At 41.8% G+C, this 72,089-nt stretch overlaps 1 protein-coding gene across 1 annotated transcript; it reads left to right on the top strand.

The window, feature by feature from the left end:
• Window positions 1–15,247: 15,247 nt before the first annotated feature.
• Window positions 15,248–52,563, top strand: ENPEP (glutamyl aminopeptidase; the record flags this gene model as incomplete). The annotated part of the gene is made up of 20 exons (XM_081999549.1): window positions 15,248–15,861; window positions 20,812–20,953; window positions 23,541–23,672; window positions 27,833–27,953; window positions 30,090–30,244; window positions 30,875–30,988; window positions 32,684–32,818; window positions 37,051–37,116; window positions 38,502–38,567; window positions 40,401–40,552; window positions 44,309–44,388; window positions 45,994–46,121; window positions 46,236–46,291; window positions 47,125–47,275; window positions 48,042–48,115; window positions 48,206–48,307; window positions 48,417–48,587; window positions 51,130–51,270; window positions 52,085–52,163; window positions 52,414–52,563. 20 exons carry the CDS (start codon window positions 15,248–15,250, stop codon window positions 52,561–52,563), a joined length of 2,829 nt encoding a protein of 942 aa, XP_081855675.1.
• Window positions 52,564–72,089: the final 19,526 nt, after the last annotated feature.

The raw sequence follows: 72,089 nt of genomic DNA, 5'->3' as shown, positions 1-72,089 counted from the left end.
TGAGGATGCACAGGAAGACTCTTCCCTCCCTTGCTGCTTCTGTTCCAATGCCCATTTCTCTAGTCCCAGCACTGAACTCTGGGAAGAATCAATCCTACATCCAAGCTGGAAATGAAGCACCCAATTCAACCCTTAGACAGGCAGAAGAGGTCAAACAAGCACCCTTTGGAACACACAGGATCTGTTTTCCTCTTCCTCCTGCAGCTGTTGCATTTGGATGTCAGAAACACGGCCCCACAAAGCTCCTTTGAAGGAACAATCCATGCAGTCCTTGCTTCCTGCAGATACCAAGAGCTGAACAATTCCGTCCTCTCCAGGCCATGTCACTAATACAGTGTGTGCCATATAGATCCCTCCAAAGGTGTGTCCCACACATGGAATTTAACAGGTATATGGTGCTAGCTACACCTGTGCACATTTTCTTCCCGTGGCCCTGAAATCTTAACACACTCTAGAGCTTAAAAATTTTTTTCTTCCCCAGAATAGATGTCTTAAGTCACTATTTATGTGGTGCACTCACAGAAACTCTGTGGTGCCGGTGTCTTCCACATGCTTTCAACATCCTTACAACTTCCGAAGTTCCCTGATGAGGCACAGCCTGAGAGCCAATCCAGCCACTTCTGCAGCCCAACAGAAATTGCAATGTGCATCCACACACGCTCTTTCAGCTCCACTGATAGTCCTGATTCTCAGCTGTTGTACTCAACTCTTCCTACTTATTCTGCAGTATCAAAGCAAAAACACCTTTGTGGCGATTTCTAGATATTCAAAGATCACAAGGCTACAAAGAAGGAATCCTGAATTCTTATTCCCACTCTGACACATCTCTCCTGGCTGCAGTGTTGTGCCACAGAGGTGGACAGTCAAGGTAGTTTGTTTGAAACAGGAATAATACAGCATATTAGGTAGGTGAGTCTGCCTACCACAGAATCACAGAATCATGAAAGTTGGAAAAGACCTCTAAGATCATCAAGTCCAACCATCAACCCAACACCACCATGCTCACTAAACCATGTCCCACAGTACCATGTCTACATGTTTTTTGAATACTTCCAGTGATGGTGACTCCACCACCTCCCTGGGCAGCCTGTTCCAATGTTTGACCACTCTTTCAGTAACGAAATTTCTCCTAATATCCAATCTAAACCTCTCCTGGTGCAACTTGAGGCCATTTCCTCTCGTCTTATCGCTGGTTACTTGGGAGAAGAGACCAACACCCTTGTCACCACAACCCCCTCTCAGGTAGTTGTAGAGAACGATAAGGTCTCCCCTCAGCCTCCTCTTCTCCAGACTGAACAACCCCAGTTCCCTCAGCCACTCTCATAAGACTTGTTCTCCAGACCCCTCACCAGCTTCGCTGCCCTTTTTTGGACACGCTCTAGCACTTCAATGTCCTTCTCGTAGTGAGGGGCTGATCATTCCAGATCATACAGAACTGGCATGAGTGTCCCTATGCAACTCTGTGCAGTGCCATATAGTCCAACCCACCACAAATTGTCACTACAGTGGGAATGCTAGGTTCCAATTCACTGTGTCGTTATGGAGTTGAATCCTATCATAATGGTCTTCCACATATACAATAGCCAAGCAGAAATTGCTATAACTACCATTTTTCAAATAGTTATCAAAGCAATTTTCACATCATGCCTTTCACTAACCTTGTTTTTCTTATCTCTGGTGCTTGTCTCATCTGTAATTTAGATCTTGGCAGGTGTTGCCTGGCTAAAGGTACTATGAATTTCTTAAGGGACTCTCCTGTTAAGTACTTTCCTAGGTGCTGCTAAACAAGCAACTTCGCTTTTTCCTTCCTTGTTTTGAAGTCATTGCTGCTGACCATGATAATCAGCACTTTGGCTAAGCTTCCCTTTTTGCTCCTCATCAAAAAAAGTCCTCATCAAAGTCATTGTTCAAGATCTCTTGGTAACGTTAGAAACCCTGAATCTCACCCCCACCCTGACACACACTAGCCATTTCAGTGCTTTACAAGCAACAAAAGCCATTTTTGCACCTGTCAGGCCCTGATTGCACTAACAGGCCTTTATGGCCCTGACCAGCCTCACCTGGGACCCACACCCCAACTTATGGGAGCCTTATTTAGGATCAAATTGGGCTTTTACTCCCTTCTTCAAGCTCTGTCACAGCCTGTGCCTTGCCAAGAACTCTCACACTGTGGACTGACTTACCAACTAGATGCCAGCCCTGCCTCACTGCTATAGGAACCCATGTGGTGCCCTGGTGCTCTGTCAGAAATCTCAATGTCAAGGGTGGGGACTTTCCTCAAGGGATGTTGAGGTTTTGGTGCTATGACCAGGAAGTCTGTTGCGTTCCCTTTGAGGAAAGGCAGCTTATTCCTTGACACCAAAAGCAGCCTCCTCTGACGTCCAAAATTGGAGTCAAGGAAATAATTAGGGTTTGAGGAAAATCAGACAGTCCTGAAACATGCCAAATATTTGTTTTGTGTCCATGCAAAATTTTGCAAACTTTCTATTAGAGATTAAGTAGGGAGGATTTCAATCTTAAAGCTAAGATGCTTCCAGGTTGGAGAAATGTTTTCAGCAATACTTACTTGTAGTCAAACTCCAAACTTATGTTCTGTTTTGTCGTACAATGCAACATTTTATTGGTTTGTCTTCAGTTAATACTATTTAACAATTTGGAGCTGTTGTTGGTTTGTTTTTAAGTACCTTGCATAAAAATATCTCAGCAGAAGCCTTTATGTGCTGAGCTGCAAGCTACCAGCAATGAGTGTGATATCTCATGGTGCTGCCTCACATACACTGTGGAAAGAAGTATTCAAAAGTCACATCATTGTACCAATTTTATAAGTGGCTCAAAGGATGTTGGCTCCTCTGTTCATAATGTTGATGGAATCTCTTGTACACTTCTTTCTGACAGAAAGTTAGGCATTGAAGGGGTTGGACAGAGGTTAAATGCTAATCCAGAAACTTTCCGGTCATGGAAACTGAAGTCTTGTAACATCTGTCTTGCACCCAGACATAACAACAGAAGAATATCTTATAGGAGCATTGGATTTGATTTTTTAAGAGGTTACTGTATTCAGGTCTCCTGAATTGTGAAGGTTTCTTTAATAACCATCAACATACTTATAGTAAACTGATTTCTTCTTTTTGCACTGAAACTTCCAGAATATGCAAAGTAAGCACTGTACTAATCATCATTAGCATAACTTCAGAACAAATGATATGTCAAGTAACCTCATTATCTCTTTAAAGCAGTGCAAACCAAGAGGTGTCATGTTGCTTCTACGAAATACACATTTCCTTTGCTCATGGCACTCTTTCTTCTACTCATTGCTCAGATTATACTCTCATTCAGTATCATAGCAGTTGGTCAATGTGAATATGAATCTTTCTTCATTCAACATCCTTCTTTCCCCAGTAAAAATTGAATCTACTTATGATTAACCCAGAGTACCAGCATGCTTTGCCAGCTTGGAGCCCAACATTTCATGGCAGGGCATGCTTTACTATCTGTTGTGTAGTCTGATATGAAAAGCCCACAGGCTTTTCCTGTTAACACCTCCCTAAAGAATATGAGTTTCATCATTTTACTTTTTGTACTCCACACAGAAATTCCCACTAAAGATAGTACTTTAGGCCTGTGCATGGAGAAAGGCTTCTAAGCATGTCCACCAAACATCTTCTGCAAGTGCTCCCTTGACACCTTTCAGGAGAAAGGTCTTTGGAAGAAACTAATATTGCCTATGGGAAAATATCAAGAAAGGCAAAATTAAGACCTTGACAAGAAGTACTATACAGGTATATTGTTGACCTCAAAGATTGAACAAAGACAGTCATGGCATAATGGAATTGAGAACAATTTCAGATGAGATGAGAAAGCAACTGATGCGAGTGTACCTCTCACCACTTTAGAAAAATGACCGCAACAGCACAGTATGAACTGAGACCTCACATTCATATTCTAGAAAGTATAGCACTTCCCTTGGATGGCACCAGAATAAGCATGAAGGATCTGAACAACTAAACCGTTGGGTGCCTGTATATTGTCTTGCAAATGAATCCTGTGTATGTCAGCACTGTGAGCATTTTAATGGATTAGGTTCCTTTTTCATTCCAGAGAAGTAACTTACAGCTATCGTGCATAAGCAATGGCACAGTTTAAGTTAGGTAGTAGTAATGAAATGTCAGAGTCTGGCTGTAAAAATGGCTAGGTTGTAAAAAGAAGTTGCACTGTTCACTTTATAAAAGTACATTTCAGAACCAGAATGACTAAGTGCACCTTAAGTATTAGCAATATTAAACATCTAACTTCAAAATGGGATGGCAGGTAAACGTTATTCTGCTGTTTACATGAGTAGAGGGAGGTCATCTAGATGCAGTAAGAGTCTGTTCTTTTAGCCTGTTGGTTTCTTTTAAACAAAAATCATCAGTAAAGAAGGCACCTAAAGTACAGAAGTTAACAGTCATGTGTTTAATCTCCGAAATAAAGTAGTGTTTGAAACTTAGCGCCTCTTTCATACAACTTTGAGGTTATTTAACTGAAGGTCACTTACAAAAATCTTTCTGTGGTAATCAACATTCATATCAGACCATTTTTTATACTTGTTCCACTTTCTGTATGGGAGAACAGGAATACTATTTCTGTGTAATTTGACAACCATTAAAGCCACTCCTGATGAAAGAATAAAGTCCAACAACATGTAATAAGCTAGAGCCATTTCTAGCATTTCAGAGCATACTGGTGAATCCTGAGTAAACTATTAACCTGATTAACTAGAAGACTAATTGCAGTAATATAACACAGGAATCCTTCTGAAAATGAATACCAGGCTTCCATTTAAGGAAGCTGCTCCTAGAGCCAACAGCTGTGTCTACCTATACTCAAAATACTGCAAATCTATCAACACAAGTCTAAAACAGGACAGTACCTTGACACCATTTTCATAATCAGGCATATTAATTCAGGTTCCCTCACTACCCCCTTCATACAGCTGCAGAAAGACATCTCTTTTGTACTTCTGGGCATTGAAGAGAACAGGAGTGTTAAATCCGGATGTTCTTGGGACAGCATGTATGGGAGGGAGCACAGCCTGGCTCTTCCACTCCAGCTTGAGTAGCTGGCCAACAGGGGAGTGGATTATCTTCACAGAGAAGTTAGTGTGAAGAAAGGGAAACAATACTAAATCAGGAGGAAATAATTTTATTCTCCACACCTGTGCTTCATTGGTATGTGAGTGCAACATCTGTTCCTATTTATAAAAGAGCAACGAGGTTGCCACAGAGTAAGACAATGGAAGCTTGTCCTTATGAGAATAGCAAAAGTACCTTTTCAAGATAGGCAGCTCAGGAAAGCAGCATGGGTTTCCACTTGCTGGAACAGAAAAGTAAATCATAATCTGATACAGAAATTCCTCAGAGCCACATTTCCACCACTTCCAGGTCACTTAGCTTGCAACTTTGGGAGTTTGTTTATCTAAAGTATAGAAGTTATCACACAGCTTTGGGGACAGGCATAAACACAGGTCTGGTCCTGGCTGCTCTTATGTTGGTGGCAGATGGACACGAGAGGCTGCGTGTGTAATGTTAGCATGAGGGAATTGAATCTGAAGTGTTACACATCTGTCATTGAGTCACACAGATGCCAAAAAGAAACCAACCAAAACCAAGCAGGTTACCTCATTAACTGCTCATCCAGGGAAATATTTTTACATATATCCATCCTCCACAGCAGATATACAGAAAACTCAGTCATCAGGCCTCACCTTAGACAGCAAGTTCCTTTAGCCACCACTTCCATTGGCCACTCTCTTCCCAGCCCTTTTATTCAGAGCAGTTGAGGCCATTTCCTCTGCTCCCTGGTCATTGCCTGGCTTCACACTTTGCTTTCTGGGTGAGGTTGTAAATCCCAGCAGATCAAGGGATTTGGAACTGTATTTAAGAGACTAGTTCATGCTGTTCCTGGGGGGGAGGTGGCTTTAGTGATTTGTTGCATAAAAGCACTTTCCTTCCCTTGTTACAATGATTTCTGATGCTCCTAAAGCTGTGAACTTGTGCTGGAAAACACCCAAATAACCGAATTTTAGAATTTTCCCCTGGCAAAAGTCATTAATGGGTGAGGGTCTTTACTGACCCCAAAAGAGGAATGCAAAGGCTTTGAGGAGACACTGTATTTAGCATTGCAGAAATGAATCAGAGACAGTAGAAATGATGGCCTGTCTGAATTGAGGTAGTTCCCAAGGACTTGGTTAGCAGGCAGTACCCCACTTGATTACTCAGAGGGGTTGTGATACAGGGCTGAATGTGGGATCAGCACCGCTCCAGAGAATCACTCTAATCCCTGCTACTCCGGGTGCTCTGCCCTGGGCGAGGCTGCGGGATTAGTGCTGATTTTTATTTCCTGGTGGAATGAGAGCGCCAGATATCAGAGTCCTCCTCTGAGCCCTGCACTTACGGTCATTAGATAAAAGAGACTAATAGGCCATAGAGAGAATTTGCCTGGGCACGGCTGCTGGTCACGCACATGATCTGAAGCAACATAACAACTTTCCTCTCTGTGGGACTTTTTTAGTATAATGCAGGAGACAGAGAAAGTCCAGAAAGTCCTCCCTCCCTGTACTGCAGGAAAGGGCTGTCATGATGTGGGCATAGACACCCAGCTCTATGTGATGATGGCAATAATACAAATGATCAGACAAGCATAATAAGAGCTCATCTTTTTGTTAAAACCAGGCTGTATTTCTGCCTGCAAGTCTAGATATAGTCAGGGATATAACACTATTTTTGATAGGATTCCAAGAGCACAGAGCTGCAGCATGTAATACATATAAGCTTTCAGGATAACCTTGGAAAGCAGGTGCTGATTTTTTTTTTTTACCTCTTATCTTCTTTCTTGCTTTTTCTTCACAAAAACATTAAACTAGATTTTGATTTTGGCCATTCTTATTTTTATTTATTTCATTTTTCTGAAGATTCAGAGTTAAATGGAGTGCTTAGGTTCACTAGGAAACACTTGAAAAACTGGGCCACTTCTTTCAATGCTTCATGTGAATCTGGGAGTCTCAGCTGAGTGCGTGCCAAAATATTGCCACAGGACAATAAGGAACAGCTTGTGCAGCATGTTAAACTGCAGTGAGTTTGCATGAAGGCAAGGCTATGAATTCTGCTTTCTCTACAGCACTAAATACGCACCTACCTCTTAGAGGAACATAAGAGTTAAGAAAACCAAACCCCACCTTGGCAAAGCAGAAAAAGCTCTTTCTATTTCTCTATCTAGAACATTTAAGGTTTTTTACCTGGTATTGTTAAAACAGCACCATAAAAATATTCCACGTAGTCAGAAGCATTCCTTTGCAATCTAGGCAAAATATCCCCAAAATACCAGCAATTCAGATATCTGTCCTAGTCTGGGATAGTAGATAATTAGAATAGTAAGCAGGAAGGATGGGGGTTGGAAATAGGTTTCAGTGTCCTTTTACCTTAAAAACTTTGTAGTTGACTACAAAGACAGTATTGTTTTGAGCTTCTCTATAACTTGTGATTAGCTTTAGCTCCTTTTCTAATTCTTTCCTCCTACTGACCATGCCTGAAGATTTGAACATCTCTGTCAATAACAGGGACATTACAGACCAAACCAGATGGAAGGAAGAGGGTGGCATAGTTTCTGGAAAAAAAGTCTGACCCTCCACCTGGAGTAGACAGACTCAGGTCTTGTACAGAGATGCCCTTACGTCATAGTCAACTTGATGCACAAGTTTTTATATAAACTTGAGAAAATTATTAAAGTTCTGTCTCTGAGAGAGCTTTTTGTTGCTATGTATCACTGTAGTAGTGTATCTTCCTCTAAGACTCACATGAAACTTAAAGATGTGGGGGGGAGTTAAATAGATTGCACCTTGCTTTATTGTTACGCTAAGTATATGCTTCAGAAACAACTTTCTTTTCTTGGAAAAGTAAGGTATGATCATTGTAAAACTATGCTGAACAGTTTGTCCTTTGACTTTTTAATCTTTAGACTGACTCACCAGAATTGAAAAACACTGCTGCATACAAGCTCAAAATAACATCTTATATGCCTGAAGAACAAAGATGTCCTCATCCTTGTGTAGAAACACCTACTATTTTGATTGCTGCTGCTCATAATAAAAATTAATTTAGGTATGAGGACTTACTGTTGCCCAATAAAATTATACTCCCAGATCAGCAATAGAGCAAAATATTTTATAGTATTCTTTTTGTGTGAAAACATTTGGCTGCCTGTTGCTCTAAAGGACATGACTCCCAAATATCATCAAAATAAATATTACTAATGTCAGAGCCCTCCTCTGCCCTTTCAGGCAAATTTGCTAACTGGTACTCCAACCCTCACACACACACCTGTTTGTGAAAATGTGTGTGGTGAGTGGTTTAGGGACTTGCCTGAGAATCAGTCAACTGATCTCTGCCTATCTCATCTCGTGCTCTACCCAACCAGTGCAGCAGCTCTTGGCAGTAACCAGGCAGGGCAGATAAGTACTTATGAAAACAGAGCTAGTCCTTGAAAGAGAGAGATATTCCATGCAGGGCAAAACAGATGAAGTAAATGTGGATGAAGTCCCAAAGATATAGCTTGTTCTATTATTTCCATTTTGCAGTTAAATAGATTCAACTGGGGGGGGAGGGAGGGAAGGTAGCCAGATTTATAACTGTCGACTTTCTTTCATCCCCCAATCTCTTGGTTCATTTTCAAATGCCTTAATATAACTATGATCCTGTTTACAAAGGGAGAAAAAAGGGATTTTTTATATAATAGTAAATGAAACAGTTTATGCCACTGCAATTGTTTTCTCTTTTGTCAGCTTCATCACACTGGCCAAGAAAATTAAACCAAGGGCAAATGCAGAGGTAGCATTGGAAGTAGAACTTGGAAGTAACCTAAATACATGTTGACAGACAATTCCCCTGAGATAACATGTGCAACTGAGCAAAAATGTTTAACTGTCGTCTCCTCTTCCATTAACTTGGTTTCATTTATGTGACTTTTCTAGTGCTGGCAATCATGAGAGCAATTATTTTTCTATTATTACTTGGCATGATTTCTGATGCACCTTCATCAGCAAAGGACTGCATGAATTTATACAGCAGAACAGATCAGAAATCTTTTCGTCCACTGTTCTGCTTCTCAGTGGCTTGTGTTAGATGCTTCATAAATAGCATCTGTGGCTCCTCACTATGAATGCCACAGGTGAGATATATGTGAGAGTAACATGAAAGTTTTTCTTCTAATCTGTGTCAAATTTACTGCCTTTGAAAGCTCTGTGAGTTTCCTTGCTATTACATTATGGGATAGGTAAACTATCTTAATCTAAGCTACCCACTATTTTTACACTGTTACCATATCCTATTGCTCTTTTTTCAGAGTCTCAAGCACATTGCTATTGACTGTTATGGAATTGCTCCCAGTGCACACAGTTGTAAGAGAGCAAGATTCAGTGTCTTAATCTCTTTTAGTGATTAAAAGGGTGATTGACCCTTCCATTCTGATTGTTTTGCCAGTTAGTTTGATGCCTTCTTTTATTTCCACTATATCTTTTTCAGTAAGATGAGAAACCCACAATTTACTGTAAGTGAAAACATGCCTTCAACTGAAAATACTGTTTTCCACAGTAATCTCCCTGCTCAATGAAGCTAGTATTATCTTTGGGTTTAGTACTATCACTGCATGCTGAGCAGACATCGTTACCGGGCTGACTAATGCTTCATTTTCATTTATTCAGCCTCTGAACTTCCCCCTGCTTCTAAAGGAGAAAGCAGTAAAATTAAGACTGCCCTGAAGGTTAACAGAAGGCTGGGGCCACTCAAGGTAGGAAGGAAATTTTACACCTCTCCTCCATCAAAATGCTTTTCTTCTCATGCCCTGCTATCTAGACATAGAAACAGATCAATATAACTGTGCACCAAATGACACAGCAGTGCTCAAGGGCAGAGGTGCCACCTCGGGGAACTGCAACTCATATCAGATAGATTAAAAGTAGTGCCCTGAATTGCAAGTGGAGAGAGGTCTTCTAAGGTATCACCCTCACTCACAAAAAAAAAGTGAAGAGTGGAAAGCAAGTTTTTCATTCTAAGAGGATAAAATGCCTCCAGAAGCTCATCAAGGAATTTCCCATTGAATTTCTAAACTGCAGTATTTGGGTTTCCTGTGAGCCTGCTGGTGTCCCAACATATACTAGAGGTTACACTGTAAAAGCTTGTTGCTTTTCTCACTTTTGCTCAGGAAGTTGTTAAACAAGATGTTTGTTGAGTGAGTTTGAAAAAATGTCCATGTAAGTTAAATTGTATTTCATTGATACAGTAGAACTCTCCTAAGGCATGTTTTTAAAAAAAGGACATTTCATATTGGAAGTTAGACTTTGAAGTGCAGAGCCATAAACTCTATTTTAATGATCTGTGTTGACAAGAAATAGGGTACTAAAATGTAAAAATGATAAAACCTGTTAGAATTGGAAAGTTGGAACTGTATTCACCAGCATCCAGACTGTTGTTCTGGTTTTGTATTAAAAACTAATGATTAGAATGAAAGAACCCAAGCAAGCTCATCTTGGAAGAAGTGCAGTGGAAGATTAAGTGATGTGGTTATAATGAAGCAAATGAATACAGTTTAACTTGCTTTGTTTACATAAACAGTGTAAGAAAGAGATGACATTCACATTTCAAGGCACAGAACCTACATCCAGGAATTTGAAACAGGAAAAAAAGAAAGGGAATAAAGTCTCTACTAAAGGTAATCCACAATACTTCCTTGTGAAGAGGCTTTGAAATAACTCCCTTCAGCTTTGACCCTAGTGATAAATAAAACATCCAGCACTGACCTGCTGGGGGAACACAGTAGAACCCAGAATAGGTGGTGGGACTGCACTGTGCTTCAACTGCTGTGTTATCTATGGTGCTTGTTGGTCTGCAGCAGGAAATAACGCAGTCCTGTCGAGGCACCGCAGCCAACAGTGCCCCAAAGCTGGGGCCAGATTTCAAAGATCTAAATGGGGAATCAATTATGACTGAAGAAATCCTGATTGTCCTTCTCAAATCAGTTCAAAATATTTGCACTTCCAAACAACACAAACCCAAAAGGACTTGTTTTGTAGTTTAGTTAAAAACTGTCACAGAAAAAATTGTGAGTGGAACGAGGACCACTGCAAGCCAGTAATTACTAAGACTTGTGAACTTTAGGGGATTAAGGATTGCTAGAGGGTGTTCAAAGCCAAAGATGGAAACAAACTCAGTCATCACAGACATAGGAAAACACTGGACAAGGGAATTATTTCTGACACAGTTCATTTGTGACCTGGTGGAACACCACAACCAGTTTCACATTTCTCAAATTAATGTCCTATCTTTTTTGATAGAGGGCCACAGGGAAGAAATCTACAAGCGCAGCTCTGCCAGAAAGGAGTCACTACAGCAGATTGCTTCATGCTTTTTTTTTTTTTTTTTTGCAATGACAAATCTAACAAGGAGTGTTAGTTTAGCATAAAGAGAGCCAAATTCCTCCTGATGGAGGCAGAGATGCTCCGTTTATTATGGTATCCCTAAATCTCATGGCAGGAGCAGCTCAGAGAACAGAAGGAAATCAGAGGTCCTTAGACTCTCCTGCCCTCATGTTGCCTTAATGTCCCTGGACACAGGGAGCCAAAGACCTCCTTGGCATAGGCCCAGTTAAGTGTTTCATGTTATTCCGAGGATGGACTTGGCTCAGAGGACTTTCATTTGTTGTGAGTTGCAGTGGTGTTTGATTGTTTCTTTTTTTTTAATATATTAATTTATTTTCATGTCTTTCATGCTTTCCAGAGCAGCTCTTTTCTCATTGTCAGCTTCAGTTAAGGATTTCCTGGGACTATGCGACTTCTCTCTGAGTGCCTGCGGCAGGCCTGTGCTAGTGCTGATCCTCATTGTCACTTGTGGAAATTTTATTCCATTTTCCGAACATAAAATTGGAGATTACATTGGAAATGAATGGTTGACAACTTGTGGATAAAAATTAGGATTCATTTATATTCCTGGTAGTTGTCTGAAAAGACATCTGGATATTGCTCCTACAGGCACGTACACGTCTGCACCAGCAATGTCATGATAGAGTAGAGTCACTTCATACCCCCTCCATTTTAGGTGGCCAAAGAGGCAGGGTTAAGCTAGTGTAGTAACTCTAGTGCAGAGTGAGAACTAAATCCTAACTTAAGGTGAAATTGCTTCTATTAAAAATAAACACCAAACAAATGATAGCAGATACAAGCATTTTCCAGGTGACTGATAAAACTGTTTTAATCTCTTTTCAGTTTTCTATAAATTAAACTAAAGCAATTTAAACACCTCCAAGCCTGGCCAGCACTTGCCTGTAGTCATGCTTGTGGTTTATGCTGGAGCAGTTTGGGGTGAGCTTGGTTCCACTTTGCATATGGGGATTCACCATCTTATGCCCATGGGGGGAGAGTAGACAAAGTATCTATACCTTGTTGATGAAGGACATGGTGCTCTCTTCTCTGGGGAAGCAGATTCCTGTCCCCTGCCCCTTTCTACCTGGAGCACTGGTAGAGCACCTGGAGCACTCCCCAAGCAGGGAGAGCACTAGAATTGCTTTTGGGAGCTCTGCCCTCCTTTATTGCTCCTGCGTAGAGGAATTATGAGTTTGAGCCCTGTCTTATCCTTGGACATGTATGTTGGGTCATTGATCCTTAGCTGTCTTGGCAACTAGTTTCTTAGTGCTGTTAGCTGACCCTAGTGTTGTCAGCTAGGAACAAAGCATATTTCTGATATGGGAGGGATAAGTCTGCTCATAACTACCACTATCAGAAATATATTATACCTATTTTTGGCTGCAACTAGGCTTGAACCACAGTTTTTATAAAGAGAAGATCAATGCTAAAGCTTGCATATAACTGCTCTTGACTGGCAGAAGACACCGATAATCTCTGCTACTTGTTGAGCTAATTTGTTTGTCACTCCTCATTAGCTTGTAATAGCTTTTGCTGTTATGTTGTTTTTAAGGCTTAGGATAAGAAATACATATATTTTTGCTATTTAAGACCAGCTCATCCACATGTTTCCTAGCTCTTCCTGAAGGGTGTAATTGTTACCAGTGAAAAATCTGCAAGTCTCTTCATAATTACAGAAAATAACCTTCTCTGCAGTCTATAAGCTCAAACAGCATTTTTCATTTTCAGATTAAAAATGTAACAGAAAACCTCATGGCTAAGGAGAATGAAAATGGGACTGATGTAAAAAGCATGCCTGAAATCAAGACACATTTACTATCTCATCACTTATGGCCTGCTCTGGCTTAAGATGTCTTATTTAAAATCTATTCTTGCTCTTTTTCCTTGTCCTGTCCAATCAGAACAAAAGAAAAGCTGAAATTGTTTTAAATGTTAAGACCGTGATCTTCAATGCTGGCTCTGTTGCTAGAAGTCAAATTCTTACCCAATCCATTAAAGGGCACTGGTTTCCCATGTCATATCTAGTTTTGATCACAGCAGAGAAATGGGAAACAATAAAAACAGATATAATGTGAAACAGATTTTTAGCTTTCTGCTTGATTTTTTTTGCATTGGTTTTTCACTTTTGAAAATATCTGAGTGAGGGTTAATTTGATGCTCTGCAAAAATACCTTTTCTTTTCTCAGTTCCTGTTGGAAAACCTTGCCTTTAAAACAAGATGGTTTATAAATAGTAGTGTGCTATAAGAGTGCTGATGTGGATTGGGGGACTAAAGTTCCCCATGGTGGCTGGCAATATTTCAGTATTTCAAAGCGAGACTTATAAAGCTTGTGAGCAGATCCATTTCTAAACAGACTGGATGAAGTCAATCCTGAAAAAACTCATTCCCTGATTCAGTGCATCTCATTCAGAACATGTGTTGACTGATTTTAGGGCCTAAGTGAACCCATACAGGTGAAACTTCATCCATCTCAAAGAAAAAAAGAAAAAAAAAGAGGCTAAGTAGTCAGAGAGTTGTAACTGATGTGAAGAGTGATGCTAATCTGCCTCCTAATAAACTAAAACAGGAGGCATGAAGCAAAATTGATGTGCCTGATTAAAAATCTACTCAAGTGAGCCCCATAAGTGGAGGAAAAGGGTTAAGAGATCTGGGGACTGAGGTTTCTACTCCACACTATTTTCCTTTAGTTCAGCATCAGACAAGGTCAAGACTACTGCTGTACCCAGTTTCATACTGCATTAGCAACATCTTGCTTGCAGGCTTAGCAAGGCCTCACTTACAATAAGTTCTCTGAAGCAGAATCAGGCTCTATCCAATTAATTTGTTTCAATGAAGCGCCACATCGTGATGACATGCTAAATTAGATCTTTAGTATGTAAATCATATAGCTGCATTTAGAAGTGTCCCTTACAGCAAGGGTTCACAGGCAGTACTGTAATTGTGCTGACCAGCAAGGCAATGCTATCACAGGCTACCAGCTTGCATGCGTGGTTATGAGCAACCTCCTGGAAAATTGGCCCTATGAGGGTATGGGGGTGGGGGAAGGAATTAGACATGTTTTAAAGTTTGAAGTCAGTGATCAAAATTTATTGTTCCACTGTGCACTCTTCTGCCCGTGACTGCCCCTCATTACTCAGCAAAGGTAAATGAGCCTAGAAAAGAGGGGAAACAGTTGAAAAAACCTTGAAAGATAAATGTGATTTTTGAGACTTTGGAGATGTCATTTCACAAACTATGGGGTGGAAATTCGAGGAAATCTTTGCAAGTAAGAGGAAAAAGTAAAAAAAACCCCAAACCTCAAAAACCCAAACAAGATACAGTGGGGGAAAAAAGGAAGAGGTAGTGGCAAAGGTTGAGAGTTTGGAGCAGTTACACCTCTATCTGCAAACTCTTTCTGAAAGCTGCTGACAGAGCTTTGGCATCTGATCATCTCCTAACTGCTGATTAACATAGCACTGGTTTATATTTAACTCAGGCCAGAGCAGGAGGGGCTGGGGGTGGGGTTGTGCTGCTTATAAGGGGAGCACGGCAGGAACAATGTTCTTCTGTGTTGGTTCCCTCCGTCTCCCAGCTCAGCCGCGCTCCTTTTGATCATTCACATTTCCTCCAAATGCATGTTGTCTTTAATTAATTGAGTGTCTCGTGGAAAGCGAGGTGGGGGAGACAGGCAGAGAACAGCTATAGCTACACAATTAAAATACAAACCAAGTCTGCTGAGTTTACTGAATGCAAGTGCTGAAGTGACTAGTACGCTTTTTTACGGTTAATGTTTTGCTCTAAGAACAGACCCGGGAGCAGAGATGGAGGGCATGGATTTTGAGGATGAGAAGTCCAAGAGGTACTGCATGAAGACAAAGCATGTGGCTGTCATCTGTGGCGTTGTGGTCATTGTAGGTCTTGCCGTGGGGCTTGGTGTGGGGTTGAGCAGACCTAAATCTCAACAACCTTCAGGGGGAACAGATCAGCCAACAAATCCTCCTCCCCCAGTGGATTTAGGTCCCTGTCCTCCTAAAAATGATGACACTGGAGACTGGAGGCATTTTAGGCTACCCATTTATGTCAAGCCTGTCCACTATGATCTGGAAATGAAGCCTGAAATGGAGACAGACCTTTACACTGGGACAGTCAATATTTCTATTGCTTTGGAAAAATCTACCAGCTACCTATGGCTCCACCTGCGAGAGACCAAGATTACAGAAATGCCTACACTCCGGAAATCCTCAGGACAGCAGATTGTTCTGAATAATTGCTTTGGGTACAAGCCGCAAGAGTACGTAGTGATGAAGGCAGAAGCAGAGCTCTCTGTCACTGATGAAAGTGATCCCTATATACTCACCCTGAAGTTTCAAGGCTGGCTGAATGGTTCCCTGGTTGGATTTTATAGGACCACCTACACTGAGAATGGACAAATCAAGTAAAGCAGTATTTCTTTTATTTATTAAACTTTCTTCTCTATTTCTACTTGCTCAGGCCTGCCCTATTCCTGTTTCAGCTTCTCATTTTTGTCTCTCACCAACTTGCTGACATTTCTGGGCTATTCTTTAATTTTCTCATTCCCCTAAGGAAGATGCTGTATTCAAAACCCTTTGGCTGTTGACAAGGGAATGTGGGCTGGAGAGATGATGGGTTTGTTATTATTATTCTGAAAATGTTTTTCAAACTCTACTGGTCCCAGGTTACCTTTGAGCTTTATGAATGGCTCCCTCAGAGAGATGGAGGGATTGAGGCCTGTATTTACCTCTGTAGTATAATAAATAGCATACAGCTCTCACCACTCTCTTGTCACTCCCCAACGTAACAGTTTCGGCGTAAAATGCCCTTGTGACAGTTTTCCTGACATTTTGCCTCCTTGATGTTGTAAGCCTGAGAAATATCCAAACCAGAACTTCCCTGTCCCTCCTGCAGCTGGTTTAAATTATGGGTAGGAAAGTCCAAACGATGAAGGTTATCTTTGACTTGGTTTTTCTGTGCTCCAGCTCTTCCTTTTTAATATATCAATAGTTATTGAAAGATTACAAAGCCTCTACCAGTTCAGTTAACCCATTCCACTTTCCAGGTTTGCACTACTTCAAGGTGGAAGCCTGAAAAAAACATCTCCCACTGCTCAGAAGCATTTCTTTGCAGTTAACGAATGGAGAGGACACTCATCCATTTTCCAATATTTATGTTTCTGAAGTGACTCATTCCAGCCTTTAAGGCTAGAGGATAAACTTGGCTGGACTTTTCCAAGGCCTTGTAGCAGGAACACAGAGACAAACACTGGTGCATATTCATGGCACTTTTTTGCCCTCCTGGGACAATGGTGTCATGAGTGAGGGTTGCATCAGCTCCATTCAGCTGCTAACAGGCAATGCTAGGAGTAGCAGCAGAGACAGGCACCAGCAGCAGCAAGTCCAAGAGGCAGAGGAAAAAACAAGCATTGATTTTTCATACTTAAACATAGTTATCTGATCTGGGAAGAACAGCTTGAACCCCAGCCAGCTCTCTCCGTCTTGTTTTCCTCCGTCTACCACCTCAGTATGGCTCTGATTCGAAAGGTACTTTTGTTTTATACTTTGAGCATCAGACATCCCTACAGCAGTTTTAAAGTGTAACCTCTTAGCATCTGTCTAAGTTGAGGTGTGTTCATTTTTATTGGTGAGTGATACCTAGATATTAAGTGAATTCCCCCAGTTCTGTCACAACACCAGAATAGCAGGACCACCACACAGGTCTCCTGAGTCACAGAGCAAAGCCCATCCCTCAGATCCAGACAGTGTAGGAAGACAAGGACCAAGCATTTGATGTCAGGAGGAAAGGAGAACTTCATAAGCTAAAGAAAGCATAAAATATAAGCTCATTTTGAGAGGGTTCCTACTTCTAGATTTGGATGCTGGAAGCTATAATTGCAAGGATGATCCTAGCCAGCAATCTGAAAACACTCAGGACAGAAAGGAACTTGAGCGTGTGAGTTTGTTTGTTAGGCTTGAGAAGGGCTCTAATAAGAATGAGTGAATGGTGATTTCTGAAATGCTTTTCATGTGGTTAAGTTTGGGCAGATTTTTTGTGGGGGTGGAAGAGGCAATGTATGTGATAGTGATAAGTACAGCTTTGAAATGAAAGCAACCACCCACCAAGTTGCTGCTATGAGGCTAAGTGATAGGATGGGGTGAGGAAGGATGGTGAGGGAAGGTTTTTATTACTTATTAAAACTGAATTTTCCCCTGGCTTTTTACTCAAAACCAATACTGACTGGAATTAGCTTTTTTATTTTGCCTTTGCTTGAGGCAGACATCACCCTTGGACAATTTCAACCCCAATAGTTCCTTTTTTGTCATGTTGTACATAAATACAAATCGGATCAGGTAATAGCAAAAGTCAAGCAAGTCTATTAATAGCGGATGTTAGCAAGAAGGGAACTGAGGTGAAAATGAGAGCCAACATGTAATTAACCTACTCCCCCATCCCTTCTGGGCAACGTTAGAAACAGCGGGACCTTTTGAGAGAATTAATAACACTGGAAAGTCAGCTCCAAGGGCTGAGCTGCTCCCCAGCTATCTATCTGTGAGGACAAAAGTTTGCCAAGTCATTGCTATAATGCCTTTTGTTTACAAATTGGGCACAAGTCCAGGCCCTGATGTTGCTTAGATTCAAATCTCCCACCACATTTTGCGGAAAACACATAGACATGGGCTGAACATGCCTGCAAGTCATGTTAGGGAGAAGAATGCCTCATTTGGGAATCCTGTTCAGACAGATCACACAATCCCCGTCAGGACAAAGGTGCTTTTGGACATGCCCAGAAGTGGATCTTGAGATACCTTGGGAACACAACAATTTAAAGTGTGTGCATGCAGGTGGGTAGCAGGAAAGAAGAACCTTTGAGAAAGCAGATTTTAGACATAGACCTGCCTAGATCCTCCTGTGGGTGCCTGAATCCAGCTGTAAGAACTGAAATCCTTTGGTAAAGCTATTCCTCTGTCTGTGCATTTCATTTCCCCATTGATGAAAGGGGAATAACAGTCCTTCCCTACTTTGCATGATGCAGTGAGCATAAATATGTTGCAATTGTATTATTTTCAGATACTAGGGAAAGGAGCACAAGAAGAGTCCTTGCCTGGTGTAATGGGTTCTTTTAACTCACTAGTTCCTCCCAAAGAATGTGCTAAAACCCCCTTTTATTTTTCCTTAATATTACAGATAATACAATCATGTCACAACAGCTGTTTTTGATTTTGCACTACTGTTAGTGACAGGGTATGGCTTCCCTTTTACAGGAATTCTCTCTGTCCTCCATAAGAGAAGAGGCTTATAAAAGATACTCAGCTGGGCACATCTCATCAGGGACACCTGCATTTAGGATTTTATTGATTAGGGAAAGGCACAATATTCTTTAGTGTACAGAAGTAGCACTACTGGATTTCTTCCTCAAGGAGAAAAGTTTCTCAGAAGCAGTAATGGATCTGAATTTAGGGAAAGACTGGGAGAAAAATTTTTAATTAGCTCAAGGGGAGGGGGCTTTGCACTAACACCCTGTGCTTTGGAGGGGGGAAAAAAGGAAATTCATCACGTTTCTAAATGCAGCACTGTTTTATTTTGGGAAAAACAGCTGGATGCAGTCTCATCCAGATCTTCGCTTCTTATTACTATGATATTTACAACTGTCACCTCTAGTTCACATTTAAAGGCCTGGACATCAACAGTGAATAGAAGGGCAGAAGCCACCAAGCAGCGAAGAAAATTTTATCTAAAACTACATTATACAGTTTGAAAGGAAATTACAACATTTCATGTTTCTAGTGCCACTTCTATGCATGCCATAGCCTGGACTTATTATCTACCCCACAAGAATGGTAGTGCTAAGGCTTTGCACTGCTGACGTCTGTCTGCCTCCACAAATATATGAGGATAGATGGATTATCACCTTATAAATCAGCAGAGATATCATAATGTTATCAGACTGTAGGAACAAGGCATAAATACATCAAAATATATAGCCAATTTTTTAAGCAATAGCTGTGAAGCATTGCCCTGGGGACTTGACGTTAACTTAATTGTGAAATAGCTTTCAAATCCTGCAAAAAGTAGAGAGTGACATCAAACAATTTACCAAGCAAAAGAAACTCTATTGAGCCTGAAGTTATGTTAAGGTGAATGTTCATTATGCTTTCTACCCATGAATTTTTGAGTTCCTATTCCAATGGACATGAATGGTAAGAACCCAGACATATTACTTCCATCAGGCTTGTAAATGACCCTTGCTGCTACAAGTTCCTAATGACCAGTTTAGTATTTAACCGTCACAGTGAAATTCCAAGGGCAACAGAAACATTGAAAAATTGGTTGTCAAGTGAGCTTGTAGTATTGCTGCAGATCTGTAATTTATGATGTACACTTTTAATTACTTTTTGGAAAGAAAAACTACCTTAATATAGTTGGAGCAGCTGTAGAAGTGCTGTCAGAAAATGCTCAACATTCCTGATTAATTGAAGAAGCATCTGTGATCCCCTTCACCATCAATCACTGGAGAATACGCTCTGCCACTGTATGGTTCATTAATGGAGGAGCCTGATGTCACTGTGAGAAGCAAGTACACGATATGAATGTTCACAACCTTCACCTTATTTTTTTACATGACCCCTATTGTCTAACTCCTCCAGTTGTTTTTGCATAACTGAGATGACTTCTAAACCCCCCAACATGGCTGGCATAGCACCTACTATGTACTAAGATGTTTACCTGGACTTTCCATGTTTTCTCCAGCAGTGTCATTAATGGAGTCAGGTGAGCATAACAGCACCAGCAGAAAACTGTACATGGTAGCTGCAGAAAAAGTAACACACAAGCAGGATGAGATTTTAGGGGAATTTAGGAAATTCCAAGGTGTCTTCTCAGGAGATGTTCAAGACTCCAATCCCAAGATATGCTCTAGTGGGTAAACAACACATGGAGTGACTTAAGTAAACATCCCTATACCAGGACCTTCATTTCCTTTCAGATGATACCATCAGTAGTTTATTTTAGACACAAAAATCAAAGGGAAAGTTCATCAAGAAGATGAGCAAAATTTTTACCATCCATGAGGAGTCATTCCTATCTTAGTGCCTGGCTCCTAAAAATATTTGATGATAAGCAATTGGCTTTAGCTTTTGCTCTGAAACCTAGAGGATGTTGATGACAGACTTTGAGGTATATGTGTTACACATGCCTATATGAAGTCAGCTTGTGCATTTGTGATGTTACCTACTTTTATGAATGGACAAGTACACACAAATATTCGTTGCTGACTTCAGTTTGTGAAATTGCTAAAAAATTATGCTTAGAAATGGCAGATAAGATTTGAAAGGTATATAATGAAGGCTTGCCAACGTGTTGTTTGTTTAAGGAGCATTGCAGCTACTGATCATGAGCCAACAGATGCACGGAAATCATTTCCTTGCTTTGATGAGCCCAACAAAAAGGCAACTTACAACATATCTATCATCCATCAAGACACGTACCAAGCACTTTCAAACATGCCAGTACAGGTATGTATTTCCCAACTCTGCTGCCTAAATTGAATGGTTCTGCAAAGACACTGGAAAGGTAGTGTGGATCACAAGGTCCTTGTATGTTCGCAGACTCTACCACGCAGACACCGTAGAACTAATGGTTAATAAATATTCCATAAAACAGGACTGGTTGGTTGGTTGGTTAGGACTCCCAGTGGTCCACCAGCACACAAAATGGAAATAGAGAGCTGAATCCAAAACAGAAATGTCCCTTCTGTCTTTAGCTAGCTGGCCCTCTATTCAGATATTCTAGGTGAGCATCCCCTACCAACTATAAGTAGCTAATGGCAGGTTTTTCAGTCAAACCAGGTGGACTCTGCAAAAGAATACCCTGGAATACAGCTGCTTCCCAGATGGGAAGTCTAAAATAATCACTGAAACTATATAATGTTGCAAAGCAAGGGTCTGCTGACCACAATCTAATGGCAAAGGATCCTGCTAGCAAGAAAGTCTAGGATTATTATTTTTAATAATACAGGATCTGTCAGCTCATGGGTGTGGACACTTGTCAGTCCACCATGACTGTAATTTCCTAAATAATCTATTTCTGGACTCCATGGGTCAAATTCCAAGTTTTGTACGAAATTCAATGGCATCAATTATCTACCTCTGGGCCCTCTGGAATAAGACTGAATGGCTTTCAGCTGAGAGAGTTTCTAATAGTTTAACTGAACATGTAGTCCAATGTATAATTTCTAATTAATCTGTTCTGAAGTGGGAGATAAAGTGCCAAGTTTAAAAAAAAAATTAAAAAGGAAAAAATAAAAAAAGAGCTTCCAGCCTCCAGGCTCTTGACATTTGCATCTTTCCAATCACACCCCCACTCAGAAAACAAAGGTCTTTACTGTGCACTGTTTTATTTAAAGTCCCCCAAACCTTAACCATCCCCTAGCAATGCAGCTGAGAGAACTATTAGCAATCTGATACAGCTGCCTCCCAGATTCTTTGGAAATTTAAAGCTCTGACCTATTGTTATTAAAAAAATTTCTGATACCTGAAAGAGCACCAGGCACATTGATGAACAACACATGAGAGTGCTTGCTGTACCTTTCCTCACAGACCTCAGATAAGTGAGAGTACTGGCAAGAAAGGTGAGGGCATGAGACTAGATGTTATCAAGATTCAGTGGGTTTTTGAAATTTACTTTACACCTTTACACGTGGACCTTGACTCTAGTATGGACATACAAAAATAAGCTTTCAAAGGGTTAGCTACCACTTGTTAATTAATTTGCTAAAATCTGAGTACAGGCAGGGAAATGTAGATTGTGCTGGGTTCATACTCAAGTTTGACCAACCTGATGATAGCAGGGCACTTTTTCATCTGATGTGCTTACAAGGTTAGTAGCTCTGTTCTTAGTAGTGAAAGATCTTTGGGAAACAGATGGAAATGTACTAGGTTCTAAATGCAAGGCACGTTGTGTGTTACGCATCGCATAGTAGTTTTGGTGGTATGGAGCTTTATAATCAATATGGAAAATCAGCTTGGCAAAATCAGAAACTTGTTCATTTGCATTTGCATTTTTCGCTGGAGTGGAATTTTTTTTTTACTTTTTTTTTTTCACTGAAGTTCTGACTTTGTTGAAAGAACAAAAGATCAAAATAGAGTCAAAATGAGACACATAATGGAAAAGTAGTTTGTGCATATCTCTGTGAAAAGCAGTTTGTGAATATATCTGTGAAATGGTTTTTTTTTGCTCATGGAATCATATTGCCTGTAATGTTCACTATCTGTGCTTTATTTATATCGTATTTATAACAAACAAATGTCATGAAATATTGTGTCTCTAGTGGAAGGTTAGTGTCTTTTATGTGCTGTTTGGTTTTGTCCTGTTTAAGTTAGTCACCCAGTCAAAAGCACAAAAAAATATCAGACAGGCAACAGAAGATAATGAATAGCAGAAATAAATATTAAAAGGATGAATCACATACAATAGGTTGCAGATTTGATCATATAGTTCAGTTGAGAGTTAAGGACATTCGGGAAAGTGAGGAATGGTTTTTAACTGATTTACAAAACAAAAACTAGGATCAGCACTAAACCTTATGTACATTTAAACAACCCACCAATTAGCAGTGCTAAGTTGTATCTGAATCAGGACAGATTCATTAGACTAGTCTTTATCCTAAGTAGCACCTCTGCAATCGCTGGCTCCTACAATGATGCATGTGTTTGAGAGGAGACAATCCCGTCTCTCCTCCGATCTGTCCAAAGTGATGTTATTTTATGCAACTATTTCAAGAACAAAACACACAAGCATACACTAGAAAACTCCTGTTGGCAAAGTTCCTGTGCATGTGAATGATTTCAAATCCTGGATGCAAAATTAGAACCAGGTAAACTTACTTAGTGAAGAAAAACAAAGTTCCATTTCATGTATTGCAGTATTGCAGAAAAAAACATTTTGTCTATTCTCATGCCATCAGCAATGCGATGCCAGAAGAGGTAAACCTAGAGAGGTGATTTATCATTCCTATGTAGTTAGGAAATAGAAACAGTATACGCTCTTCTGCATGTGTTTGCAATTCCAAAAATAAAGTTAATTATTTTTCTATTTCTGCAGCAAACTGTAAAGCTGGATGGTGGCTGGAATCGGACAACTTTTGAGAAGTCAGTTCCCATGAGCACTTACTTGGTATGCTTTGCGGTGCACCAGTTTCAGTGGGTAGAGAGAATGTCCGCTAGTGGAAAACGTGTAAGTCCTGTTGCAGCCCGAACCCGGCTCAGGTGACAGATGTACTGTGATTTGCACTTTTTAAAAAATGAATCATCTCTTTTTATAATACAGTTAGGAACATATTTTTCCCTTTCCTATAGCCTATTTCATACAGCCTATTTTATCAGATTTGGTGTTCACAGTGGTCCCTCTGACCTTGACTACATACAGTGTTTTGCAGTCCTTCCCTGTCTCCCATCTTGGGGAGATCCCAGTCAGTACCTCCCACGTAGGCACACAGGTGAGGAAGGAGCACTATTCTCCAACCTCATCCCTGACTTGAAGCCCAGAGTCTGAGGGAATGTACAAGTCCAGGGGTACAAGAGGTTCACAGGCCATAGATACAAATACTTCACATTTTTCTGTGGGTTAAAAGGTATGCATCCGTGTGCCTATTTACAGTCATGGAGATATAGGACTACAATGCTATGTGTCATTACATATTGGCTCTAATATTCTGTATTTTACAAGAGTGGCTAAAGGCAACTGCTCAGTTTAAGTTCTTTACAAACAAGGATAGAAGTAATAGTGCCTGCCTAAACAGCTGGATATTTGGCAGGTGCCCTAATGAAGTGAATATGTTTGAATCTGAATCCATAAAATTAAAACAGCTCCTTTATTTAGATGCAACAGGCAGTCCAATCCAGTTCTCACTTAGATTCAAATCTCCTGAAGGTGCAGCTGAGCAGGCATAAGGAGATCACAAGACATTACGTTGAATCACAAGCTGAAAGCCTAAATACAATTTGCCCCTCAACGTAAGCTCCTTATTTAGCCTAAACCTAGTCTGGGATGCTCAACCCACTATTAATTATGTATCGGTTTACATCTTTTTTGCATCTGAGACAAAAGACGATCCCAGGGCTGTATGCTCTTGCTGCTTCCCCGTCCTTTCCCCTTAGGAGTGTAAGATATGGTCTTGCGGCTCAGCTGAGCTGGCAGCGCTTTCCTCCTCTTCTGGAGGCAGTGACACCAATGGACAGGGAACCTAGAGCAAAGCCCCAGCTAGACCGCTGCTCCCCTAGCAGGTAAGCTCTTCCTGAGTTTCTCTATCCGAAAAAACTCGGCAAATCATTCCCTATTTATGGCTGTCCACTGATGTGAAAATCTGCCTTGTATAAATCTCCAAAGTGCTGATCCAGTTCTTAGCAAAGACTTCCTGGCATAGCACGGTGCTGAGGCCTCCCTCCTCTATGCCCTCGCTAGCATCATCCTGTACTCTTATATTATTTCTTGACAAATAACTAAGGATAAATTACCCTTAGCCAAGCAAATGGAGCCCGGTTTGAGATAGCAATGCAATATTCTTAGATCCCTGCTGTTTGGCTGAGTAATTTGCAAAACAGGAGAACGTTTTAGGCCATGCAGCCACACAATTTTGGTAACCAGATGCTCTTCAGTACGGCTGCTCCCTTCATTATCAAGGACAGGACTTAGGCTATTTGGCCTTGATAGATATTCTCTGGAGTTTAGTTATTTTAAGAATCAGCATTTGTGCAGCTTTTGTAGAACACAGTGTGGTAGGAAAAAAAAGTGCTGAAGACATATGTAAAACTCTATTTTCTAAATGCAAAAGTTAACATTCTCTGCTTGTCCATGCTACATTCCAGAATATGGCTCTGAGGACAATATTTGGTTTTTTTCCCCAAGCAAAACAGTAAAGTCCACAATGTTCCTGACTGGTTGTAGCTTTTCTAAATAGAAGGGAGTGTTCACTGAAACATGGTAATTAAAGTGTGTGTGTGTGTAGAAGCATGGGTATTTGTGTCAGTACAGAGGTTGCCTGAAGAAATGTCTTCTAATTCAGGCCTTGGTTACCACCTGTTTTATTAACACTATTCACTAAACAATGTCTGAGGACTTGCCTGCACTAGAAAACTTGGTTTTTAAGTGAGGTTAAAATTATAACCATTTCCTTTCTCTTAGCATGGACATAGTTTCACCAATACAAAGTATATGTGTAAGATTGTTTTTAATTAAGGGATCCACATAACTCCATCACTAAAAATTACCTTTTCCCCAGGAAAAGCAGGCTATCCTTAGAGTTTTTAACCAGATATTTAGAAAGACCTTCTCCTAACCAAACAGTTCCTTTCCAAAAACTTTGAAGCCTAGCTGAGCAATGAGGTATTTAGATTCACCTACTGCTGAAAAGGAAGTTCCATAGTTTGCTGTATAAATTGCTAGCAATAATTCCCTCATCCAACAGAAAGTATCCATGTAATCCATATACCATTTTCACAAACAACAGCAACATCATACAGCTCACATGACATGGTAAATTATTTTAAAACTCTGCCATTCGCTCTGAAAACTGTTGCCCTACCAAAGACATTAACGGAATCAATGGTGGAAAATCTGCCTACAGCTGGAAATGATGCTCCTGAGCTCATTACCTGTCAGGTACTAAATGTCTGGTTTCAAAAATCATGGAGGAGATTACACAAATTAAACCCAAAATCAGTTCTAGTGCATGGTGAAGGTTTTGGAAGCCATTAGTATGGATCAGCTAGGGGACCGAAGACTGCTAAATTGGGTGAAGAGCTTACTAAAGTGGAAATTGCAGATTGTAATTGCAAACTGACCCTGAGGGAAATCCCCCTGGCTGGAATGGATTCCGAATTGAATTTCATAAGCTTTTTTTGGTTTTGCTTTTTCATTCCAGCTTCATTTCTGACCACTTTCCCATCCTCCCCTGTTGTTAGAGGAAGTGTAATTTCATGGTATTGAAATCAATGTGTTGTCAGGCTCCAAGAAGGCTCTTAGAGTAGGCTCCTTTGCTCAGTTTGGACCCTAAACTCCTGGCTGTAAGACAGCACTGAGGAGTAAACAAGCCACACCAACACAGCCAGAAGAATGTGGCCCATTCATAAGAGACACAGAGCCTGCAAACTGAAATGGAACCGTTTTCCTACAGCCAGAAACTTCACTTCATATAAAGGTCTCTTACTTTCCATACTGGAGATTTCAGGGGACAGTGAAGAGAACAGTCTACAGCTCCTGCCAGTGGACACTCCAGTGCTATGGCTCTGCCCTGGGGCAGAGATCTGTGCGACCTTTGAGACAAAGAGATTGAGGAAAATACCCCCAAAAAGACTCCATAAATGCTGAAGGCAAACTTTGTCTTCACAATGTGAAGATAACATCCCAAAAGGCTTTGCCAAGCTGTAAGCCTCCTCATCATGGTTATGGGTGCTTCTAGTCCTCCAGGGCTTGAGGTTTCCTATTGCTTGACAATAACAGCCAAAGCAGTCCCAGGCATCAAACCTCAGGGATGGAAAGGTCAGCACTCAACACACCATTTTTTGCGTTCAGGAAAAAAAACATGCTCAGATATGTAAGAGGAGCACAGAAATGGTTACTCATCACACACAGGGCTACCAAACGTGCCAGTTTTCCTGGACCTGTCTGGTGGGAAGAGAGCGAGCTGATCTTTGTCTGGGATTTCTAGAGGCGCAGTAGCCCAGCAGGCATCATAACTGTGACTGGGTTTCCACTGGGCAACCAGCCATTCAACATGCATGGGCCAGCGTGTCTGGGAAGAGTTACAGATCTGGTAAAGACACTGTCTGTCTTCAAAGGCTCTGAGATCTTCAACCATATCAGGACAAGAGGAAATTATGATGACAGTAGGTGGGAAAGATAGGAAGAAATTGGAGAAAATAAGGTGTTATGTGCTTCAAACACATTTCAGGACAGATGTGTTCCTGAAGATTGGTCTGGTGGGATCAGTCCAGACCAATGAACTGCTCACAACAAGTGGATTCCCTTCGGTTGTGTTTACCCAGGCTTCCTTCTTGAGAAAACTAGGCCTTGGGGAACGATCGGCTGATATGGACCCAGGTCCTGCTCCAAACTTGGCCACTGTGAGCTTCTGGACATAGGTCTTGCTACTTTTACAATTTAGGCATACTGTGGAACGCGTGCACAGATTATGCTAACTTGGTCTCTCTTACGTACACCATTTGAAAAACTTTGTTGAATAAATGTATTAGGGAACAGAATTCAGTGTTCAGGCCTGTCTCTTAGAGAAAACCTGCAGTGTTATAGGTATGTATGTTAAATTACTTTTCAATGCTTGGCACCTTCTAATTTCTTTTAACTGAAGACTGCTCTAATTGTCTCTCTCTGTTTTACAGCTGAGAGTTTATGCACAGCCACTGCAAATACACACGGCAGAATATGCAGCAAATGTAACAAAAATTGTATTCGACTTCTTTGAAGAGTACTTTAATTTGAGCTATTCTCTTCCAAAACTAGGTGATTATTAAAACTTAGATCTTTCATTTTGTTAATTCAGTGTCATGGTTATGTTTCTCCTACAGGTCTCCTGGGCTTTGCTGGAAAATAGCATGAAAGCATTTGGTTGCTAACTGTTGATATTATGTCAGGATGTTTTAAAACTGTACCCATGTAGTTCAAGATGTTCTTAAATGTCATGATGGGAGCATTGCTCTCAGTAACAATTTAGTTACCAGTTCTCACAGTTCATTTTGCTGAACTGAAGCACTGGTCCTGGCATGGTTATTTTAAAGTGTCTTGTGGAAAGCATTGGTGTCATCAGCAAAGGAACATCATGAGCTAAAACAGAGCCAGAAGAAGTTTGAGAAAAATATGTACCACTTCCATGGGAACTTCTGGACAAAAGTCAGCAGTGAGATAAGTGAGGATGTAAACTGCCAGAGAGTATGTCATACTATTTATTAAACTTAGTGCAAAGTGGGTGTGTATCCACTTCTTAGAAAGATGAATGTGGTCCAGCATATAATTTGTAGTTTCTACTGCTAGGCTAAATAAAGACCCAGAGCTAAACAAGAGTGGGCACACTATCAAATTTTGCCCATGGTTACAAAACAAGCAAAGAAAAAGTAGTGCAGCTGGGCATCCTTTAGCTTGCGCTATCTGGACTCTGGATCTGATTCGTGCAATTTGAACTAATAAAATTGGGAATGTAATCAGAGTTTTGGAAATGCCCCCTCCTAAGACTTCCAAAGAGGTAATTCAGTTAGGTTCATGAACTTAAGAGGATGGAAAAATATTAACTACAAACAAGTTAAGGCAATGTAATGGGGGGGGGGGGGAAACACAAAACTTTGAAGACAAGTAACAATGTTATGGAAACCTTTTATTGGCTATTCATAAATGTACCTATCAGGCTAACCTCTATTACTTTAACAATAGATTTTTGCCTCTTCCTTTCAAACCATCATCTGAGTTTATTGTAAATGTCTGTTTGCATTTCAACAACAATTGAATTAGGGAAATCAGTACAATATGTTGTTTTTTCACACAGTGGTCCCCAGTAATAATTGGGACTACATCTCACCTATGTTTCATATTCACATTTTTATTTCCGTAAAAGCCCGATGACTTTGGCATGTCAGAGTATGGACAGGGGCCTGTCTGCGCTACAGGGTGGACTGGTAACCCCAGGTCAGCAGTATCAGAGGGTAGATGCTCTTGCAGATTTTACACTCTGTTTCTCAGAACATCTATTTATTGGATCACAAATCTTGACTTACTATGTTGTTCCCTCAGTATTAGAAGTCATCTAGATCAAACCTGATGAATCAAATATGTTTCTGCATAATGATTTATTTCAGATTGATTTATGGCTTCTGGCACTGCCATTCTCCTTGTGATCCTCATTTTGACTCTCAGTGAAGCCCTTGCCAGACTATCAGCTTTGATTCTGTAATGAAGTTGTTTAAATTAAATAAGTAATTCCTATCTTCTGTTAGGGTGGAGTGACGGTTGTTTGTTTTATTCAGTTTTAAATCCATTTGTACTTTTTCACTAACCCACATAGAAAGGCTGTGGTCATTATTTGCAGAAGAAAATGCCAGTCCGGTTGAGTGTGCAATTCTCATGTAAACCAGTATTGATTGCTGACCATAAATGAGTGACCCCCCCAAATTGCCAGGAGTAGAAGCAGATGTTGTTCACTGCATGGCGGATTTACTTCAGTTAACATGTCAATAAATATTTTTAATACAACAGTGTGACAAACAATGACATGCCTCATTATGTCACAGATAGTTTCAGGTTTACTGCCTACAGCACATCCCTAGACAACACTATTAATTTCTGGAGCCAAAATTAAGTATTGTATGATATGCATGCTCCCAGGAGGTGGCATAGCATCACCTCACAGGACAGATCCTCAGTTAGTGCGACTGATCCTAGCTCTGTTAATCTCAGCAGAGCCAGGGCACTTGCTATCAGCTGCTGTAGGCCAGTTTCTTGCTTCTTAAACACAGGCTATAGACTGCAGTCCACAGCGGTAAGCCAGAACTACAAACAGTAAGCAGAACAGGCTGTGTGTACACAGAAAGAGGACAAGCTAAGTGCCTTAAAGGACACAGGGGTAATCATGTTCTCTTTCTTTCAATGTAGATAAAATAGCTATTCCAGATTTCGGGACAGGTGCTATGGAGAACTGGGGACTGATCACATACAGAGAAACAAACCTGCTGTACGACCCCAACGAGTCAGCCACTTCCAACAAACAGAGAGTAGCTGGTGTGGTAGCACATGAGCTCGTTCATCAGGTACCTTCTAGGACACGATTCATTTTTACAGTGCTTCAAATGTGTAGTCGCAACATTTTAATCTTGAAAATACTGTCATTAACTTTGGCTTGGGATCTTCTACGTGGGCTCACAATTTGATTGCAAAATACCGTGTTAAAACAGTTCCCTGTTAGAGCTTTAAAGTACCATAACTACTGCCTTTGAATTTTTCTCAGAAAGTTAGATTCTTGGGTCCAGACTGTGAGCCAGCTTATGAAAATCTGTCTGAAATGTCTTAAGGGAACTAATTTGCATGTGCAGATGTCTCTTTTGGGCAAGCAAATAGGGACAACTATACATTGTGGAGGCTGTCTGAAAACATATCCTTACAAGCACAAATCATCGAATCAAGAAGAAGAAACTAAAAATATTTTCAGTGGCACATGAATCATTAGCAACCTCCCCAGTAACATGTAATTTTATAATAAAAGTGATGTTTTAACACAAAGTGAGGCCTGAATTCCTATTTAAACCCCAGAATTATGATAATTTTCATCTGGCAACAGGAAGAAAAGTGAACAAATGAATGTTCTATATGGAGATGTGAGATACTGAAATGTACATTTACCATTTAGCTAACACTATATATTTCAATGTTTATAATTTTAGTGGTTTGGCAATATTGTGACCATGGACTGGTGGGATGACTTGTGGTTAAACGAAGGATTTGCCAGTTATTTTGAGTTCCTGGGAGTAAATGCTGCAGAACCAGATTGGCAAATGGTAATTATTTCTGTTTTGTGGGGGATTGGCAGGGCTGGGGGGAGCATTTTGGAAAAGAGTAAAAGTTACAAAGGATGATGAAGACTTAAACTATATTTATAGAAAACTAACATAGTGCAGTGCAACAAAAAGAAAAAGTTTGTTTCAGCTGTTCCATCTACCTATGTTATGGTCTGAAACTAGTCAAGGTAAACTTTGTAAAGCTGTAGTCTGCAGGCAAGAGCATTCTTTTTTAACAAAGGAGTCAAGTGTTTAGTTATTATTATTGTAAGTAATACCTAGGTGGATTCTGGACAGAGCCATAGCAATTTTGCAAGGTTGTTTAAAGGTCTAACCCTGGAAGATGGACATTCTCCTTTATTTATTTAGTTGGGCTGTAGTGTCTCTTCACAGCACTTGTCTTAGGATTATTATCTGACCTAGTGAGGATTGGAAACCTGGGCCTGTCTCCACAGCTTGGGGTATTCATCAAGGAAAATATCAGATCCCCCATTCATCTGCCGCCAGCATTTCAAGTGCTGTTTCAAATGCTCCAACTTAGACAACCTCCACACTGCACAACACAAAAATAGGTAGTGATAACGGGTGGCCCACAGCACTAACTGTGCAGTAAAACCAACTCCAGTCACTTTAAGGGGATGGCAGACAAAGAGGGTAGCCTTAAATATGCATTATACTCTGAGGAAAGATAACAGGGTGTGAATAAAGGGAAGTTTCTTGCTCTCTCCTTCCTCCCCTCCCAAACAGATGTGATGGCGCATAGCATGCATATTTCCCCCAGCTGTCCAGGTGTAATGAGATTCTGGCTACTAGAAAACATAAAACATATGCTAGTGGAAAGAAGTAGGGTAGATTTTGCATAGGTTGAGCCCGTTGTCAAAATCTACCAGCCCCTGAGCCTAGTGACTTTAGAATCAGGCAGTGTCTACTCAGTGTTTCCCCTGCGTCCCTCCCTGCTCCCCATAAATATCTCTTCTCATCCATGTTATGTGAGGCTGAGAGCAAAATCATTCCTAAGTCACTTGTTTTACACTTTGAAGTAGAGGATCTGTTGTACTAACTACACAATAAAAATTTTAATTAGTGAGTCTAAAATTTAAAAGACCTTTTTGTATCTAGACACCATGCTCATTCAAGACCTAGAGCCATTTCAGTGTTATCATCCTAGTGAGTACTAGAAGAGGAAAACGAAATAGAAATGTAGTCTTTTTTGGTCAATACTGATGAGGAAGTAAGAGGATTTTGACTGCAGGCCACTTAACCTTTAAAAAAATTATCATCACTGTTAAAAAATTATAAACCTTGGGATGGGGGAACGCTGCCTCCTTCCTCCCTCCTTCTCTTCCTCCCCAGCTCCATTTTTGCAAAAGGAACCCATAATGCTTTGCAGATATTGTCACCCTGCTGAAATTGGTAATACAGGCTCCATGTTTGCCTACTGTGGGGGGTTTGCATTATGATACACACAGGAAATCAGGATTTGCGATAGGTAATTTATCTCAGTTGAGGAAAAAATGTATCCTTCCCCTTGCAGATGTGAAGTAAGAGTTTGCAAGTCCTTCTTTAGAGGAGGTGAAATTTCATTCCATTTCCAACTGCCTCGCTCTAGAGAAGCTGCAGTTCAAGCTGCTTATTTTGGGACGTTAGGCATATAGTCCTGCCTTTGTTTCTATTCTAACATCTTCTCTTTCTCAGCTTGAACAGGTTTTAATTGATGATGTACTTCCTGTAATGAAGGATGACTCTTTGCTGTCTTCCCACCCAATTGTGGCCAACGTGTCATCTCCAGCTGAAATCACCTCTGTGTTTGACGGGATATCCTACAGTAAGGTAGGATATCCTCCTCTTGTGACTTTGGATGCAAAGAAAGTAGAGGCTTGGGAGAGGAGATGAAAGTCAGGAGAGCTTGTAATCATAACTCCTAATCCACTTGGGCTGTGTCTGTGTGGATCTTTTTTCTGGGACTTTCCCAACTGCTGTCAGTGATCATTCAGTCAAAAGCAACTGTGGGAGGAGTGGTACAGCCAGAGCCTCGGTGAGCCACTCTGCGCCATGCAAACCTGCTCACAGCACACAGAGGTGCAGAGAAATCACAGTGTCAGCAGCTTCTGCCACTAGAGTTGTCTGTTTTAAAATTATCCTAAACAAGATACTAAGCACATCCCTCTCCCATCACCTCATGTTCTGATGCAGCCCAATTATGTCAAGCCTCTAATGCAAGGGCAGATGATGCAAGGGCAGATGTCCATGTGTCCTCTCTCTCACTTCCCCATCACACCTTCAGGGCAGTATAACTTTGAATTTGAGGAAGCAAGGCAGGGAACCAAGCAGTGAAAACAGAAAAGTAACTTTTTCTCTCAAGTTGCTCACAGTACCCCAGCCACGCAGGAAGCCTTAGTAAAGATGGGCTACACCAGCCTCTATTGACCAATGCCCTAAACTGTGAGATAAGTTTAGGGCCAATGCCCCAAACTGGAACATAAGTTAGCTTCACATTTGACTGAGAGTTGTGGAGCTCAGGACTGATGTGGAGCACAATACTCTGTAGCCCAGAAGGTGGTAGAGGACACCCCATTAGATATTCCACAAGCTTTTTTCTCATCCTGGGCCTGTCCCTGTCAATGGTGGTGGGGACCCGTGCCTATAAAGGCTCCCTCAGGAGCCAACTAGAACTGACTGGAAGAACACACTGGGTCTCTCTGAACAACCAGATGCTGGGATGCTGGTGCCGTCCAACTGCTGTTGTGACTGGGATGCACAGAGCCTTCCCTGAGCCCACTGCCTCTGGTAGTACTAGCTGTGTGGGGCGGCAGCCACGAGCTCAGCACTTGTGGAAATGTCCTTTGAGGTCCAGAGCATTAGAGAGGCCAGCAGTCATGCTGAGGGTCATCAATTTGACGTGGTCAGCAGGATCCAGGCTAGGAGGCTGAAGCTGGCTCATCTCCCTCTATATCAGATATAGCCAAAGCCATTTTGTCCTTAGACAACCCTCAGACACAGAATAAAACAGGTCTCCCCCAGACTCCCTGGTATCTAACCAGGGAGTCCCTTGACTCAAGCCCTCAAGCAACACTGTTGCTTCTAGTTATTTTTTGCAGTGCTTTAAAAGATAAGCCTGAATAAGCACAGGAGGAAACATCCCTGTCCCTCTTCCCTCTCACTACCACATATGCCACCAAGGTGAGGAAGGAGCTGGGACTCTGCTCACTCTCTCCTCAATCAGCCATCTCCCACATTGCTTCTGGCCCTGATACACCATGTTTATGTTGACAGCTTCTTGTATGACTCTTGCCATAACAAGTTTCCACTGAAAACACAAAATCCACCATTTTTAATTTTATTTTCATAATCCTTCTTGTTGCTTTCCCTCCAAGCTCCCATTATCAGCTAAACATAAAGTATGTATTGCACTGACTTTAGCTTTAGCGATGCTAGAGTCTGTAGCTGTAGATATTCCTTTTATTAGCTAGACTTTATCCATCCATTTCCATCAGTTTTCTGTTTTCAATTGTTAAATCCTCTATCCAACAATACAACCAGTATTTATTGCATCATAAATGCCTCACAGTCAAATCATAAACCATGTGAAAACCTGCATTGTGTAACACTGTTCTTAAATCAAACTAACAAAAGTCAAGAAACATACAGAGCTAAATCAAATACTCTGAACCAAAATGTATTTTAGTGGTGAGCTAAGCAAGAGACATACTTTTGTATGTTCTGAAAAAACAATGGAGAAAAAAAATCCTAGCTTTTACTCATCTAGCCTAGATAATTGCTACATGAACTCATTTTTTTTTTAAGTGAAAACACTTGAGGACTCGTGCATTGTTTGGGAACAGTCTGCTTGGGATATAATTTGGCTTGGGATATAATTTGGCTTGAATGAGAAAGTCTTCACGTAGATTTAGCTCAAATTACTGTTGGTATTTATACATAAATGCATGACAAAATTAACTTGTTTCTTTTTGGCTTTATTTTGGCTTGTCTTTCGCATTTTTCTTATAAAAACAATCTCCTCATGATAATATTCATCACTAAACAAATAAAGCATAATTTGGAATGCTCTCTGTTAGTTTTACCAGAGCAATTAAAGGGCTTATACAATCCTAAAACTCTAATGAATTGCCTAAGGGTCTGTGGAGTCATTGCAGTGTATTCTGTAAGGGAACCTCTAACTGCTGTATGATTGCTAGGGCATTATGTAGAACTGGTGACTACACAATTAATGTATAGAATTTTTTTAATCTGCTCTTAAAAAGTAATTGCATCTCACCTCTTTTCCAGTTTAATCTTCCCTCTTACTTTGAAAGATTCTATTAAAGTAACAATGAGATTTTCTGTCTTTGGAGTTCAAACATTGGTTACCTCTTCAGAAAAAGGATACTTAGGTTCTGCTAGAATTTGCTCTTGGATCCCCACATTTTTGGAACGTCCCAGCTAAAGAAGTTTAGGATTAAATGTTCCATGTATCTGCCACATACAATCTTGTCATATAATTGGCAATTACTACAACTCTCTAGGAGAAGTTATGTGGGTGTTGATAAAAGACTCCCCCCCACATCCCCATCAGACAAGGTCAGCTATTCACATCAAGGTCACTTTCCTTAACCTCCCCAAATAGTTGAAAGAAAGGAAAGTTATTAAAACACTGGAGTTTCTATAACCAGTCATTTTGTTAGGATGAATTTTTCTCAAACTCACTCCATCATGGACTACAGAGGAATGACAAGAGTAGGGGGAAGAGACTGAAAAGCAGAAGTAGAACATGCAAGGGGCTAACTATACATTGCAATTTAAAGCAAAAGAAATCTCTGTTGTTCCCAAATGCATGCATAGGTGTGTATTTCTACTCTGACTTTCAATATAAATGGGAGGGGATGGTCTGCAAGAGGTGGTATCAGATAAGAAGTGGCTGATAGACAAAGCTGAGGAACTGAGGTACCCTAGTGCATACACAATCACCATTAATCATAAGAAACCTTATGATTACCACTAATGGATATCTGCTCTAAATTTTACTGAATAATTTTTTAACAAATTTCATGGCAAACACATTAAATTACTGTATCAGAAAAAAGTTATTTACTGACCACCTTGACTCTGCAATGATAGTCTGGAAAGCAGTTTGAGGCATATATGTTCAAACAGTCCCTCTGCCGTGACTCGTACAGTCAAGTTGTTATTCTCAGACAGGTAAACAGGGGAGACAGGATTTACTGAGAACTCAGATAACATACTTGTTTTCATGGGACAACAGGATTTTTAAACCATTCATAGCATTAGGCTCTCAGCTTCACTTTGATTTAGTTCAGAAAATGAAAACATGCTAATCCTAAAATCTTATTTTGTGTTTTAGATTGGGTTTGCATTGCTTTTGTTTTTCATCATTTTGTGCCAGCTCTGTTCTTTGTTCCACATGACTCTTCTACTTCTCTCCTCTGTCTTCCCTTTGTTTCTTTCGTCTTTCAAGGTCCTAATTATTTTCTTTTCTGTGACACCCAAGTAACTTCTCTGATCCCAACTCTACCCTGCTTCAGAGGCCAAAGCTCTTACACCAGTCCTCAGCAAAGCTCATTCTGAACCTTGAGATGGCATCCCCCATGTGTAAAGCCCCAGACCTGCAGCCTTTTTGGAGTTCCCTACCTGTTGGGCGTTCAAAGTCCTCTGTCAGGCTGTGCTGCTGGACAGGGCTAGTTCCCCAGCTGCCCTCACCCCTCTCCTGTCCAAAGTGAAACAGGGAGCCCCACTCACACAAACTAGTAGAGCGGCAGGACAGTAACCCCCAGCAGCAGGGCTTGGGAGCCCTTCCACTGGCACAGCTGAACTTGGAAACAGGCGTCTGATCACAGCTAAAGACCAATTCTCGCATCCAGAGTTAAGCTCCGGCAGGCAGGCATGCTGTGCCATGAAGGAATTAAAAATCCCCACTTCCTTAGTCAGATGGACGGTTTCTATTTTTGCCTTATAAAATATTCATTCCCATGTTGCTTTTTAGGTCAACAGAAATTCAGTGTTAGAGTAGCATGGACTGACCTTGTCCCCTCTCCCTTTGTCCTCAGGGTGCATCGATACTCAGAATGCTTCAAGACTGGATTACACCAGATCTCTTCCAGAAAGGTTGTCAGGTAAGGGTGGCACCAAAACATGGCAGAAATGCATCCCATCCTCATGTGACAGTAGCAAATCCATTATTCAAACAGTGAATATCAGAGATCCTGGTATTAGTAGCAAAAGTATTTAATTCTTTTCAGTACTGAGTGGACAATGTCAAGGGGAAGAAGTTTCATGCTCCCACAGAAGCAGGAATGTGAACTGCACAAAGATTTGATAGCCTGCCAGTAAGGACCTAAATTCATGACAGCTTTTAGCAGAGAAATCTCCTCCACCCTGCTGTTACCCTGTTGTCAGCCAGGATCCCATGTTAAGTTCTATGCAGCTTCATATGGCCACAGTCCTCCAACCCACCCAAGCCTGCTATGCAGGGACACTCTTACACCTTACAAGCTCATCCATGCCCTGGAGATTTTACACTGAGGCACCCAGCCCTAGAGAGCCAAGGTAATGGGGAGTAGGAGAGAGACATTGCATAGTTCATAGTCCTTTCTTGTGGAGGAAAAAACATGATGCTACAAAATTAGGAAAAAAAAAATGGGAGAAAGGAGCTTTCCCAGAAAGGGGGAGGTTATCTGTCCTTTCCTCTGAACCGACATGTATCTTCTCTGAAAAGCTACAGTGCAGATTTACCACATTTGTTCTTACCTCCCTTCCTCCTGGAGAGCCCATTTATGGGCTGCTATAAGACAGTTGTATTTTCCTTTACTTTTCCTTTCATATATTCGATCAGGACAGTTCCACAGGATGGGAAAATACAGCCACCTTGGCCACAAGAGATTAATATTCCCCTCTACTCAGAGCCTTCAAGAACGTTAAAGTGGGTAGCTGTGGCTAGCAGCGAAACAAACAGCACCATCTACTGACTAAACATCACGGGGACCCAGATAACAGGGTAGGAAAGCACTTCTTAAGCAGTCAGGTAAGAGACAGGAATAGCGTTTAGGAGGTGCAAACACTTAGCCGAATACCTTTATTCCTTGTAATAGTAATTTTGATCACAACTTAGAGGTGACCAGACTTCCCTGCTTCTACTCTGAGTTCACAGATAGTGAAATCTCCTGAAATAGATTTCTCCTTCTAAACAACCTCTTAGGTTAGGCAGAAATTTGCAACAGGTTATGCTGGTGTCTATTCAAACAAAATACAAAGAAGTCTTCAAGTACAAATTTATTTCATACTAACAAGTCACCCTGGAAAATGCTGACTTTTATCATCACAGGATACATTGGAAAGCAAATGAACTTCATCAGCTGAATATTGATCCATTTAACCTCCTACTCACAATACTACCACCCATGGGTAGATACTCTGTACAGTTGGTACAATATGTGTGTTGTTTTCATAGGCAAAGAAGAAAGCCCTGCTAGTATTTTCACAGTCTTCTACCTCTCTCTAGGCATATTTGAAGAAACACCATTTCCAGAATGCCAAGACACAACAATTTTGGGAAGCTCTAGAAGCGGTATGTTTTGCAGCAACCCAAACCCTTTCTGATAAATGTTTCATATCTTGCCCACTGGTTTCAGTTTCCCAAACTTTTTGTATTCTGTAGCTCTTCTGTCAATGAGAGATCACAAGCTAGGCAGCCTCCCAGTATATTCCAACACATGTTATTTCTAGCAAATATATATTATTTCCTAATTTTTTGGCACAAGACTGTGGAAGTGGAATAAGAAACAAGAAAGGAGGCCTTGCTAAGAAACAGTCTGCTACTGAAATATTCCCCCTGCAACTCAAACTCATTTCATAGGTGAAAACAGCCCTCATCCACCACACACATGCACCTCATATGCTCCCTTATCTCTAACCAGGTTCAGCTGTTTGAAAGCGCTCAACAGTATCCATTCCCAAGTAATTTTGGTGCTCATCTCTCTCTCTAGCTTCTGAGTCCCAGCTGGGTCATTCTGTGACATGATTTTCTGATCTTTCCTTTTCCCTGAGGCTGGGCTGTTTCTTTCCATGTATCTCATTAACCCCGAAAGCCCACCTGCATACTAACAGATTCTTCCCCTGATGATATTTCCTTTCCTTCCACTGCTGTGGACACTCACACAGCCCAAGTTGCACTTTCTGTCTCCTTTCAAATTCCCATCTTCTCCTTGGTCCCAGACTTCTTCCTGCTCAGCAGGACTTCTTCCTCCTCTCTCTCTGGTGCTCTGCATCTTCGCATCATCTACCTTGCTGTAGTTCAACCCAGCAGGCAGCTAAACAGCACACAGCTGTTTGCTCATTCCCCCGCAGTGGGTTGGGGGAGAGTATCAGAAAAAAGCTAAAACTCGTGGGTTGACATAAAGACAATTTAATAGGACAAAAAAGGAAGGGAAAATAACAATAATGATAAAAGAATATACAAAACAAATGATGCACAATGCAATTGCTCACCACCTGCTGACTGATGCCCAGCCAGTCCCTGAGCAGCGGGCACAGCCGCCCAACCAACTGCCCCCAGTTTTACTGCTCAGCACATTGTCATACGGTATGGAATACCCCTTTGGACAGTTGGGGTCAGCTGTCCTGGCTGTGTCCCCTCCCAGGGTCTTGTGCACCCCCAGCATCCTCACTGGCAGGGCAGTATGAGAAGCTGAAAAGTCCTTGACTATAGTGTAAGCACTGCTCAGCAACAACTAAAACATCAGTGTGTTATCAACAGTATTCTCATCCTAAATCCAAAACACAGCACTATACCAGCTACCAGGAAGAAAATTAACTCTATCCCAGCTGAAACCAGGACACTCTTCTGAAGAAAGAAACAGTGACCCTAGCTCCCTTCCCTCACAGGTGGCAGCCTGGGAAGGCAGTGGCAGCTCTCTCCAGTTTCTGGGATAGAAGTTCAACGGTCCACAGAATGGATCAAATTTTACATTAGTGCAGCTGCTGGTTGTTAATACCCCTTCACACTCAAAACAAGGCATGCTTCAAGGGGACTTATGGCTTTGAGAAATTTCTTTATGTCCTTTCTGTCCTGTTTGGTTATTTCCTGAAAAAAAAATTGAGCTATCTTAAAGCATGCAAAGGCCCTCAAAGGTTCTTCAGTATTTCTCATCCATGTTACTGTTACTGGCCAGTCTCCTGCCCACATATTTCTCTCGTCCTCTGTCCATGTTCGGGTTTCCAGCTCATTCCCTCTTTTAATGACAGGCACCATAAAAGGATTTAAATGGAGTATTTTTTGTAGTGAACCTGCTCTTTCCTCTGCCCCTTTCTGCTCTTCTTCCTCTCAGTATCAGACTTTTTTTTTTCCCCCTCATTGAATTGAATTTGCTTTTTCACTGCAACCTTCTCCCATTGTTCATAGGCAAGTAATAAACCTGTGAAGGAAGTCATGGACACGTGGACTAGACAGATGGGCTACCCTGTTTTGGAGATGGGAAGTAATTCAATATTCACACAGAAACGTTTTCTCTTGGATCCCAATGCAAATGCTTCTCATCCTCCTTCTGACCTTGGGTAAGTTCCTGTGGTAAATGTCTATCCAAAAGAGGTAGAAATACTGTACAGATACTCTCTCCCACTGACATACATGTAGTCAATGATATACTCATTCTTGCTAAACTTACTCTCAGCATTTGTTTTTAAAAAGAAAGCAGCAGAATGTTAGATAAAAATATTTCAAATTTAGGACAGCATCAGCCCAGAGTTTCTTTCTCAAACACAGCAAAGAAAAATTGGACAGGATCTCCCAGAAGATCTTATGATTCTGAACAGCTCAGATGATTGCAAGTCATCTGTTGCACCACTAAAAATTATAGTCTGCCAGACTAAGGAAAACTGACACAAAATTGTCTCTATCCAGAAACCAGATACCATGATCCAAGTATTTTATGCCATGATAATTTATTCTTTTTCCTGTATAGTGTAGGATCTATAATACATCACAGGGACTTCTCTACATGTCTTAAAAACATGAATTACTGTGAAATAGCTAGTCATATATAAATGTTATTAATCCTCATCAAGAGCTATTTTTTCCTGTTTATCTTCGGATGGTATTGCTTCATTTTAGCCATCTAAAAGATAGTTATCTAGTCAAAGTTAGCCATCTTGGGCTCTTATGTGGCCAGACAGCCAGCTGCAGACATTCATCTACCCTATTCAAGACAGGTGGGATACTTCATAGGAGCATATTTGTTAACTGACAGATGACTAACCTGAGGAGAGATGAACCCTACCTGTGGGTTGGTGGACCTGCACAGAAAAATGGCTCAGCTGCACCATGTCATTAACTAGCTGAATAACTATTCAGAGCTGGCATTGTGTATATTCTTAGCCAGACCCAATTTTGAGGCAATACAACTTTGCTAATATTTCAGTGAAAGAGATTCAAATTAACCCATATTAGGACGGTTTCGTTCCTTGAACTAGCCCGATACAACTAAACCAGCAAAACTTGCCTGTATGAACCAGAACTAATCTATTGGCTTTCTATTAGCTTCTAGTACTTATTTTGATACAAAGAGCAAGAATATGGAGAAAATTAAGAAACAGTTATGGCCACTTTATTTCATTCTGATTAAAAAGAAAAAACCTGAGCAATGAGAAGGCCCATGGTATTGGCAGTTTTGGATAGGTATCAAACGAGTTGGGATGAGATAATTACCCATGTATTTGCAACATTCTATTTCTCCCAACATAAGCAGAAAAGTTTATAAGGCTTTTGAAGCAAAGCTGGCTGCAGACTACAACACTGTGCCACCTGAAGGCTGGTGTTACAGACTATTCAGGGAAAAATACTTCTTTAAGTGTTAAAAAGTTTGACTTATTGCACTATGCTCTGAGGTAGCAGACTCAGGAATCCTACTTTTGCTTGACTTCAAGACTTACAGTACATTGCCATTTGTCATTTCTTGAGTAGAAATGCCAGCACTGTTCCTACCTTAACCTGTCAAAAAGCTGAGCTTTGCACCACCCCTGCTATTCCCAAAGTGAGAGGGGCATTTGTTTCTGAATGTGTAGTTTTAATAAATGACTTAAAAATAAAATGCAGTAATATATATTATAAAGCTGATACTATCTGTCCTGGGACATACTTACTCCCTTGCCTAAAAGTCAATGCACTGAAAATCAATACCTCCTCCTGCCATGCTCACAGATGTGGATGACAAAGCTCCTAAATAGATCCTACCCCTTATGGGACTGGCTTATTTCATGTCTGGGTGCAGGGTTTTGATTTAAGCAGTGAAAAGTCCAAGCCTCGTGTATGCTTTATTCTTTGAACCCTGCAGGGATAGTCTGCTGAGCTGCCCGCTTGCTTCAGGCTTGTTTGTCTTGAAAGAGTCATCTCCTGCATGCTGGCACTCAAAAGAAAAAGTAGTTCAAAAACTTGTGCTCTTAAAATAGTGCTGCTGGGCAAATACGTAGCTACAGCATAGCATGTCAGGAACACGTCCTCAATATGCACAGTTAACAGGACACAGCTATTATATCTTATGCTCAGGAGAAGTATTTATGTATGTAATCTCAGGAACATATAAAGAAAAAGAAATAAAATCCCCTTCATTTAAATGCATTTACAAAATCAGGGGTTAAAAAAAAAAAAAGGTTTTTATGGGCTTTCTCTTGGGGAAACACAATACTGGGGCTTCTGGCCAAACAAGAACCTCTCCAAATTCCATGGCAGTAAGCGCTGTAAGAGAACTAGTAAAATCTAGAAGTGTATAAATCTGTTAAGATATTTTTGTTTAGAAGATAAGATACAAAACAATAGCTGATCTTTCTTCCTGGAGGCAGCACAAGATATCATAGCCATCATTTTGGTATTTTCTGGAAGCTAATGACATTCACTTAATCCAGGGTTATAAAGATGACACAGGTTTTCCTGTACTGCTTATCACCAGGGGGTTTAAGATGAAAGAAAAATCTCCCTGGGATGGACTGTAATATGCTAACATGGAACAGCAGTTGACTGCTCAAAAGGGCTTAATAATTTTAGCAGCCCTATGCAGGTGGCTGTGCAGGTATGCTCACAGCATGCTCTGCTGTCCTGCTTCCCTGACTCCCTGGTCACAGTCTTGGTCAGGCTGCGCCATGGCTCCCTTCCAGCCCAAATGTCTCAGCTTCATCCTGGGCATGCCCCAGACTGAGGAGCCTGCACCTACCTACTGAAGGTATTCAAGGAATTGAAGAGCAAGAGGTAACGTCACATTTGGTTCCCAAATATATATATGGAGGAATTAGGGCTGTCTTGGAGAAGGAAAATAGGCTGGAAAAGGCAAGAGGTCCTACTGACTGTAAGTGGTTGCTTAAGGTCTTTCAGTTTTCCCATCTGTAAAAAAGGTTTCATAATACTTAACCACTTATTTCACGTCAACAATGCAAAGATTAACTGGTGTCTGCACAAAGTCGTAGACTTTGCTCTAATCAACATTAACACTGACACCAACCATCCACATATAACCAACTTTAAATTAATTGCTTTGCACCCTGCTAGATTATTATGACATGCAGAGATACTGCTTAGTGGGGCTGCATGTTCCAGAGCTGTGGGAATAAGCTACGCAGTACAGCACAATTGAAATTAATTCACGTGATCTCTCTCCGATTATGGGTAATTATTACCCTCTCCAGCACATGTAGTCACCAAGAGGTGAAGACTGCATTCAGAAGGACATGGCCCTAGCAGTTCCACTGATTTTCAAAAAGCAAAAAAAAAAGAACCAGACAAATTTTGAAAAAAATAAAAAAATAAAAAAAGAATCAGCTAATTAACTTTAGGCACATAATTAACACAGTACCCTATTAACTTGACTTGACATCAACATTGGACACTGGACAAAATCTTATTCCACTCCCTTGCTCAGTCCACCAGATGCATTTTCAGAACTATTGATAAACACAAAGTATTAAGACAAGCTACTGCTATTCCCCATCTCTAGAGCATGAATTCACTCAGACACTTCATACCTTTTATTTTGCTTTTCAGGGAATATAACTGCCCCAATCATACCACACCAATATCTGTCATTTTGTTGCCTGAATCGAGTATCATAGCCCAGAAACATCTTTACAACAAAAACAACAGCTATTGGTAAAATGCTATGTTTTGTTACAAGGGATATTTGGTAAATGTATACGTACATAAGCACACAGCTGACTTCGTAAAAAAAGATGTAAGCATTAAACCAAACAAAAACATACATTGGAATTTTATTTTTAGCACTTGATTTCAAATGTCATTTGATTCTCTTTCCCTTTAAATAATTTCAGTTACAAATGGAATATACCAGTGAAATGGAGACTTGGGAGTTCATCAAATTATACTTTCTACAACACATCAGATTCTGCAGGTAAACTTCCCCTTCTCTTGTAAGAGTAGTGAATGGATAAAGCTTTTCAATGTCCTTAACAAGAAATAAAATACAGAATAACTTTCATGCTTTTCAGTTTTCAGATCTGGGAACCAGCAGACAGTTTGGTTGCGCTGAAGTTAGTAGTTATTTCTGCAGTAAGATGATTATTTCCCCTATACACACATTATGTCAATTTAGGCTCAATTCAGTAAAGTGCTTGTGTTTAAATCCAGTCCTATTCAAGGAAGCCTCTAAGCCTACTCTTAATTATGATGTACTAAAATCAATGGGACTTAGATACACCCTTTGTCAAGTCTAAGAAAAGAGGTGAAATGGGAGGCTGATGAATGCATCTGTGGCATGGTAAACTGGCAATCTGAGTTCAGTTAAAAAGCTCCAAATGATTAAACACATTTTCTAATCCTGATTTCCGGAGTAAGGAAATACCTACATGGGTATTTTTGATGATTGTTCTATTATGCAGTCAAATCTGAATTTCTCATTCTATAACTCTAGTGGCCAAAAATAGGGGAAAAAAAGAAAAAAATTACTGACTTTTTGAGTTTTTAAATTTTGTCACATGTTAGAATTTCAGAAATATCACAATCAGCTCTTTTGAGAACTTGTTTGAATGTTACCTATTTAAAATGTAATTTGTCTTTTGTTCTGCTTTTTTTTTTATCTGGTTGCTTTTAGTATCCATGCAAAAGCAAACAAAAAAAGTCTTATGTCATGATACAAGTCAGAGATCAACGCAAAAAAATTTTCCTTCTCTAACTTCCACATGACATTACAGTGGGCTGCAAGGGGCTATTAACTTGACAGAGCCTGCAAAGGCATGGTTAAGTGCTTACTTCTACATAATAAAATACAAGTATGGATCATCCAAACAGAAAGGTGACTTTAACTCCAGCCACCCTCAAGCCACAGACTGAAGACCACTGCTTTCAATGGGCAATAGAAAAACGTTCATAACTGGCAGCACCAACTGGACCAGGCCAAGCTTCTAAGAAAGGAACATTTTTCAAGGATTCATTTTAAATGGGAAATTCCTTAAACATGAGTGCTTGAGTAAAGTCTCAACCTATTTTGTAATTCCTTTATCTATAGCTACAAAAACTGAACCAGAGAAGAGTACAGGGGAGAAAAATCTTAAAAAGTTAGTTGAAATAAACTGAAAAATTAAATGAATGGAGGATAAAATATGAGAACTTTAAAACTAATAGTAATCATGAGGGTGAAAAATCTTTTAAAAGAGATATTTGAAAGAACTGTTTCTTTGCAATTTTTTGCTTTTTACAGTGACAGTAATTTTCACCATCCTCACCCTAATCACAATGATCTCCATTTTACATTTAACAAACTAGCTGGCCCAAGTAATTACCACAATTCACTATTCTAAGGCAAGTGCTGGCATTCATTAAAGTCTATAATAACTTATCTTTACTCACAGCCATTTAAAAAATAAATAAATAAAATTAAGGTTTGGATCTTATTTTGATATTCATTAAAACCAAACATTACTTTTGGAGTTAAGGAATCTCCAGTGAGCTCTGTGTCATATAAGATGCGCAAACCGATCACTGTTTGTTTATTTTGCAGGAATTATAATAGCATCACCTCCTAATACTTTTGTGAACATTAATCCAGACCACATTGGATTCTATCGGGTGAACTATGATAGTCAAAACTGGGCCAGGTTAGGCACTCTTCTGGTCAGCAACCACAAAGTGAGTGTCATAACATTAGCCTGTCTGGTGGGTCTCTTATAAAGGTCTGCAGATGCTGTTCTTTCTGCAAATAATCTATACATTCTTGATCACTCTTTTCCTCTTTTCACACAGAGTTTTTCAGCTGCTGACCGTGCAGGGATTTTGGATGATGCCTTTTCTTTAGCAAGGTAAACTAACTCCCTGCAGAGATTTCAACACAAGTTTTTTTCATTTTTCATTGCCTATTAATTAGAATTAACTCAACTCAGGTGGTTGAAAGAAGATTTCTGAATTGGTTACAAGTCTTAATTATTTATTGGTTTATGTTGTCCTCCAAAAGGGGGTAGATTCAAGTATGCATTGGCAACTTGCAGTACCAATGCAGTCAAGAGAAATGCTCCCCTTCAGTTCAGTGGCAGAAAAAAATAGGGCTTTAATTGCACAGATCTTAGAAAGGGGTGTTTTTGCCATGTAAGTAACAATAATAGAAGCACTCCAGAAGAAGTTAGGTGTCCAGAAAATCAGAGGCATGCCTACAATGCATAGCATGGCATTAGGAAGTTACCACCTCAGCTATCTTACTTAGAAACTTGCTTGGAAACTTCTAGCTCTTGTACCCAGCCATGCTGACACAGATAAACTTTAGGCGACCTTCTGTGACAGCCTGTAAGTCTAAATCTCCTCAGCCTTTCAGGATGTTTCCAGAACTAGCAATCTCTTTTTGTGTAAGAGAAGTTAATGTAGTCAGGTGAGGGCTATCCACTTCTGAGCACGCTGGGCTGCTACACAATGTGAGCAGCCTCCTCATGTCAGTGAGAGCTCCTGCAGTTGGGCATCGATCAACAGTGATCCTCGGTGGCCTCTTTGGAAAACACCTCCCAAGTTGCATTCCAGACTATTTTCCCCCTCCCCAACTTTATTATTTCAGACTGTCTAAAGTAAATATTGTTCTAATATCTTTAAAGAAGCAAGTCCCTCAAATTCATTAAAATAACAGAAGTTATGTTTTCTCCTTCCACAGATCTGGACTTGTGAATTACTCTGTTCCCCTGGAGCTCACAGAATACCTAACAAATGAAACAGACTATTTACCTTGGCATAGGGTTATATCATCTGTAACTTACCTTGCAAACATGCTTGAAGATGATACAAATCTCTATCCCCGGTTTCAGGTGATGAAGCAAAAAAAACATTCCTGCATTGGACCACTGGATTTGACGGTTCAGGATCTGTAACAGCAATAATATTGAAGTTCGAGTAATTTTCAATTGTGCTGAGCTATCACTATTTACTTTTTGTTACTATACTCTTTTAAAAAGTGCTGAAAACTGCTTAGTACCAATCTCTGAATCACCTGGATTCTCAATTCAGGGCTATGCACTTGGAGAAAAGAAATTATGCCCGATTATTCTTATAATCCATCACCATAAGTCACAGTACAGACTTTTGTTAGTCAAGGTTGTTCTGCATCCAATAAAGAAGTATGTATAGGGCAGCAAAATCTCTGACACTTGTCCTCAGCATGAAGGATGGCTATATCTCATTGTGGCAGTGAGCAGGTTTATTAGTTGACCTAACATGCTAAACATGATTTAATAGTCACTAAAATAAGTATGTCCTGAACTAAGCATTATCTCTGGAAAACAGTTGTGGCAGTGTGTCCTTGCTGTGCCCCAGCCTTCATTTGGGAACACAGACAAGGCTGGAGAGAAGCAGGTTGCCTTTGTCCTACCTGCGCATCAGTATTGCAAGCATTCAGACTTGGCATGCTGTGGTGATCTGGAAAGGTTGTGTGTGTGCGTGTTTGTGTTATTTTTGTTTAAGAGAGATGCTAGTTCTGGGAAAAATGAAGGAGAATAAACTAAGAGCACAAATATACTATTATTTATTTAAATAAATCTACCCAAGTAACCAATTCTCTTTTTTTTTCTACCTCAGGAATATTTTCGCTACCTGGTAAAACCCATTGTGGATCAACTGCACTGGAATGATTTTGGAGGCCATTTGGAGAGGTTGAGCAATCTTTTTTTTTTTCCTTCTCATATTATTGATGGATTCAAAGAATATTAAGCAGTAGTAAAATACCTCTCTCTCTCTTAAAGGCTTCTTCGTGCATCTGTTCTAGACTTTGCCTGTAGTGTGGATGATACAGAATCTTTGAACAATGCTTCTCAACTATTTGAGCAATGGCTACAAGGAAAAACGTGAGTGCTCACAGCTTTTATGGCTGGTGAAGAACACGGCATGTGATTTGGTCACAGACCTCAAGTAGGAAAGTGGGAAGAATATTCAAATACTGTTTCTTTATTTTAGTATTCCTGTAAATCTCCGACTCCTAGTATATCGCTATGGGATGCAGAACTCAGGCAATGAGTCATCATGGAATTACATGTTCAAGAAATACCAAGAAACTTCATTAGCACAAGAAAAAGAAAAGCTGCTGTATGGCCTGGCATCCGTGAAGAACATCACCCTTTTGAACAGGTGATTTAAATACACAAAGATTTTTCTTTCCCTACGGAAGAAACTGGTCACCATTTGCTCATTCCCCTCTCCTCTCTCCTGTGCTGTCATTTTTGTCAGATTGCAGCATGAGGAATGCAACACATTTTCAAGACCAGTTATCTAACACCCCCCTCTGAGATTGTACTATAGTAGAAAAAAAGCCTTGCTCCTTTAGTGGAAAGATATTGAACACGTGGTAGTTTCTGCACACAATCAGCAGCCTTCAGCTCTTCCAGCAGTGCCTTCACCCTGTGTAATTTTAGCTGCCTAATAGTTAAGCATCAGGAGAAAATTAGTCGTCTATGTTTCCACTGTAATCAGTGAAGGGAGGCAGGACCTCCAGAGCACTGTTTATCCCAGACCAAGAAAGAGACTTAGAATCAATGGGAAGAATTGCTTTTGGGTGTTGCCAGTCATCCTCGATTGGCTACAAAGGGAGTTTGCTTAGATTAGACGTCTACCTTCTAAGTAGCCAAAATTAGGCAAACAACCTTGAGCAATTGTTACTAATAGTCCTATGAAGGCATCCATGTGAAGTTGTAATGCTCCCTGAAGTGTGGTGCAGAGGTGCTTGAGCTAGAACCAGAAATTATGTATTCATGCCGCCATAGCAGCGATGGGGAGTCTGGATACTGCCCCAGGCTGGTCCAGCTGTCCGACTGGGCGAGCATCTCCCCAGGCTGCCGCTCTGCATAGACACACCAGCTTCTTTAAGCTTATTGTTGTGGTTTAACCACAGCCAGCAGCTAAGCACCACACAGCCGCTTGGTCACTCCCCCACGGTGGGATGGGGGAGAGAATCAGAAGAATAAAAGTGAGAAAACTCATGGGTTGAGATAAAGACATTTTAATAAGCAAAGCAAAAGCCACACATGCAAGCAAAGCAAAACAAGGAATTCGTTCACCACTTCCCATTGGCAGTCAGGTGTTCAGCCATCTCCAGGAAAGCAGGGCTCCATCACGCGTTATGGTTACTTGGGAAGACAGATGCCATAACTCCGAACATCCCCCCCTTCCTTCCTCTTCCCCCAGCTTCATATGCTGAGCATGACATCATATGGCATGGGATATATGGTATGGGATATCCCTTTGGTCAGCTGGGGTCAGCTGTCCCAGCTGTGTCCCCTCCAAGCTTCCTGTGCACCCGCAGCCTACTCACTGGTGGGGTGGGGTGAGAAGCAGAAAAGGCCTCGACTCCGTGTAAGCACTGCTCAGCAATAACGAAAACATCTCTCTATTATCAACAGTTTCCAGCACAAATCCAAAGCATAGCCCCATACTAGCTACTGTGAAGAAAATTAACTCTATCCCAGACAAAACCAGCACACTTATCTGATAACTTTGCATGTAGTTGCATCATGTAGCAGAGATGCAAGCAAACACCTTCACCAGGGCCATTCACCACTTTGTTGGAGCCCTATCTAAATATGATAAGATGGAGCAGTCTCTGCCTGGAAGAGTTCCAAGTTTAAACAAGATGAAACTAGATGAAACAAGGAAGTATTGGAGATTCAAGAAGAGTGAATATAAGAGAGTAATTAAAATAGTGGTAGGATGCAGCTGTATTCCTAGATCCTTGTGCCCACAACAACCATAATATAAAGCCATTCAGTAACTGCTGGCACGATTAAGACATGAATTAATTAGCTAGGTCAGTCTATATTTGCAGAAAATCAAAAATCTCCCCTAAAGCAGGGAGAACTTGTCTCTTAATTTACTATTAAAATAACGGGGAAGGGGAAAAAAGCAATCAGATTGAGAAAATTGTCCTTACATACAGGAAAAGAGAAGACAATCCTTAATCCTGCAACATCTTAAGGGTGTTCTGCAGCTCTTGTTGTGAAGCCATGACCATGCTGCTCATCTCCTTGCAAACGTGCATGCTAAGGGATCCCTCCACTGTCAGTCAAAACCATTTGTGCTGTAACTGGAAGCATAAATGCAGCACTTGCAGGCATGCTATGCCCAAATGAATTTTAATTTTGTGTGGATAAGAGTTTCAGAACAGACAGCACAGGTTTCAGTGTGATTAAACCACCTGCATGTATACTCATGGTCCCTATAAGATCTTTATAGCCTGGACTACTACTTTTTTGGCACTTGTCTACCCAAACAGGCTGGACTACTTACTGATCCAGTCTTGTTTTCACTATTTGATTAAAATAAAGGAATAATAATGGGTTTTGCCTATTTTCATGTAACTTAGAGACACTTACTTTCTAAAGAGATGCCTAACTGCTTAGATTTCTTTCAATACAATTATCTCTTGACATAGTTATCAACAGATATTTATGTTATAGATCAGTGTACTTCACCTTTAAAATACTGTAGACAAAAATAATCTTCCTGCTTGGAAATCAGCTGTAGACGGTAGTGGCAATTACTTGAGAAATATAGACATTAGCATTGCATTTTTTCTCATCATCATCAGTTAAGTTGCCACTGAAAGTGTTAACTTATTACTTGCTTTCCTTTGTCTTTCATGAAAGGTTCTCATTGATTCTTATGGCATTTCCCTTAGGTATCTGAAATATATTTACAACACCAGCCTCATCAAAAGCCAAGATGTGTTCACAGTCCTGAGATACATCTCGTATAACACCTATGGGAAAACAATGGCCTGGGACTGGATACGACTTAACTGGCAGTACTTAGTTGACAGGTACACTAATGAACTCATTGGAAACTTTAGGTCTACATCGATCTGTATATCTTGTTATATGCTATGCTTTTCTATATTTTCACTCTACAGTTATAATCACTGGCCTTTGCATAATGAAAACTGAAAGCGTATTCAACACTTTATGTCCATCTGCTATGAAAAAGTACTTTGCTGCTAACTTGAAAACCATTATTTCCCTAAATGATCACTACCAATAAATGGTGATTTAAAAGTATAGAAAGTTCTACCAAGAAATCTGGTTATAGCATGGAAATTAGTCAGTCATGTTTCCACTCTTTCTATTGATTTCATAAAAAGAAGGCTGTATAGAATTTTTTTTAACTCCTTTTAGTGGTAACAGCAAGTATCTGACATACAGATGAGCAGTGGAAGTAATAGCAAACCTCTTAGCTTTGCTCCTCTGTATTTGAGTGACTTCTCTCTCCTTCCTTCTCCTTTCTAAGTGCTTGGTGAGGGCACAGAAGCAAAGCACAGCTGCAAGCCTAGAGCTGTGAACTGGACAGCATTTATATTGCTGAGCAGCATTACACCTAATTTTAAGCATGAGACAGTAAGTCATTAATTAAAACAAAAAAAAACCACCAGAAGAGATCACTCCATTAGTAAACATATTTGAGAACAGCACAGATCTTGTATAGGAGTACTATTTTTCAAGTATTTTAAAAAATGCTGAAATCTGAGTGCATCTGTTTTATTGTAGCCTGGTTAGAAATCAAAGCTTCAGATAATTACTTGTGCCTTTTCTTTTTTAATGCTTTTGCATCAAACACCATTTATTAAATTGTTTTTCTAGATTCACTATCAATGACAGAGGCCTTGGTCGAATAGTAACTATCACCCAAACCTTCAACACTGAGCTCCAGCTTTGGCAGGTATGGTGACAGCATTTCTCTTAGTTTTAAGTCAATATATTCAACAATCTACTGGCCAGGAAACTTGACTTTTTATCCTCTAAATGTGTAAAGCAGCGTGAGTTACTGTAAAACTATTCCAGTGCTACTAGGCTGAGCTTAAATATCTCTCCCAGCCAAAACTGCCCTTGACCAGGTCCCTGTAAAAAGCCACTTGCCCAATAGCAGCATTATTTGCTTTATGTCAATTCTTTTTCTCTCTCTTTTCCAGATGGAAAATTTCTTTGAGAAATATCCTAATGCTGGGGCAGGAGAATTGTCCAGGAATCAGTCAATTGAGCAGGTGAAGAACAACATTGAATGGCTAAAAGCAAACAAGGAGGAAATACGAACGTGGCTAGAAGCACAGTTAGGCCCTTAAAATCTTACTTTGTTAAAAATACCAGGCACTCATTCTGGGCACTGAGATCCTCAGAGATAGTTAGCAATGTGGATTTCTCACCTAGGCACCTTAAAGGACCAAGGCCTAATATTTTTTCTGCAAACTCAGGAGACCACTGCCAGAGCAATGTTTTTGTAGTTGCTGATCCCAGATCCTGACAGCACTTGTGTGCAGGAATAGCTTTATATTTTGCGAGATGAATTTGTCTGAACAAATAGGACAAATGTTTAAAGTTACTCAAGGCAGAAGTGATGGCAGAACTGGGGTCCTCACTGATCAAGCTAATCCCACTCCTTCCACATACCACTCTGAAAAGCTATTTCTTGGTTCGCACAGTACACTCAGGGATTCCTTTCCAAGTACACTTCATAGGAGCTTTCTCCTGAAGGAAAGAGAATTAAGCAGTAATTTTAACATTGTCTGAAAATCATTCCCTATATTTATAGCCATAAAAATTCTACACTTGGGATTTAGTTTTGCGTTATGCTACTACAGAAAGGCCAGTTAAGCTTCCCTCTCCATTGATTTTTGAAATTTAACTACCAGTACACAAGGGATCGATATTATCAGCTTCTTTTTCAATATTAGTTGGATTCTGTAGCTTGGGGTAGGGATTGTCTTGGTTATTTTTTTCTTATTTCTAAATCTTCTCAGAAGAAGAACTTGTAGCAGCCATTACCGCAAACAAGACATGTGATACTGTCTTTTTTCTTAGAAAATAAAATAAAATAAAAAATCTATCTGGAAATCTCAGTCTCTTTCTAATAAAGTGGTAAAACTGTCTGGCTTATAGAAAACTAGCTGTTACATAGCCCAGCTATGCCATACATAGAGCTTCAGTGACTTTTGAGGAGGAAAAACCTATTATCTCCTCTGAGAAAATACAAAAAAAAGGGCAAATTCAGGCAGAGGAGGCAGATGAGTCCCGCTGCTGCAATTAGTCTACTGCAGAAGCACAGGCAGCAAAGAAACGACTCTCAGCCCCACGTCCCTCTGCCACTATGATGCCGGAGAAGGCAGCGGGGCCACTCTGCCTGCCTCTCCCAGGCTGGGAGCTGGGGTGCCTTGGAGTCCCCAGGTTTCCGTTTGCTGTATGCTGACACCATCAGGCAGCAAACATGAGCATCAGTCCCATCCTCCTTGACTTCTTCCCAGTATTCTGAGTGGAAAGGCACAGCAGAAGGGAACCACCTAGAGCCAGTCCCTGCCCAGACACCCTGGGACAAGGACCAAGGAGCATTTAACAGTAGGTAGCCCTGGGAGACATGAGGCACAGCTGTCGGGAAACTCTGAAGCAGGGTGGGAGGACAGAAGCATGGAAAAGCACTTCTCTTCCCCTCATCCTGCAATGCTATTCAAAGGGAAAGCTAGAGATGCTGAGGAGATGGCTCTAATGTACAGAAATCCTGGGGTACAGGCTCTGCCTGCCTCTGGGCCTTGGTACGGCACAGAGGGCTCCAGAGAAGCTTATATAGTCCCCGATAGAAACACTTCACCCTATTCCCCCAGGAGATTCAGGGCTGGTACTGTTTTGGGCCTCTCCCTGGATACCCAAATAGCTGCAACAAGCCCAGACAAATCTGGTGACCAAGTCAGTTGTCCTGTCAAAGGAAAATGTCAGTCATTTGCCTTCTGCAAACAAACCGGGATTTTGACTAACGGTGGTTACAACTTGCTACAGATACCAGCTGTTCTTTAAGGTAGAGAGGTGACAAAGGGCCAAACAATCTCTTCCCATTTTCTTCTTGCTCACATTCACACACAGAGGACAGTGAAAGTGAAGCAGCTGCCCACACCCAAACCACCAGCAGCTCAGCACACGGGGAGCAAGCTGTCCTTGGACAGCTGCCCGCTCAGCAGGACACACGGCAACTCGCTTTCACAATTTTACAGTTTCGATGAGTGAATTGAAGGAGCAGAAGCCAAACAACAACCGTCTTGGTTTCAAGGTCACAAACTGGTTTGGTAGCACCACACTGTAACACTATCAGCGTGTTGTATCAATAGTATGATCAGCTCAGGACAATTTTCTGTGCACTGCTGGTGCTGTATGTTTTAATTAAAAGTTTTTAACTCCAGCTGGCCATGGCAGTTGGCAATGCAAAACCGATATGAAGATGTTCAAGCACATAGCTCAGTTGTTTTCCCTTTCAGAGAAGATTTAATGAAATTTGGCAGAAAGAACTGATTCTCTAACTATTCATAGGCTTCTGCCACAATTTATTGTAGGAAGAGAAGTATGAGTACTATAGGAATGACACAAGATAAAGTAGTTACTTTAAGATATTTATATCCTTTGTTACATGTAGCCCCTACTATCACCGAGTGGGATCAGGCTGGCCAACATTGTTGGCTACAGTAGTAGGCTTTCATCAAGGAAAACATAACAAGTAATGATGATTTTCTGTGGTGCTGGAAAGCTATAGCAAAAGCAGCCTTCCTCCAAACCACAGAAACATACCACTGTTCAAGACAAGGCACATATTAGTAGCATTGTGTATCGCCGTAGTAGAAAAAAATTTTAAAAGTCAATCAGAGAGATGCAACAGAAAAATACCACTGAGGCAGAGAGAGCAAGAAGCCAAGGGCAAGCCTGAACAACTATTGGGCTCATGACCCTGAGTGAATGAAGGAGAGAAGGGGATTTAAATAGTGAACCAAGTAGTTGCCGCCTGTCATTTGATTCTCACTCTGGTCAGGAAGACGGGACCATGTGCAGCTTTTGTGCCCAAGCCACACTGGATCAGAGAGACATTTGACTAGTGCTCGGATACTTTTGATGTTACAGAAAGTTTAGCTGGATTTCTATATTGCTCTTAAGTGAGTAGGTGAACATGGAAATAAATCCAAAAGCCCTAGAAGAAGGCTGCTTTTATGGTAGGGTAAAGGTTCTGTCAATTTTAAATAATGTTCTCTGGATTATTGCAGTGCTCCTGCTACCTTTAAATGGCTCATGGAGAATGTACTGTATGGCATGTGCCTCTTTCAGACTGTTTGTCCTAGACGGATAACAAATCTGGTACATGCTAAATCTTTCAGTCAGAAACTAGTGCATTTGCAAATGGTCTGTGATAAGCTTAAGAATGCCAATTTGAAACTGAATCCAAAGAAATGTGAACTGTTTTAAAAAGAGATAATTTTCCCTCGGTCATTCGATCAGCGAGGAAGGAATTTCCACTGATAAAGCCAAGTGAGGGAGTGCAGAACTGGCTGGCCCCTTAGATCCACACAGCTTTTTGAGGCTCTGCGGTTCCTGTTGTACCACAGCAAAAGCTATTGCACGCAGTGAGGTAGAGAAACACTTTGAGTAATCAGTGTGATGTGGTGGAGTTAAAGAGGGGCCACTTGTGACTGTTGCAGTGTTGCCTTACACTAGCTCTGCAAATCCTTCTCCTATCAGCCACAGCTGTGCGTCCTATGGAGCCTAAGCCTGTGGGCCCCCAGGAGGCTGTAAGCCTGATAGGCACATGAAAATGCTTTATCTTGATGATTCAGGTAAAGAAACAACTGAAAACATTGTACTACTTCACAGAACAAAAAATGAATACCACCAACAGCAAATACCAAGGTGTCTACAACTCCCCAACTGAGTCAGTTTCTAAAACAGCAGTTAAGATCACTACAAAGTATGCAGACATAAAAAAATACCATATATGTATGGTATGTCTCACTGTTGAAATATGACATGACTAGGAAGGATCCCTCCAGTCTTCCCAGAATGACCAGTGCCACTTCTTGGCTACCATCCTTTTGGTTGACGGCATCTTCCAGCAGCTTTTGGGACTCAAGGTGAAAGGGAAGAAGCTAGCTTGTGATGGGCACAGGAGAGACTAGCTAAACAGGGTCAGAAGGATAGCACCTTATCCTGGTGCTAGCAGCAGCAATACCATACTGCCAAATTAAAACTTCATCTTGTGTTACATGTATCCAATTACGAAAGTCAGTCAAACAAGGTTGTGTTTGCTTTCCCAAGTGTTTAGGCAGAAGCCAGTTGACCTATGGCAGCTGTATGTATGCCTGTATGTGGAAAACTGGTACAGAAAGATATTGCTATATGAGACTAAGGAAATGTTCTTCAGCTCACAGGTACTACAGAGGTTCATACGGCCACCCAGATATCTGAACTTTTCCAAGATGCTCTTCAGGAAAAAACACGAATCTATTTAGAAAAGCATCTGAAATGTATTTGGTTCAGAGAAGTCTGAGAGTTTCTGGCTTTCCAGCATATATTCTAAAGAGTTGCGGGGGAAGAGCAAATCCTGAAAAATATGACCATGACATTGTAGCTGAGAGACACTGTTCTTAAGTAGCACCCACTGGTTGTTTCAGTAATCCCTCACCCACAGAAAACCTTTCCATATCAACCCTCTCCACAAATTGATGTCCAGAGACTGCTATCAAGCTGACATCTGCTTGCTGGTGGTTTAACGATGCTAAAACAATGTGTATGGATGGTCTCAAGAACCAGGCAGTCAGGGAAAAGAAGAGATCCAGGCATGAGAGAGAACTGGACCCTAACTCTTCAGAAGGAAGGCCGGGGATACAGGGTCATTATTCTTAGTAAGAATCAGAAGTTAATTTGAAATAGATATTGCAGTTACACATGTGATACCCACCATACAACCTTCACCCTAGCTTAAACCATCAATGTTAGTTTTCCTTTGGAGATGGATTGAAATGGCCAGGTGACCTCTAAATATACTTTCCTTTGCTTTTGAATTTTTTTAATTGTTTGCAGTGAACAAGAGACTGGTCACTGATATGGTTTCTTCCAAGGAGTGGAAGGCCAAGCACAGATCATGAGGTTCTGCCATCCCAGAGTTCCCATTCCATATTCCCTGCTGTCATATACATTCACATACCACAGGTAGGTGAAGAAGCCTCTCCAACCAGGAACCACATACCACAGAGCTACAGAGCTCATACTTGTAGCAGCTCTGCCACTCAGGGATATTTTTTACACCTTTTGCAAAGAGGGAGCCTGAAACCAAACAACTGCAGGATGCTTTCTGGAGGATAGTTAACGTAGCTATTAGCCAGAGAAAAAGTTGCACAACATTATGGCAAAAAAGGTGTTAAGCCATAGGTCAAGTTCTTGTAAGCCAAAAGAGTTGCTGTGGCAGTCTAAAGAAGCAGATTTTCCAGGTGTCTGGTGGGCAGCCAAAACCTGATTCGACTCATTTATTTTAGCAAATAGTCACTTTCAGCAAACTGGAATTACGGCCCACCCAGGTGTGTTAAGCAGCTTCTGCTGGAGAAAACACTACGGACCTGAAGTTACAAAATCACTGATGAAAAGTCATCACCCCCACTTTTTCTTGGGCTGGAGCACTTGCAAAACGCAAGCAGATCAAGGCTCAGTTCTGCCTCCTCCACAGAAATGTACGTGAACTCTTCCACATGACTATACTAGGCCTGGTCTTCCAAATTCTCAATCAGGATCAAAAGCAAATCAGTACTTTCTAGTTTAGTGCTTCACATGAGCACCTGAGAACACAAGATTGCGAGACCCTTATATTTTATTATTACGTTAAGTAAAGATGGATGTCTTCAACAGAGGCTGCTAATAAGCTCAGATCTACATTAATGGGCCCTAAGTAATTAGAAATGTAGAGGAGCACTGTTCCATAGTACAGTGGTTTGAGCAATAGCCTGAAAGGGCAGACGTGTGGTTTAAAATTCTCTCCAGCAGAAACAATAATTCACCAAGTCTTCCACCTCCCGCACAAGGTCTCCAACCACCGCATGTAAGGGGCGTTCCTCTCCTCCAGTGCTCTCGTAAATGCAGCCCTTCTTTACTTTACCACCTCAAGGATTCAAAACCAAAAGGCTCAGTGCTGTGAAAAGGAACATTTCTGTGTCAGGCAAGACAAGATTCCAGCTTTTCATTTCCTCAGCAGAAAACAAAGCTTCATTCAAGCTGCACAGACTCACTCTCCTCTTCCCTAGTTCAGGAGAAAAACAAACAAACAAAAATGTGCTCCCCCAGCGAATGCCCCGAAATAACACGACTGTTGGCTTCACATATGAGCCCCTAAGCTCCCCAGCCAAACTGCAACAGAGGAAAGACAAGCTCCAGGCACAAAAGTGAATCAGCACAAGCTAGGTGGTGAACCGGAGCAAACTACACCCTCAGGTATGGCCCTAGCCACAAAACAGAAGCACACAATTGCGCAATTTGAGAAAGGCTGATGCAAGCAGGGACTGGTTTTAATGAACATTGAGTCAGTCACCATGTATTATAAAAACGGAACAGCCAGCAGAGCCAACAATGTGTAATTAGCCTTGCAACAACACAACCGAGGGGAAGGTCAGCTACGGCTAAGATCGGATTGCAGGAGGGGGAAATCAGGTACGGCGTCAAACAGCATGTCTTAGCTGGCACTAGAGTGGCCCAGTCAGAGAAGCCAAGGCTGGGACGAAGGACTTGGCATGAATCAACTAACAGGCCGATATGGCACCTTCTGCTCTGCTCTGCACCCCAGCCAGACCACTCCCCACATCCCCTACCTATGTCTGCAGATGCATGGCTAGAAGAGAAGAGAGCAGGGCAAGAAATGTTTGTCCATCTTTGCATTTTGAAAGACTGGAGAACACCTCATTTGGCCAAAGTAAACTGATCATTCTGATCTAATGGATTGGTGGTTTACTCAGGAAAAAGAAATTTTTGGTGTACCTTTGGGCTGTCCAAATGAACATGGAAACAATGTGCAGAACAGGGAAACAGAGAGGCAGTTAAGTTGCCAAAGCAGGTCGACACGCATGTCCTAGTGACACAAACAGCCCGCGTTTTGTTTATTTAAACATACCTGGTTTAGACGTTAGCAGTTCTGTGCAAAATATTTAAGAGTTCTTTGCAAAGTATTGAAGGGATTTTTATTATTTTAGCTAGGACTCCTTACATAGGAGATGAATGCAACCTAACAAAGACAAATCAGATGGGGAAGATTAAGGACAGAAAACAGCAAGCATCAGAAAACATGTTAGTGAAGTATCATTAAGTTTTTACTATAGGAAATGTGTTCCTCCAAAAACATATGTTAAAGTAAAACATAAATTTCCAACTATAATTAGAAGCTATTGCTCAAATAAGTCTTAAAATGCAACTCAAAAATGTTAATCTATTTTCTGTGTGCACTATTAAAAAATGAATATTGGTGGTCTGGGAAATGTGGTTTGTCCCTGTTTTGCTTAATCTCACAGGGCTGTAATAGCTGGAATGACTCTATGGGTAAACGAATAGTTTAGCAATGGAAATAAATAGGATAACCATGCAGATGCATCATGGTGATGAACTTTTTCTCCTCTCGTAAAAAGAAAGAAAAAAAATCTCCTTTATGGGAGATGGAAGACGTGCAGTGAAGTTTTTCCCTATTTTTATTTCTCCACAGTGAATTAAGAGCAGCCTCTAGTGACAGTTGGTGGCCATTACACTTAATTATACCGGCTTTAACACAGCGTGCATGTTTATGGAAACACTTCATTAACAATTTGTAATACATCTTAAAAAATGCATCTTAAAAAAAAACAAAGTTGCCTTAGACATCTTACGAACAGCACCAGTCATTAAGCACACAGGTGCTTCTAAGTAGCATTGCATAAGACAACTTAGAATAAATGGCAATCGTTAAGGCTAAAATTTGTAGGCATGAAAAAAAACCAAACATAACGCATAAAATAAGTTTCTGTGTCACTTTTGAAGACTACATTTAACCAGTTGAATCATCAGAAATTGCTGAAAATGCAAGTTACGTTTCAAAAAGCAGTGCGGCACTGCTACGAAGGACAAAGAAGCCGAACACTCAGAGCTCGAGACAGTCACAATGAGCTTGCATACATGCCTGTATGCAGCAGGCACACTGGACTCTGACTATTTTACCTCCAGCAGTTGTTTGCAAGTTAAAAAAAAATTCCTAGCAAAATCAGGCATGTGTAATTTGCAGCAATCATAAATGCCCATAAACTCCCTTACACCATCCTGAGCCAGGTATTTCTTAGCTTTTTTCACCTATAGCAACTGAGGCATTAAAAAGATATTACTTCTCCTTGCAACTGTGACTTTCTTTATGAACACACACATGCTTGTGCTTCGAGGAGTTGTGGAAAGAGTCGTCTGCCTGTGATCATGCCAGGTAACACGCTGTGCTCAGCAAAATGCTGAGGGGCCATGGCAGGACCCACACTGCAGTAAGGAACAAGCTCTCACTGCCAGAGGTGTGTCAGGGAATGGCAGGGCCAGTGCTTCAGAGCCGCTTCACCCCAGAGGCAGATTCCCCCTCAGGTCTGCCAGTAGCCCCCAACAAAGACCTCAACATTTCCAAAATAGGCGTGTGTGGGGTTTTTTTTTAATCCATTGCTTTTGGGAGTCATATGTTCTTTTATGCCTCGCTGAAAAGAAGTTAGGAAATCTTTGTTTAAGAAAGCTTAGCACGTGCCTTTAAGTCATTACTTCATTTACAGAAGAACGAATCATCGACTGCTGCTTGTAGTGGCTGCTCTCCTGCAGACATGGGTCTGCTCAGACCTCTGGAGAACTGCTCAGGCCAGTCAAGCTTTGCTTACAGAAAATGGACTCAGACTCATGGCCATGACTCTGTCTGTAGCCTCAGTGATTCAGTGACACTTTCACGGCATTGAAAAGGGAGACCGGAGAGCAAGAGCAGGGCCAAGAAATGGCATCCCAGGCAGAACAGCAGCCAGGCCTCAGGCATCTGTCCCCTCAGCACAGGAAGGGCAGCGTCTGGCACAGGCGGCACAGCCCCTCTCCCTCAGCCAGGCAGGCAGGCTGGGAGGAGAAGCTACCAGAGGGACGGGCCTCCCTTGCGCCGCTGACTTGTCACAGGCTATGGTAAACAAAGCCTTGTGCCCAGTGGTGGGGAAGGGTCCGTCCTGGGAGAAACGAGGGTTTGGAACACGAGGTCCCTGTATTCGGGCATGTCTCCTGCCTTCCCTCACATCTACCTCCTCTGCTGGGCTGGCCTTGCTCTCATGCAGTCTGAGGGGGCCAAGTCTCTTCTAGATACTCATCTCAATACTCATCTCATGCCAGTCGAGCCGCTGTTTTTCTCTTTTAAAGTAAAAAACCTCTCCCTGAGAGCACGGGCAGGGGCTCGGCCCTGACACTGGTCTCTGGGTGACAGCTGAGCTGGGCCCCCACGGCATGGCAGCCTCCTGCAGCTGCACCCCCACAAGCGCCTGGGGCGGCTTTGGCTTCACCTCACACCGGCCGTGGGGCAGTGAGGTCCCTTCACAACCCCCAAACACATGGCTGCCTCGTGGGCTCTCCCCAGCAGGGTCGCCCACGGCCCACTCTGCCTCCTCACCACGGTGGGGGATGGTGGCAGTGCTTGGGGATGAGCTCAGCCCAAGGGAGGGCATTGTCCCTCCCGGCACAACATAGCCCTGGCCGTCCCGTGGCCACCATCATGAGGGAGACCTCTCTTGGGGGGCCAGGAGCCTGCCAAGCATTTGTGTCTTCTCCACATAGGAGGCAGAGCTGCAGGGGGGAGAAAGAAAGCCCGTGCCGCCATGCTGTGTGGTCTGCAGTGCCCCGTCCCCTCTGCATGAGGTTGGGCAACACCCAAACCATCGGCAGGTCGAGTCCCCCACACCGCTGGCGTGCGAGGGAGGGCAGGGGCGGGTGGCGGGGGGCCGCTCTCGTTACAGCCACTCATCGGACGCTAATCCAATCACCCCGCTAATGAAATCAGGCTGCGCCGCTAATGAAATCACCCTGCGGCGGCCAGCGGCTTCGCAGCGCTGCTGCTGTCAGCGTCGGGTCGGCCATGTGGGTGGGTAACCTCTGCCGAGAGCCCCCCAAACCCGCTGCCACTGGTGGGGACAGGCGGCAGGTCCCCTGCCGGCCCCGCCGGCAGCAGGGGCTGAAGCCCTCCTCCAGCAGCCGCCGCCGCCCGGCCCGGCAGACGGCAGGGAGCAGGGAGCAGGGTGGCCGATAAGACGACACCAGTTACTGATTTCCCACTTTGACGACGGGAGTTTGCCTTGCCTCTCCGGGAGTTACTCCCAAGAGTTCCCAGAGCAGGCCCGTTAACCAAAACGAGAAAGGGCACCCATTTCTTTATGAAATGCTTTACTTCTGATACTACCATACCGACATGGTGGAAGGTGAAAAGAATCTGAAAAGAATGCTACTGCTGTTCCTTCTTAAGGTCTTTTTGCTCAGAAGCCTTTTGAAGATGCCACAAAACATACCATATTAACATTTTTTTACTTTAAAAGCTGCTGGATGTAGGGGAGCATCCTGAAGCATCCGGCTCGTGTTTGGAGTGAGATCTACCTTTAACTGGATTTTTTTTTTTCCCAAACAACTTGGAACTGAAAGGAGATGGTGATAACAGTATTGTTTGTATGAAACCTATTCATAGCAAAGGCTTTAGCATGCTGCGAGCTAGCGTGCTTCTCCAAAGGTCTGCTAGTTAACTGGCGCATTATTTAAGGGAGGGTTTTAATGGTGCAAGAGGCATAAGCCTTTGTAAATAATATTATCTTAAATGCAAAAGGCCATATCATGCACTCATTGCTCAGGCGAGTCCCCTCTTGAGATCATCTGGAGTTTCGCCTGAGTAAGGAGCACAGAATCAAATCCACAATGAGCCAACCTCTTAATCGAGTGGTACAGAAAAACACACCCAAGCAGTTTTCAGTCACATCTGCTAGCGATCAGTACTGCTGCGATCTCACTAGAGGGAGCAATTTATTTTGAAATATTAGTCAATATTAGTTCAGCATTTAGCCATGCCACGAGTGGGTCAAAATTAAGAAGACTTTTCTGAAGCAAATACACATTTTAAGATAAAAAGACAAACAAGGGGAATAGAAAAGAATGAAAAGACAGAGCTAGTTAAAAATCCTATCTTCTGAAACAATGAGTTGTAAACAGAAAAAGGAATCTATGCAACATATGGAGATGATTTTTCATGTTGTTTTTCCTGCTGAAACATCTACAGTAGAGGTTTTGTCCCTGTTTCCAGTAGAGATTCTATTTTCAGGGATTACAGATCATTTTGGTTGGCCCTTGATGTGAAGTTTTGCTTTTATTTTAAAACATGGATAGAGCTATTCTCTTTTTTATCATAGGCTGTAAAAGGAAATAAATTCCCAGGCACATCAAGATTCGTAGAAGTATTGCTAGCACTCAGGCTCTGTCAACATTTCCATCTTGAATCATTATTTAATGTTGACTCATAAACACCTTTCTGTAAACATTTATTTAGTGCCCAACAAGGTCTCCGCTGTAAAGGGGGGAAGGGGTAGTATTGCTCAAAAAAAAAAAAGGGCGGTTTAAAATATTTTTAATGATATCTTTAAAGGCTGTGTTCTAAATCTGTCATGGTTCAATACTGTCCTTATTCAAAGTCTATATCGGGGTAAGTTTGTTCTGGACTGGTACAGTGCCTGGCACAGTAACGTTCTCAGAGACCCGAGGCACTGCAGGGAAAGCAAATAATACAGATTTAATACTGACTGTGTTTATGCAGCCTGACCCCGAGTACCACTTAGCTCCTGGGTCCTGCTGTCTGCCTCAGCTACCTCTTGACTCTGTGTTGGGATGAAATGCGGGAATGCAATCACTCTGCTTTGCCCCCTGCCCCGTCTGGAGGGAGGAAAGCGGGTCTGTGAGCTAGGGGGGAAACCAGAGCAACCTCCACGAGGTGCGGTAATACGGGGCACCCCTGTGGTGACACAGCCACCAGGGATTAACCCCTTCTCACAAAGCCGAAATGATCAGCTTTGTGCATCTATGTGAGCACAGAAGCTAGCTCTTTGTTTCACCCGCTCAGCAAAGAGTCACTGGATGCAAAATGACCGAGTCTTGTTTGCTCTGGTGGGTTTTGGATACAGCCTTTAAAAGCCCTAAACCTGCCATCTGGTCCGCTAAAGAGGAGCCTTCTCTCTATGGAGCACCAACTGTGTGATATAATTTGCAGAACAGGAGCTGAAAAGGTCTACATGTTAGTAAGCAAGATGACATCGCTACCCCCCTCTATATACATCAGACCGAAGTTACGGTTATTAGCAGAAATTATCAGCATCACAGTAATGTTTGGTGACCGTGGTGGCTCTATGCTTGATACAATCAAAGATCAGTTTTTACTTGCTGGCCCCGGCGTACACAGCGGACAGCTTACGCCCGTAGCCTCGCTGCGTTTCAGGAGGCTGGATGGAGGTATGCAGCCCAGGCTCGGCCGCGCGCTGGTACAGAGAGCACGGTGTTATGCTTAAGGAAAGCCGTGCTTGCGATACAGCAGGATCCGCCTGGACCTAAGTGCCATTTATCACAGGGTAAGAAACTGAAACAGAGCCTGAGGAAGGGAAGAGGAGAAGAAAGGCCATGCAGTCTTCATCCCTATCACGGCCTGGATAGAGAACTGTCTCCCTTATACTGCTGCTGACATTTTGTTGTCAAGAAAATCAAATCTCAATTTTCACTGGAAGATTTTAAAAGAACGGCAAGTGCAAGTGAGTGCAGATTTAAGGCTACCCTCAAATGTGATTGAATAGAGGGAGAAAATAACTTTTTGTAGTTTTAATCTCTACTAATCCACAAGGTTTTTTATTTTTTGTTCCAGACTGAGATTTTCTGGTAATGCTTTACACACAAAATATCAGGTCCCGGTTTACTTTACTTGCCTCGCTCTGCGGGCGAACGGAGATTTAGTAGATGTGGCTCAGGCGAGGAGGAAGCGAAATCTGACAGACTGACAGAATGTGACTAATAACCAGTTCATACAGAAAGTCTTTTTGTTAACACCGATGTAACTCCTTTGCTGAGTGAGCGGGGAAAACTCTGCTTGGTTCTTTCAGCAAAGTACTGAAGAAGAAGCCTAACTTCAACTATGTCAATAATGTTCATATAATGTCAACTAGTTCATATACTCATGACCAGTGTTAGAAATTTTAAAATATTTGCATCTCCATTTAATTGCTGAGGGATCTCCCACTGCTTTGAGAAAATTTACAGAAAGAAAATTCTGAACACTGAAGGAGATTTTAAAAAATTAAACGAACATGGGTACAAATCACCTTCATGTGCCTCCCTCCAGCCTGTGATCGTTTCTGGTGACACCTGCCACTGTGTATATGCATGTATATATATATTTCTGTTCTCTTAGAATTATTGCAGCATCTATCTTTATCACATTAGGTCAAATAGTACTGACGTAACCAAATAGTAGGTAGTACATAGGAATCCATGCCGTATCTAAAAATTTCTTTAGCAGCTTAGCTCAACTGAGGCAGCAGCAGTAGTCTGGATTCTGAATTGCTTGATTTCTATTAGTGAAATTCCTGAGTGGTCTAAAAACTAATCTAAGCAAGTTATGTACATAATGTGCACATAAACCTTTAATATTGAATAAATCCATAATATTTATTTGTCCATCTCAACAGAAACTTCTTTATGGACCAATGCTCCTTTGGACTAGCAGTGGTGTTAGCAGGACAAAGTTAGCTCAATATAACAATTTTTTTATTTGTTTCCTATTAAAATGTGTTGCCAGTTTAATGGAGATTGAGATTCTTAGCATGACAGACGTTTTAGGAAAACTTCAGAAGGCTCTGTATTTCTGTTATTTTGAAATACTTGGTATTATATGTAAAAACAAAAATGTTATGTGTAAAAAAATATATATACAGCTGTTGTATTTTTTACAATCCTAAACTTAAACACAAATTCCTTCCTTGCCCACATACGGTTGGAGGAAGAGGGGTTAAGCTTTCGCATTCACCAAACTACGCCTAACTCACACGACCAGAGCGCTGAACAAAACCCACAAAGGCATCCAGGAATCAATTCTTTGCAGGAAAGTGGGTTCATCTATTTTTGCTTACAAGAAGAAGTTGTGCTTTGCAAAAAGCCCCTTGCCCTTTGCCATCTGAATTAGCAGTGCGCTGCCGTTAATCTAAGTGGATTAAAGAAGGGTAAAGACTCCTGGTCCATGAAAGCCTGCTCTGTAGCAAGATTTTGTACAAGTGTAACTGTGTCGGTTGTGTGGGAGACCTGGGGGGGAAGCACAAGGGGGGGTCTTTCAACTGCATCTACAGCTCCTGGTATCAATTCACTTACAGTGGCAGGAAGGTGCTTGCAATTCATTCCTTCTCCTGGCAAGGAATAATAATATCGGTATGGGGTCTTTATATTGGTATAATGGCAGTCACGACGTGGGGGAGAGGGGAAAGGTTGTGCCAGTGTTCTTATGCCCGAGTGGTCGAAGCGACACAGCTTCTGTCTGCAGACCCGGCCGAAATAATGTGTTTCCCAAGAAAGACAACAGCACCATTCTGCAGTTATAAAGCACTGGGCTTAAGAATTTTGCCTGTGAGCATATCTAGGAGCTTGGCATGCTGACTAGATAAATGTTTAAAAATAAGTCTCGTGCCCAAGCCGACAAGCTTGTGCCTTTTTGAATATATTCATCTGAAGAAGAAAATGGATTTATCTCAAAGTCTGTTTCATTTGACTGAGGTCTCATCAAGGATGTAATGCTTACTTGCCATTTTCCTTACTCACCTGAATAATTCTGGTGTCTGGAGACAAAGATAAAAAGGGTTGTACTCTATTAATCACCCTTCTCTTCGCTCTCAAGCTACCTCTCCTCCTTCTATCCCTCCTCCAAATACACCTCCCTTGCCAAATCTTTAGAAAAAAAATAATCGCTGTTATATTCTTTCAGGGACTCTAGCACTTACTGGTACAACATGTAATACTTGTGTCTGATTTGTTTTGTTGGTATCTGAATGGGAGCCAATTAAAAAAAAATCACATAAAAATGGAATTTTATAAATAACAGATGTGAGTTTTTCTGTGAAAAATGTTTGGTTTTTAAAATGTTCAAAGTTTTTAAGGGAAAAAAACAATCTAATTCTGTTTGCTTTATTTTTTCCTTTTTTTCTTTTGTTCCTGTCTCTGTTTTCCTGAGGGTAGAAGGCAAATGAAATTTTCCTGGGGAAGAAAAAAAAGGAAGAGTATTGTCTTTGTTTTTAACATGGTGAAATGAGCACAGTGAGCACAGTCAAGAAGTCTCCACAAAACTAGGATGCCTCAGAGGTGACACTCTTTTTCTTCAGGTACTCACCGTTACACGGTACAAATCCCACTGGCATTATTTGCCTGTGAGAAGTCTAGCAGTTATTTCCATTGGACTAAATAGGGTTTGAAGAAGGGATTTTGCAGAAAACTGTGTTGTTCAGTGTTCCCTTAGAGGCAGCACTTCTGATAGCCTCCTGCTCTGTCGCATGAGGATCCGGGTGACACTGATTACAAGTCTCCTCAAACTCCAGCTCCCCACATCGCCCTTCTCTAGCTGTTGTAACAACATGTCATAATCTCCAGGCATAGGTATAACACTGCCCACGTATAGATACAAGCTACTAACTGCCAGCGTTGGCTCATGGCAGAGCCACTGCGTGCCCTCAGCTCTCCATCCTGGGGCCTATTGCAGCTCCGTGCCAGGCGTGGGCAGTTTTGCAGGGCAAGGTCCTGACCCGACGTGGGCTGGGGACATCACCGGGACAGGTACGTGGGCCGTGGAAGTCTGAGGTGCTGCCAGTCGCTAGCGTGTCGGCACCGTCCCGGGAGCTGAAGGCTGCACACCAGTACCGCTCTTTGGCATCCTGGCCCCACGCCTGAGGAAAGGTTCGGCTTGAGGCTTCTCAGCTGTGTAGCAAACCACCGTGTTCCCCTCCCGGGATAAGAAGACAAAGGCAGGGGCAGCCCGCTTTGCCAGATGGAGGGGAGAGAAAATGGGATGGGCCAGAACTGGGTTCCTGTGTGCAAAATCCTGGGGCCAGAGGCACGTCACTCCATCTGGCTGACGGTGACAGCCCTGCTTCCTTGCCAGCCACATGCTGCCGCCCCAGCCCTGAGCCCTTCCTGGGTGGAAGCAGCAGCCGCTTGGCTTTGCACAGCCGTGGCAGAGGGGATGCAGGCAGCAGGGCTCAGCCGCCGGGCTGAGCTGCTTTCCCCGGCGCGTTCTTCGCCGATGAAGAGCTCCTCTAACCACAACCGCTCTTGTCACCTCCCTCGTCCATCCCCGCTGCCCTCTGCTTACAAACTCGGGGCGGGGGGATATAACCCCTGCGGCTCTTCCTAATGCCGTAGTTGCCCTTGTCTGTGCTGTCTCTCGTGGTCTGCAGCTGGGCATGCCCTTCTGTCTCCAGCAACGTTTTGCTCTCCATCATCTCTATGGAGAAAGCACTCAGCCCTCCCTAAATTTCAGTCTGGCCTGGATGACTTAATTCTTTTGGCAAGTTCTGCTTTACAAAAAGTGGCGATTCCAGCCACCACTTGGCCACAAACTGTCCTTATGATCTTCCAAGCTGGTCGAGGACAAGCCTGCCCAGTCCCGCAGAGCCTGGGCTGGAAAGCTGGGGTTCAAAAGTGCAGCCTGCGGGTCTGCTTGACAGATGACTGGGTGGTTCCAGAAAGTGAAGCAAGCAGCAGCCCCCACCTCGCCAGCGTCGCGGGGAACTGGCTGGGACATACTGCAGCGTTTTGGCTTTGTAACACATCAGTGCGTGTTTCCTACAGCAGCCGTGGTCTGATGAGAGCTGGCAGGGGCTACAGCACTTGTAAGCTTCAGAGAATTTAGCTGCCCAGCGCTAACAAGTCCCTCCAGAGTACATACAAACTAGAATTTCACAAATTTGGCTGATATTATTTAGGAAAGCAAAAGGGCATGTTCCTGACATCAGAGTGACCCTGTCAGCAAATTCACATCCCTGCTCCTAAGCGCTTTGCAGCAAGATGGAGGTGTTTTTCTCCCCTTAGAAAATGAGCCAAATGACAGATTCATTTCATTATCCCTAGAAACACTGGCTGAGCCATTTCTGCTGAACCTTCAACCAAAAGATAAATAAATCATCAAGTAAAGATAGACATCCTTCATGGATGTTTTTAGTATGAAGAAAAGTATGGAAAGTTTTTAAGTGCCTAAAATAGTCTTTTACAAAAGGCAACTTTACATTCTTATGGATGCAATGTAGTGCCATCTTTCCCAGTAACAGCGTTTACTATTACAGGCATCTGTGCCACACCTTTTGCCAAAGTCCTACTTCAAGGAACGGGAAAAATGTTTTTCACAAGTAGTGTGTTAAAAATAATCTCGCTCTTCTTAACCCATTAACAGTGAAGTTAAATATGCTTCAGCGTGGGATCTCCCCCCAGCTGCTCAGATCCCGTTATCCAAAGGACCTCCTGTGTTCTGTCTTCCCCTCCCCTACAGAGACAAATTAAGCTGTCCCTCTCCCCTTCCCATTTTTCCCTGCTCGCAGCTACGGCAAGGGAGTTTTACAGTCCAGAAACCAACTGAGCTGCAGGCAAAAATATCAGCGGCTCCTCTGCTTGCTTGGAGGTATCTAAGAGAAAAAAGTGAGGTCTGGGGCTTCGGCACGGACCAGCATCGTCCTCCCCCTCAAGGGTCTTCAAAGCAGCTGTGACCAGCAGCATCCTAGGAATGTAGTTTCCGTGCAATTCTTCTTTTTGACAGCAACGTCTAATCTACTGAATAATATGAGCCAATAGGATTCACAGCTCATTGGGGATTACCTGGATTGATTGAGAAAAAAAACTTCTCCCAAAATCTTCACAAGCAGATGCCTGGGAGGGTCAAGGGACTGGATCTATGGCAGAAAGAGAAGCATTTCTCTGTGAATTAGAAATCATTCTTGCCTTTTGCATATGGATGCAGTGCAGTGGGGAGGTTAAGTGATATACCCAGGGTTACAAAGCAAGCGAGTGGTAAAGCAGAAAAAGAAATCTGGCATCCAGACTCCTATTTGTCTCTAGTTTCTATTCTTTCATTTGCTGATGCTTTCAAAACTGCAGTTAACATTGCTATAACACAATTAGAAGCGAATGACAAATAAATATTTTTTCTTGTGGGCAATAAAGATGAGTTGATTTTTCACAGTTGTAAAATCCTGTTATGTTTAAAGGATTCTTTATTTTATAATAGCTGTTAGAGTGTTTGTTTGTAGGATTTTCTTGGGGTGGAAACTTCAGAAGAAGCATTGCTTTGAGCTAATCATTTAGCAAAGGACAAAGATGCTTTAGATTGCTGACTCGTCCTATAGTTAATGGTTCTCTCAGGCTTTTCTCTGTCAAATGTGGCAACTATGACATCAAATGTTATCTCTGTAAACACATGCCAACTCAAAATAGCACATGGAGGGGAAGGACGAAGAGTCCCTTATCCTATATTTTAGCCAAGATTATGGTCACCAGCATGTTCCTCTCACCATGGAAAAAAATAGACTTCAGGATAACTATGCTTGCCAAAAGTTAATTTTTAAAAATAAATAACCGATTCAACAAACCGTTCCGCTTTCACATTAGCCACCGTAGGAGATCATACGTCGAGTGCAAAAAACACAGATTTCTCATTTCTGGGATGCCAGAATTTGAGTTCTGATATATTATCTGCAGAGGCTCACTACGGGCACAAGGATAGCTTCAGCTATTAGAGACTTTTTTCCAAAGATTTCACAGGACAGCAGACTGGTGGTCCAGAGACCCAGACTGTTTTGTTGATCTGCCACTGATCTGCCATGTGACCTTGAGCAAGTCTTTTCACTTTTCTCTAGCTCTGTTTCTCCTCCTACCATTTGCCTTATCTATTTAAATGGCAGCCTTTCTAAGCAGGGAATTTCTCACCTTGTGCTAGCTAGCAGTGCTTAGCTGAATGTGAACCCGTCTTCCTTGGGATTACTGTATTGCAAAGCTGGCAAGTAACACTACCAATTAAAAGCACTAGTGTAAAATACTAATAAGCTATTTTTCCGGAGGGGATCTTCCAGTCAGAGAAGCAGCAATGGCCCCTTCTCCAGTACTTCACTTCTGCTGCTCTTCCTATCCAGGAGCTGAAGCTGTCACGTGGCATCACCAACACTGCAACATGACGGTCAAGTTTTTGGAGGCAAGCCTCAAAACCGTGAAGATGTGGGGTGCATCAGCGTGAGGCAGAGCTGGCCAGGCTGTGGCTTCTGCGCCACACTTGGCTTAGGAGCAGGTCAAATCCGCTCCCATGCTGGGCTTTATCAAGGAGGACGAGAGGTGCTCCTAATCCTGACCATGAGTGAAAGTGAGCCTGAGGAGCTGCCAAGGTTTTCCTCTGCCTGCGGTGCCGGCCCTCAGCCACCCGTATTCGCGGCCCCGGGCTGGTGCTATGCGTCGTCCCAGGGGCTGGGGACCACCAGCAGTGGCCAGCTTCAAGGAGGGTCAGGCTCACAGGCAACACAGCCCTGCTGAGCCACCCAGTGCAAAGCCACAGGCATTACTGTGTGCAAAGCTCTCTCCCTTTAACCTGCACAGCCAGCCTGACGTGGCAGAGGACAGATAACCCAGGTGGTTCACAGCCCGCCGAGACCCCTGTGCTGGAGGAGGTAATTTAGGTGCAGCTGAATGACATGCCTGCTCAGCAGCGAAGAGCCACAGCCTGCCCTAGTTTTGCCAGTGTGGATAATTGTCACTGGCTGTGTCTCATCAT

The sequence above is a fragment of the Phaethon aethereus genome, assembly GCF_964289735.1.
Source record: "Phaethon aethereus genome assembly, chromosome: 4".
In the NCBI taxonomy this organism is placed as follows: domain Eukaryota; kingdom Metazoa; phylum Chordata; class Aves; order Phaethontiformes; family Phaethontidae; genus Phaethon; species Phaethon aethereus.
Note: the sequence above shows the minus strand (reverse complement) of the source record. Positions and strands in the feature narration are given on the sequence as shown.